At 41.2% G+C, this 55,968-nt stretch overlaps 2 protein-coding genes and 2 pseudogenes across 3 annotated transcripts; 2 read left to right on the top strand and 2 right to left on the bottom strand.

Moving 5' to 3' along the window:
• Positions 1–1,729: 1,729 nt before the first annotated feature.
• LOC143603465 (uncharacterized) lies at positions 1,730–3,800 on the bottom strand. Its single transcript, XM_077080248.1, has 4 exons — positions 3,062–3,800; positions 2,551–2,958; positions 2,251–2,470; positions 1,730–2,183 (listed from the first exon to the last, which is right to left on the bottom strand). The coding sequence occupies exons 1-4, from the start codon at positions 3,798–3,800 to the stop codon at positions 1,730–1,732; spliced, it is 1,821 nt and encodes a 606-aa protein (XP_076936363.1).
• Positions 3,801–5,488: 1,688 nt separating this feature from the next.
• LOC143603463 (beta-galactosidase-like) lies at positions 5,489–10,995 on the top strand (annotated as a pseudogene). The gene is made up of 18 exons (XR_013148069.1): positions 5,489–5,674; positions 6,059–6,154; positions 6,227–6,341; positions 6,552–6,616; positions 6,710–6,802; positions 6,877–7,023; positions 7,480–7,586; positions 7,680–7,785; positions 8,184–8,271; positions 8,369–8,487; positions 8,593–8,757; positions 8,850–9,022; positions 9,124–9,233; positions 9,335–9,444; positions 9,527–9,637; positions 9,766–9,876; positions 10,399–10,604; positions 10,685–10,995. The product of XR_013148069.1 is annotated as a beta-galactosidase-like (transcript).
• Positions 10,996–11,027: 32 nt separating this feature from the next.
• On the bottom strand, positions 11,028–14,222 carry LOC143603464 (uncharacterized). Its single transcript, XM_077080247.1, has 6 exons — positions 14,049–14,222; positions 13,782–13,968; positions 12,619–12,808; positions 12,349–12,540; positions 11,972–12,259; positions 11,028–11,874 (listed from the first exon to the last, which is right to left on the bottom strand). Exons 1-6 carry the CDS (start codon positions 14,220–14,222, stop codon positions 11,028–11,030), a joined length of 1,878 nt encoding a protein of 625 aa, XP_076936362.1.
• Positions 14,223–32,113: 17,891 nt separating this feature from the next.
• Positions 32,114–34,144, top strand: LOC143603467 (putative polyamine oxidase 5 pseudogene; annotated as a pseudogene).
• The last annotated feature ends 21,824 nt before the right edge of the window (positions 34,145–55,968 follow it).

Raw genomic sequence — 55,968 nt, 5'->3', positions numbered from 1 at the left:
TGAGAAAAAAACCTCAGAAAATGGGACCCATTAGAATCTTTAAAAGGAGTTGCTCAACTTCTTAAATTCAACACAGTCTTAGAACCATACCTCATCAAAAGCATCACAACATAAATAAAAGACAAAATTACAAATTTTGTCCTTTAAAATAAGACGAATTACGGTTCGTGTCTTTTTCTAAGTTTCCTTGCAGGCGGTGTACTTTAAACTTTTTTTTCCTACAAGTTTTGTCCTTTACGCTAACTGGGTTAGAAAACGTCAGTTAAATCCCATCACGTGAGGCGCATGTGAGGGTAGTTTTGTCCTTTCATATATCTCTGCAACTATTCCCCCTCTTTTTAACCCAACCCCACATTCAATCGATCAGGGTACGATTAGGGCTTCAATCAATTAGGGCTCGATGCGAAATTCAAATACCAGGGCTCAATTGATGATGGCTTACTGTGTTTGTGGCAAGGTAGCGTAGCAGTTGTTCGAACTTCATGGACTGATAGAAATCCAGGTCGTCGGTTTTTCTCTTGTCCGGACATGGTAAGTGTGTAATTCGATTTAAGTTCCAGTCAATTGTTTATACTTCATGTTTCTCCTCTTTTCCAGACATCGGATTGCCCCTTTCTTGGATGGCGTGACCCACCAATGTGTGAACGGGCATTGGAGATTATCCCGGGCTTATTGAAGTCGAAAAACATGGTTGAACAAAGTTTAGAGAGTTATAAAGAACAAGCAAGGAAGATGAAGAACAGATTGGTCATTAGTTGGATCATTTTCATTGCAATTGTAATTGCAATGAAAATGTAACTAGTTGACTGAATTTGAAGTTGTTGACTATTTGTATTTTGACTTTATTAGTTAATTTAGGACTTTATGCAGTTTAAGTATTATGTATTTTGACTTTATTTTGGATGTAATTTTGGATCCCTTTTAAGCAATATATCATCAGTTTATTTTGGATTTAATTTGGATCTTTGGTTAGTTTATTTTGGACTTTTGGATGGATTCTATACACAATCTGCACATTGTGCACTATCTACACATGATGCACAATCTGCACATTGTGCACTATCTACACATTATGCACAATCTACACATTATGCAGAATCTGCACATCATGCACAATCTGCACATTGTGCACTATCTACACATCCATCTACAACATCCATAAACCATAAACCAAGAGATGAATACTGCATAATATGATCTGATCTGATCCAAGGGCAAATAAGTAAAAACTGCACAATATGCACAAAAAGATGAATGAGTCATCTGCACAAACATCCATCTGCCAAACCATTAAATTATGTAAAATCTGATCCAAGGGCAAATATGTCCAAACCCTTAAAATAAGTAACATCTGATCCATCTGCAGTTCTGCACAACCATTACCAACAACCATAAATGCAAACAACAACCAAGTTAAATAATGAACAACCATATTAAAAGCTACTTGTCATTTAACAACTACTAAACATTAATCAACCATATTAAAGTCAACAAATTAAAGCAACATTAGTTCAGACAACAACTTAATACATCCATACCATGAAAAACTTCAAAAAAAGTCTAACAACTTAAAAATATCCATACCATAAAGTCATAAAAACTACAAAAACAGTCAAACAGTAGGCACATTAATCAGCAAGATTTTTCATGCATGATCTCTTGTTGTGACCCTTTTGACCACATGTCCCACAAGTGTTTGATCCTTTTGGCTTTGTCTTTCTCACTGCCTTCACTTTCTGCCTTCACCCTCCACAGCCTTTCCCTTGCCCTTTGCATCAACCTTTGACTTTTTCCTTGAACCACCATCTTCCCTTTCCACTGCTGACTTTTTCCTTGATTTCTTTGGCCTTCCAGTTTGCTTTTTTAATTTAGGAGCTGTGATCTGGATTGGGACTTGTGATGTGGGCCACAAACTCATACCATTGATGGGATACACCTTGTAGCTATACACTGCCTTCCACCTATCCATTGTGTAAATTGGTTTGACAAATGTTTCTGGCCTGCCAACAGATCTGTCATGTGCACCCTTCACCCAAATACATGCCACCACATGTCTACAAGGTATCCCAGTTATCTCCCATCTCCTACATGCACATGTACTTGTGCTCATGTTCACTACACACTGATCACCATATGGACCTGTTACCTGATAATGATCCTCACCATTCCAATGCACAGAGTACCTATCATCCAAATATGTAAACCATTCACATCATTTACAAGACAAGTAAATATTCACATACAACTCACCTGCTTGCTTCCTTCTTCACTGGCTCCATAATTTGTGTAGCATATGGTGTTAGTAACCCTGATGACCTATCAATTACCTTCAACACAGTAACAATCTTCCTCATCACATATTCTCTGATGTATTCCAGCAATGTGATAATAGGCTTGTCCCTTCCATCTACCAGCTTTGAATTGAAACATTCACACATGTTGTTGGTCAACACATCAAACATTGCTCTACCTATTATAACAAAACACAACAGATAAAGGACAAAACTTGAAAGTTATGAGAGAATAAAGGATACAAAATTAAAAACTTACCAGAGAAGTGTGACCTTGACCATGTTTCTGGTGGGATCTTAGATACCCAAAGATGACACCTTTTGTTCAAGTTTTTTAGGTTGTTCATCTCTCTCTCATATTGTGTAGGTGATGTACATCTAGCCAGCTTCCAAAGAGCATCCCTTAAAAGCTTTCCTTTAAAGAGTGATCTTAGGTTATCTTCAATGTGCCTCACACAAAACCTATGCTCTGCAGAAGGAAACAACTTATCTACAGCCTGTATAAGACCCTTTTGCCTGACACTCATAAAGGTAAACTTGGATCTGTTGTTTATATCCAAGTCATCACCAAGGCATTCCAAGAACCATTCCCAAGAGTTCAATGTTTCAGCTTCAACTACAGCATATGCAACAGGGTAGTATCCATTGTTTGGATCTAGAGCAACTGCTGTTAAAAGTTGACCAGGCCAAGCACTTTTAAGGAAAGCCCCATCCAGTCCCAACAGATCCCTACCTATTGCTTTTGAACCCCTTTTTCAAAGATCCCAAACAGATGTATATCCTCTTGGATTGTCTTGTCTCAGATGTTGGATCTGAGCATTCTTCTAATTCAAGCTTCACTGTTGTATCTGGATTAGTCCTCTTCAACTCTTCAATATAATCCCTCAATAACCCATATTGGCCTCTAAAATTTCCAATTATATGTTCCCTGGCCAACATCTTTGCCCTATAAGCTTTCATCTCAGACACACCAACTTCAAACCTCCTTTGAAACCGTTCTTTAATGGATTTAACTTTCACCTTTGGGTCATCTTGAAGATCAGTAACCAAATGGTTTGAGAGGAACCCGGCTGTGCAAGCATAAATTTCCCTAGATTGAAGGCATTTATGTTCATTTATCAACCTTGTAATTTTCCATGAAGTTGTTCTCTTTTGGTATGACAACAACAGTACCCAAGGGCATCTAATAGCAAGTGGGTCTTTCCTTTTTCCCCTACCCCCAATACTTTTCTGGATTGGTCCCTCATCTTTATTAGCACTGCTAGATCCAACCCCCTTCATGTGGGACCCATCTTCCATATCTCTTTCACACACAGCCCTGACCCTTACCAAATCATCTTTTCTTATCCTAATTTGTCTTCTTGTTTCAACTGCATGTGCCTTGATCATATCCTTCACCTCTACTTTTGTACCAAAAACTTGTCCCACATGGAAAAGATAATCCATGTCCCCTTCATTTCTTTGTTTCTCATTATACATCCTATCATTATCCAACATCACATCATCCATTTCTATGTCCAAAACCTCTAAACTACAATTTGCATCCTGCTGTTCAACTTCAAATCAGTATGCAGTCTGAAATCCGTCATATCTACATCTACATCATGTGTTTCACCATCTTCATAGTTGAAGTCACTATCTGAATCACTTTCTGAATCTTCATCACCATCCCTAGTTTTCTTAACATTTTTAGATTTCTTTTTGTTCTTAGATTTCTTCACATTCTTTGGTTTCTTAACTGGACAACCCTCTAGATGTTCATCATCATCAGAACTCTCATCTCTCATTTCATAGTTAGAATCCCTACTATCATCAGTTCCACTTTCATCTGAACTTGAAGACTCATCTCCACTTTCTTCATCTGAAATTGAAGAATCTTCACTATCTACATCCCCACCTCCATCCCCACCTCCATTGTAATCCATATCCACCTCATTTGTAGGCTGCACACCATATCCACCTCCATCCCCACCTCCATCTACATCACCATTGTAATCAATCTCCACCTCATTTGTAGGTTGCACACCAAAAGCATCCTCTCCAAACATAGGGTCAAATTCTGGATCCTCATGACATATATCAATCTGGTCTTGTTGTTCAACAACACCAACATTATTCTCTTCTTGAACATTCACATTTGCATCCTGTTTGTCTTGTTCCACAACTACCTTTTGAACAACAACCTCATTTGTGCTATCTTGCCATTCCAACAACAACCTTTTCTTAACTGAGTTTGCTTTATCTAGTACGACCTCACTTGCAAGAAACTCCTCATTTGTTATCTCTTCAAGGTAAACTTTGAGGTTGAGCAGAAGTATGTGTGTACAGAGGTGAACTCATGCTCAACATACACATTCATTAATTGATTAAAAGCTCCAATATACTTAGCAAATCCCCTAACATCATCATCACTTCCCAAAGCTCTAAGCCCCCAATCCAATTCTGAACCCGGTACTACATAATGGTAGAATCTAACCTTATCTGTAGGATAGGATAATTCAAGCAAGATTCGATCAAGCTCGTGAACTGAAAACTTGTCAATATCTAGCATGTCAACAAAATGGACAACGGCTCTGTTATAAACCCGTCCAGGAAATTTAGTGAAACTGCCACCATGGTGCATCTTGATCGTGAACAAATGTGGATTATTTACTACACAAACAAGATTAAACAGCTGTTAGTTAAATAAACCCAGTTATAAACCCTAAAGTTTTAACTTACCATAAAACGCATCAGCATTTGATTGTTCATCAGCTTCACGAATGTAGAATCGAGGAGGAGGAGGATCATCCATCTTACGTGTTTAAGTTTTGAGAATGATGTGCAATTTAAGGTATTAACTGTCGGGTTGTTGAGTCGAGTCGGATACGAGGGTTTTTAATCGCCGGGAATTGAATCGATTGAAAGGGAGGGGGAAGACTAATAAAGGGTTTAGTTGCAGAGATATATGAAAGGACAAAACTACCCTCACATGCGCCTCACGTGATGGGATTTAACTGACTTTTTCTAACCCAGTTAGCGTAAAGGACAAAACTTGTAGGAAAAAAAAGTTTACAGTACACCGCCTGCAAGGAAACTTAGAAAAGAACACGAACCATAATTTGTCTTATTTTAAAGGACAAAATTTGTAATTCGGTCGAAATAAAAACAAAAACAAGTTTCTTTCTTTGAAACTTTTAATAATTTTAAAGTAAAGGGAAAAGTAATATTCAAGAACGTGGAGAATGCCCAGAAACAAGATACTATTTTTACTAATTATATTTTCTTGTGTATGCTCCTCCATTAAAGCAACTGTATTTTATGATGATAAAGCCATTATCATCAATGGCAGAAGAAGAATCCTTATGTCTGGTTCTATTCATTACCCAAGAAGCACCCCTGAGGTATTTCACTATGCTCAAGTTTTTTTTTCTTTTTTTTTAATGCTCCATCAAAGATTATATTTTTTTTCATGTGGGTTTCTCTGTTTTGCATAATTTGAATGATTCTTGAGCTTGATTATTGAATTAAAGCCATTTTGTTTTGTTTGTTAGGAGTCTTTGTGTGTGAAAAATGAAATTTTTAGTTTTTTCTCATATGGGTTTCTTTTATTTTCAATAAATTTTGGTGCTTTTGGTCTTTAATGCCCCAAAATATGTTAAATTTCATATCTTTTTACATGGGTTTCTTTTGCTTTCAAATCTTTTGGATTATTTTGGTCCTAATTTTGATTATCCCATATAAATTTCTTAACTTTCTTGAAATTTGTTGTGTGTGTGTGTGTGCAGATGTGGCCTGATCTTATAAAAAAGGCTAAAGATGGAGGCTTAGATGTCATACAAACTTATGTATTTTGGAATGGGCATGAACCATCTCCAGGGAAGGTACAAAATCAATCTCAAAAGTACCAATTTATGCATTTATTATTATTATTATTATTATGTTTATGTTTCCAGTACAACTTTGAAGGGAGGTATGATTTGGTGAAGTTCATAAAACTGATACAAGAAGAAGGTCTCTATGTTAACTTACGAATCGGCCCTTACGTTTGTGCCGAATGGAATTTCGGGGTAGCACATCAAACCTCTCATGTTTGCATCACAATTTGCACTTTTATAGTATCGGTTTTCCGCATAAGTATACGCACATTATGAAAGTCTATTTCAACGTTGACTAAAATGAAGTGTAGCAATCTTAATATAAAAAGTGATAAAATAAAAGTATCTGGCTTTGTCATTTAGAGATGAATATACCTAACTATACTCTGTTTTGGATTCAGGGGATTCCCTGTTTGGCTTAAGTATCTACCCGGTATGTCATTCAGAACCGATAATGAACCTTTCAAGGTTAGCAATTAGCATTATGAAAGTTTAGTCAAATAACTTAATACAAGAATCTAACTTTGTTAATATTTTTAATTGTTTTTTATCATTATAAAGATTGCAATGGAAAGATTTACAAAGAAAATAGTCAGCATGATGAAGTCAGAGGGGCTATTTGAACCTCAAGGAGGTCCAATTTTCATGTCTCAGGTTTGACTTTTGACCTTAGTTTATCTGACTTAAGTTAAAATATTACTTCATATGAATTTTGGTTGTGTTTTCAGATAGAAAACGAGTACGGGCCCGTTGAATGGGATACCGGTGCACCGGGAAAAGCTTACACTAAATGGGCAGCCCAAATGGCTGCTGGTCTAGGAACCGGTGTCCCTTGGATCATGTGCAAACAAGATGCCCCTGATCCGATGGTGAGCATTTACTTATATAAATAAATGCTTTATTTGTAAAAGTACAACGGGGCAATTTCATATATATATCCTCATAAAAATTTTAAAACTTTGATATAAATTCTTCTAAATTTTATAAGATCATATTTCTTTTCAAAACGCAAAAAAATATCATTTTTACTCAATCACCCAACAGGATATTACACGTTGAGATGATTCATTGTAATAATGTTGCTTTCCTATTTGTTTATCACTTTATTGTGTGAAACAAATTCTTTTTAAGTGGCTCTTTTAATTTTGTGTCATAAAAGTTTAGATATGTTATATTCATGCATACCTTATTCAAAATCCTGGATGCGCCAATGTATGTATACAAATATGATGTCACTATCCATGCATGTTTTCTAGCTTTATGCATTCGGTACCGCTAACTTTGCACATGTTACAACCCATGAAGCTTGTTATAATATTATTTGGTTGTACATGTTGATTACATGACAGATTGATACATGTAATGGTTTTTACTGTGAAAAATTCACTCCAAACAAGCCTTACAAACCTAAAATGTTTACAGAGCTTTGGACTGGCTGGTAAGTCATGTATATCTCACTTTTAAATTCTAATTATGTTCACTTAAATGTTATAATTGTCTTTTTAATGGTTGTTAATCTTTGTTATTTAAGGTTCACGGAATTTGGTGGACCGGTTCCTACTAGACCTGTAGAAGATATTGCATATGCAGTAGCAAGATTCATACAGAATAACGGTTCTTTTGTCAACTATTATATGGTATGTCACCATATAAGTTATATCGCCACGAAAAAAAAAATTATTTTCCAATTTTAGCAACTAAAAGAAAAACAATTAACGGATTGCAGCAACAGGTGACACGTTCAACGATATCAATTTCTTTTTGCTAATTTTACAAAAAAATATATTTTAAAAAGAAGGTATTTTTTAAACTTGCAAATAAATTTATTTTAAATTTTTTCAAGGCATGCACTTTTGCCTATGTGGCATCTTATATAAATCCACAATGCCATGTCAATTCACATGTAAAATGAGTTTAAATGAGGGCTGGTTGCTAAATTATTATAAGCTTTAAGAGGTTTCTATTTAAAATAATAATTTAAATGTATTAATTTGCTAGTTTACTAATAACATTTATATTTTAATGGTGGCTTTAGTACCATGGAGGAACAAATTTCGGCCGGACAGCTGGCGGTCTATTCATCACAACTAGTTATGATTATGATGCTCCTATTGATGAATATGGTATAAATATATATATATATATATATATATATATATATATATATCATAGATGCATATTTTCACCTAGAAATGTTGGCTTATCAATGTAATGTTTCAGGATTACCAAATGAACCGAAATGGGGGCATTTAATGGATTTACACACAGCGATAAAACTAATTGAACCGGCTTTAGTCTCAGCTTATCCTACTGTTACCTATCCTGGAAATAATCAAGAGGTTAGTTAACTAGTTTAGTCAAATAGTCAAAAATATTGTATTTATAGTGGCAGTAAATTCAACCCGCTTACTTATGACCGGTCAACCCAAACGGGCCCGTTACAGATACATGTATTTCAACCAAAGTCCGGGGGCTGTGCAGCGTTTCTCTCAAACTTCGACCCGCAAACTTCAACCAAAATAACATTTGGAAATACCCAATATGACCTTCCTCCTTGGTCTATTAGCAATCTTCATGACTGCAAAGATGAAGTTTTCAACACTGCAAAGGTAAGAAAATTACCCTTTTACCCTTCTAAATTGCATAATATCAACTTTCGAAACACTAAAACTGTCATGATATTGGGCTGATTAATTTGTAGGTTAAAGCTCCAAGCACACAGAAAAAGATGACAACCGTTGCAACTTTTGACTGGCAATCGTATGATGAAGAAGCTCCGTCTTCTGATGGCGGTGATACATTTGCAATGTCGGGGCTGTACGAGCAGTTAAATGTAACTAGAGATGCCTCTGATTACTTGTGGTACCTTACAGAGTGAGTATTAATGATTTGTTGTTGTTGTTATTATTATTGTTATTATTATTATTATATTGTTAATAATATCTAAGTGTTTTGTATTTTTTTCGATTTTACAGAATAAATATATCGCCAAACGAACAGTTTTTGACAAACGGACAGCTTCCCGTGCTGACAGTTATGTCAGCAGGGCATGCTTTGCATGTCTTTATCAACAACCAACTCGCAGGTAAATCTCACTTTTCATAAGCAGGCTGGCCCGTCGGTTCGTGTAATGGGTCAAGACGGGTTTGCGTTGAAATTATCACATCTTGTTTGGTCATATTACAGGAACAGTCTGGGGATCACTAAAAAACCCGAAATTAACGTTTAGTCAAAATGTTAAGTTGAGAGCAGGCGTTAACAAGATCTCTATGCTAAGTGTTTCTGTGGGCCTTGCGGTTAGTTGTTGCACCTTTTCTTTTTGTATATGTATATCAACATATAAAAACATTTAACTAAATTATTTAATCACCGTTTTAGAACGTCGGCACACACTTCGAGAACTACAATGTAGGGATTCTAGGTCCAATTACTATGAAAGGTCTAAATGAAGGTACAAGAGACTTGACAAAGCAACAATGGTCTTACAAGGTTGGTTTATTAACTTATAAAGCCTTGTATAAATACATTTATGTTAATATTATTTTTGATAAAAAAAAGTTGCAGGGTGTTATAACTTATAATTAAAATGTAATAAAGTGATTTTTTTATGATGGCAGGTTGGTTTAAAGGGTGAAACTTTAAGTCTACATACAGTTGATGGAAGTTCATCCGTCGAGTGGCTACAAGGAACCTTTGTGGCTCAAAAACAACCTCTTACTTGGTACAAGGTAATTTTCTTGTTTAACATTTGACCTAGGGGTGTGCACAGTTCGGTTCGCTTATTAGCCTCAACTAAAACCGAAAACAGTCATTGGTTAATCTATTTTATTAACCAATCGGTTTTGGTTGATCAGTTCAGTTTATTCGGTTAATTTGTCGGTTTTTGGTTTGGTTAAGTTGATTCCGGTTAATAACCAAAACCAAACTTAGGCTAAAATTTTTGCATAGAAATACATGAAATGGAGGTATAAAACATGAAATACGTAAAATCAACGTATAAAACATGAAATATGTGAAATGGAGGTATAAAAGCTAGAAATATATGAAAATATGAATGGCTCGGTTCAATTAATTTCGGTTAACTGAGGGTACAGAAAAAAAACCGGTAACAGATTTTTGGTTAATTCCGGTTTAGTTTCATTGGGTTTCGATCCGGTTTCGGTTAACGGTTCGGTTATTGCTAACCCCTTGAACAATGGAGCTAAAATCTAGCATCAAAATATCCTAACATTGATTTTTTTTACTTTTAGACTACATTTAACGCTCCAAAAGGAGACGAACCACTAGCTTTAGACATGAATGGCATGGGAAAAGTTCAAATATGGGTCAATGGTGAGGGCGTCGGGAGATACTGGCCCGCAAACAAAGCCCGTGGTAACTGCGATAAATGCAGTTACACTGGGATTTATAATGAGAACAAATGCAACAATTATTGTGGCGACCCGTCTCAAAGATGGTGAGATATCAGCTCTATCTTCTCTAATGTTTGTTAAAACTAATTGCATAAAATGTAAACAAGCTTTGATCTGATTTCAGGTATCATGTTCCGCGCTCATGGTTGAGACCGACGGGTAACTTTTTGGTTATTTTTGAGGAATTGGGAGGCAACCCAGACTGGATAACTTTGGTCCAAAGAACAACTTGAATAATAATAATTGGTTAAAGTTTTTAGTGAGTTTCATAGGTTTAGTACATAAAAGTAAAGATGAAATAAAGGTATTGGTTACTATGTAAAGGCATATCACTTGCCATATTGGCCAGTTAGAAATTTAGTATAGTTTCATTAGAGTGTATGAACACAAAAAGTGATGCATTGTAACAAGTTTATTTTTGGATATCATATCATCTAACAGTCAATTTCTGTTTTCTATAATAACGATCAAAACTTACTAGCGATAATATTAATTGTATCATCGAGATCTTTGTAACCATGAAAAACATCTTGTCCTTGATGTCTCCACCGCAACATTCTTCTGTGTAGATCCTTGAATAAGATATCGTTGTTTTCGTCGGTTTCAAACTGTAGCAGCCTTTTGACACATTTAAGGAGATATCCGACAACTTTTAGTTTGACTTTGCAAATAAAGTCAACTGCAGTCTCTTGGGTTTCAAATAGCGAATCAGAAATCTTTTCTGCTATATCAGTTAAATTGAAAACAATACAAGCGCCTTCAACTTGTACCTTTCGACTGCATTTATCAACAGATTCATGATTCCATCTTTTATGTTTTAATCCAGCATGTTGACTTTCTGTTGACCGAAGAAGCGTACCAGTTGCAACATAATGAAGAAGCAATTCATATCTATCTTCAGTTATACCATCCGAGCACCCAATCAACATTCCTAAAATAACCCCTCTGAACATCACATTATTCTTAATATCAACTGTTTTCGCATCTTCTAACTCCTCCAGCCATAACCGAATAGTCTGACTTTGACATGTGTTAGCCTTCGGCTTCTTGAGCTTTTTATGTTCATATGAACTCAAATGCCTATCGGTTAATGCCCTTGACAATCCTTCAAACTTTTCAGCCAATAAACCACAAACTGATTCATCGATAGGATCAAGAATCCATGAAACATACCGAGCTGCATTAACTGAAAGGGATGATGTCAGCGGTTGATTAACCTCACTTACTGCGCATTTATTACCGTCACTAAAACCAGCTCCGGTGAGTAATATTGCAGCAAAATAAAACCAATCTGGGAAGTTCATTGCTATTGCCCTGTTCAGTAAAAGAATAAAAATATAATTTTGAGTTAAAAAGATACCAAATTTAGTTAAAAATCAAATTATCATTGTAATCTGCCAATGGCACGTACCATGTTGATTTGTGATCCACCATTGAAGCTGTTGTTGCAACATATTTAAGTTTCCTCTTGGAACTAGAAACACTTTTTTCTATATTATGAACCAGCTCAATAAACCGATCACGTGACAAGGGTCGAGCCAAGATTCTGAATAACTGATGCTTGAAATAAAAGTAAGCATATGAAAATGGCAACTTTGATCCTATTTCTGCAGATAAACCCCACCGCATTGGTCTTGAAAGTACATCTAACACCATTGAAACAAATTCAACTTCAAGCTCTAACACCGAAGCTAGTCCCCTGTTATGATAATCAACTCTTAAGTTTAGCGAGCACTAAGTTTTGCAAAACTTAAACTATGGTCAAGAGGTACTCACGTTAGCAGAAACCAACGATGTAACAAAGCCCTGGTTTCAATTAACATTAATGGAGAAAATGCTAAACAAATGATTATTGATCGCCATTCAATATTTTCATAAAGTTCTTCATGCAGACAAATAAAAGGTCTTCTAATAGCATCCAGCAGTATTTGTGATACATCTTTCACAAGGTTTTGAGGGTCAAGATACCATAATGTTAACCTGCAAAATGAAACAAATAGAAAGTAAGTATAATAATAATTTTCATTTGACAATTTTAATTGTTATAATAATGCACACCTCATTTGTAACTCTTGGTTCTCAAGATTAATTTCTTTTGGCATATAGCACACCAACTTTGAAAGTGCAGAAATTATTTCTTCAGTTCGCTGAACATTGAGAATCGGAGTAAGTTGTGTCGTGTATCCGAACTGAGTTGTCATTGCAGCCATTCTTAAAACAGCATACAGTAATAAACAAGAAAGCATTCCTTCAAAACATGAAAAACCAATCTAATAAACAGTGATGTTATGACTATATTAAAGTCAGACATGATATTTTGGATTATAAAACTGCCATAGATTAGTAGATTCTATCTTTACCTAATAGCAGCATTACCATCACAAACATTTTAAACCTACAATAGTTCTATAACAAGTACTGCAACATGAAAGATAACTGGTAATAATTACTAACAAAATATGTACCAATTTTGTATTTAGAAAGTATTATGATTTATGAAAGACAACTGGTAAAGGTGTGCATGAAACCGAAAAAACTGAAATGAAACAAAAACTGATGGTTTAGATACATGTTTTCGTGAAAACTGAACTTTCACTTCTGTTTCGGTTTTGCGTGTGACTAGAACCAAAAAACCGAACCAAACTTATAGATTTTTTTTTAATTTTAATTTTTAAGCAATTTATAATGGTTTAATATATGGTTTAACCTGAATACTTAACCCCAAGTGTATGAAATCAATTAACTATTAACTAACAAAATGATCAGACCCAAATTCATTATTATTAGGCAACTTTTATTTCGCCCCAAAATTTGCAAGCCCAAATGGTAAAACCGAACCTAAATCATAGAACTGAAACTGAAAAACTGAAACCAAACGCTTTTCAAAAACTCGAAAACCGACATTTCGGTTTTTGGATTGGTTTTAATCCAAAAATGAAAAGCCGAAACCAAACCAAAAACCGAAAAAAAAACAAAACCGAACGGTTTTCAGAAACTCAAAAACCGACATTTCAATTTTTGGCTCGGTTTTAGGCCAAAACCGAAAAAACCGAAGCATAACCCAAACCAAAAACCGAAAAAGCGGAAACCAAGCGTTTTTCAAAAATTCGAAAGCTGACATTTCGGTTTTGGTTGGGTTTCAGCCCAAAACCGAACCAAATTGACCCACACACACCCCTAACTATTGGTAATCAACTAAACGAAAAATATAATAACCTCACCATGATCATTTACTTTCCTCAAAACATCACCACAAGCCTCCATCACCACCAAACACTCACCACCTGAAACCGAGCTACCGACTCTTAAAACCTCCGCTTTACCAAACCTTAACACCTTACAATCCACCAACGAACATAAAACCGACACGATTGTATTCACCGAACACTCAACCAACGATCCAAACACCTAATCAACCACAAGCCAATAAAATTTAAACTAAATCCCAATTAAACACATTAATAATAATAAGTTCAATTGAAGTTTACCTGTGGTGCCGTGAAGCACATCAAAGATAACGCAGTGTCCAAAACCCTAACCCTAGGTACTTCGTTCAAGTTGAGTAATTGATTCAGAGATTCAATTAATACATCATTCGATTGGTCTTCAGCTCCGTACGCGAGTCTCGTGAATACGGCGGTGATCTCCGGCGACTTGGACATCGGCGTGAACGGAAAACTGATAACGGTGACTGAAATGATATTATTCGCGCCAAAATTAAGAGATTTGGTTAATGAGTTGGGCTGATGGATCTAACTTAAAACACTTTTAAGTCCAATTTACAAAATAAGCCCTAGAGCCGACCCGGCGTAGGGTATAGATCGGTTTATGTTTATGGTTCCTCAGGGAAAAAGGAACCGGAACCACTGGAACCTGTTCCTGCTCTACCCAGTCAAAACTGTAACCGAACGAACCAAAAAATGATAAAAACCCGGCCTAATTGGTAAAGGTCAAAAACCTGACCATACTTGCATGGGCGAAGGTTAGTGAGGGTCACCGCTGTTTGTTTTGCGCAGCAATGGAAATTTACTCGTTTTTTGCCCGGAAATGTTAATATGTAGTGTAAATTTATTTGTTTTCGGTCGAAAATTTGAGCCCGACCCCCCGCCCCCTCGTTTATGAAATTTTATATACATTTTGAGCCCCCCCCCCCCCCCCCCACACACGCACACACACACCGGACATTCTCGTCCAAGCTTCGCCAATCACCACTGCATACTTGAAATTGGTTCATACTAGATCCGGTTCTTGGCTTTGTTGACCAAAAACAAAGTAGGTTATTAAAAAAAACCTAATTTGTGCACCTCTACTTACAAGTTACAAGCTCAAACAATCTAACTGTGTCAAACTAAGCAGAAATTGAGGCGAACCATTTTATTTAAACCGAGCGAATCTGAAGTCTGAACCAAGCTTGAGCACAAATTTTCAGCTTAGTTCGAAATTCGAGCAAAGCTCAAGCTCGTTCTACTTAATTTATGAAAAACCCTGAAAAACAATAATAGACTAATAGTAACATGTTAGGGTGTAACATTGTTTTATAAATTTGTTCTTTAGTTTTGCAGTGTTATTTTTTTATTGTCTGCATCACATAGTTTTAAAAGTTCAAATCAATCTAAACGCGGCTAATATTACTTCTTTCGATGGTTTAGTAAGCGATAAAAGATGTTTGCAATACTTTATGTTAGGTATTAAATGGTAGAGGGATTGAAGTGTAAATCATATAGTTTAGGGTTATATATATGTTAGGGTTATATATTATGAATATAACCCTAAACTATTAATCACTTACACTTCAGTCCCTCTACTATTTAATACCTAACACTTTATTCGGTTTGGTTTCGTGTTATAAATTTGGCCAGTTTTGATGCAGAGAATTTAAAAGTGTAACCAATTGCTTGACTTAATACCGTCAAAACTAAAGCGTGAAAACCATATATCTCAGTTCCATATTAACTGATACGAAAGCTTAAATTTTTTAAAGGCCTAAGATATACAATGTTCATACATAACTTCCAATCTAATCAATAAAACCTTAGCCCACATTTAGTACTTTACAAGTTAACCACAAGACTTGATAAGCAACATTTAATGGCCATAACAAAGTGAAAAATATAATGTAAAAGTATAAGTTACCATATATAGAAGTTTGTGTTATATTTGGATCATAACTAGGGGTCTCTAGAAAAATAAAGACCATTCATAGTGGTGGACCATATTTTATTGGATTCACATGTGCCAGTTTGGTGAGACTTGAGAGGCATCATCATCCTATTATTGACCCCAACACCATCATCTAACACCTATAGTTCACTCTTGCACTGGTTACTAGCTTGCAATATAACATATACAGCTGTTTCTAAAATCAATTTCAATTAAATAACATTGTAAAATCATTCTATGTTTTGCTTCAAATATGTTACATAAATTGATTATATATGGAACAACCTGTTTTACACGTGTATTATAAACTTTTAAGGTAGTTATTCTAAAAAGGAGCGAAATCCGAAGAAGCTGAAAAACAACCAAGATGTGTCACGTGTATCAACAATTAACGGGTAGAATGTCTAATTCTTTTTGTTTCAACAAAAAAAATCCAAGCACGGCCACTTTAATATGGGATAAATTCGTTGTGTTATGGGTGGTCGATAAAGTTAGGCGCGCTTGGAAAAATTCTTGACATACGATTGTACATCCTTAGTTCAACACTCTTTAGAAAATACTAGTATTATACTCAAATAAAAGATAAAAATGTTTAGTTTTATAGTGTAATTTGAATTAAAGAAAAATAATAGCGGATGTAAAAGTTATTTGCATTATGTAATTGTGAAACTAAATAATAATCAAGAAGTTTTATCCCATTACACATTCCACCATCATATATGGTCTCATTTAAATTGAGTTTATCCTAATCCTTTTGATTGATAGTTATACCATATTAAATATTAAACACATCAAATGTGACTTGGTAATTACTTACTATATAAAAGATAATAAAAACAAATTATCTAAGTTTTATGCATGCATTTACAGCCGTAATCCAGTGTTTAGTTGGATAATTAATTATGTATTAAAAAATAAAATTGTTTTTTGGCCTCAAAACAAAGTTGATACATGAAGGGTATGCACCCGCCTTAACATCGAGCGGGGCGGGTCAACCCACAAGATATAGACAAGAGGCTTGAAATCAGGATGTCATGAAGACACAAAGCCAAAACCTATGCGCAAGCGCATGAAACATCTGCGCGTGGCGCATATCACATACGCGCAAGCGCATGAAACATCTGTGAGAATAAAGAGAAGACCTTGCGCATCCCCGGGATAGGCGCATAAAGGCCGCGCGTAAGCGACACACAACAAATGAGACAATAGTCTAATCCAAATCAGGATAAGGACAACCATGATTGTACTCATCAGGCAACCTTCCAGAAGGTATCTTTTAAGGAATAAAGAATGTGCTGATGTTGACAGCTGCCAATGAAGGGTGGACAACTCAGCAAAGCCCATGTGCCACCACGTGATGGCACATGGGTCAGGTGAAATACCTTGGTCAGAGAATAATCAATGAAAAAGCACCAGGTGTCCTAAGTACACGTGGCGCGAAGCAATAGGAGGAGGCCAAAAAGGCCCTAATTGGGCCTGAGCCCAATCATTGGAAACCCTAATACTATAAATACCACACCACCTCAACAGTGCAAAGGGAGGCAAGAAAATATATTCTAAGTCCTTTACTCATTTTTACATCCTGATTATCTTATCCTACAATACCTGATTCTCACACCGGAGGGTTACCCCAAAGAGGACCCCTCTGTCCCTTTCTGAGGGGTAAGCTCACGGTGCTGTTCGTTTTGTAGGTGGAAGAACTCGCATCTCGGAAAACCATCGGTGATATAGCACACTCATACCTGAGGAACGTTGATCGTATAATACAGTCATGCATTCCCTACATTTGTTGTATACATGACAGGATCTTGCTGTAACTGTGGTCTGTGGGTGCAAATTTGGATATACTTGGTGGCAAATTTCAAACAGAAAACATATCCAGGGAACAAAATCAAGCTTATGAAAATCTTAAAATAATTGTATATCTTTTTGATAATGTCTAGACATGTCGGCTATATATATTATAGATTTATATTAAGACTATTCATGCACATGTTACCAAGTATGTAGTTGATTATATCAAGAAATAGTTTATATAAAAGATTCGTACAGCAAGTTACGCCACAACCTCAAAATATGTTTGAATATATGAATGAATGAATAGTATAATACTATAATATTTTAGTTTTCTTTGCATTATAGAATGATGTGAGCTATTATTTTGTTTTCAATGGACCTCATATTTATGCATATATTTAGCAGAATTTGGTATAAACAAAATTGTATACATTTACAATACATAACTTTAATATGCATGTAATGTTATGCAATGCTAATAAAAGATATTGATTAGATTGGTGACATCCACATTTAATACTTTTTATTTTTTATATATGAGTTGATGTATGCACAATAAAGGTTGTTGCATACACAATAAAATCCGAATAAGACAACAAAAAATATTTTAAGTATTAGTCATGCACACAAGTACACAATACATATTGATGTTTATAAGACCTTAAGTATTGTTTTTTAATTTGGGTTGTTAAGATGTAACATTTTAAAACTTGAAATGATCACATATCATGCTAAAATAAGTTTAATGATGGCTAATATAGATTATTGATAAGATAACATAATCAATTAGGTACATACGATAGTTATTTCCCAGTAAAATATAAAGTATGTATAAAATAAGCCATTGCGTATTTAGATTGAAGTGGTGATCTAATTGACTCGAATAAGTTTTGATCAAAACTTACTGAAGAAACACTAAGTGACTTAGGGCAGATTACGGATAATCTGGGGGTTAAGTAATGTTTCCCACGAGGATGAGGTCCAGCAGAGAAGGTTGTTCTTCAGGTGACCTGCAAAACAGACACCGTAAGCTCGTCACTGAGAAGGGGGGGGGGGGTTCCTCCTTGTGACCACCCTCCGGCGTGAGAATCAGACTAGATTGCTCTGAATATAAGTATATATTAAGAGATTGCTACATAAGATGAGATATCAGATGATGTCCTTACCATTCCAAGGTGTTGGAGTATTTATAGCCGAAGGTAGGTTTCCTAGAAGGTACAGCCGGCTGAATAGTATTCCTGTTCTACCAACAGTGGACTACGCACAGGCCATGCTGGTTGGTGGATAGACTACGGCCGACAGTAACAAGGTCGGCTGTACACTGTTCCTTTACTCCCGGCTATGCACTGTTCCACCAACTGTAGGCTGCGCACGTCCCATAGTAAGGGTTGGTGAGTAGGCAGCGGCTAATAGGGACAAACAGTACTAGAGGGTGCTCCTCCTCGTACTGTTGTCGGTGAGCTGTCACCCTGTGATTGGTTCATGGGCTGTTCTGGTCAGATCGTCTGTTTTGCCCATACCTTGGTAGGTATAGTACAAAAGATCTTCCAGAAGCATACGGACTGGCTCATTTAGGCGGGAGTATTCCCGCCTTGCTCATTCCTTCATGTGACTACTGAAGTAGCAAGAGTTAGTGCCTTTGTGCGTGTAGCCTTGCTGTCAGTGCGGGTAGCCTTCCCTGATGGCTTGTATCCGCAACTGCGGGAACAAGCGGGGTACTTCACAATTGGGAGGCTTTCCCTGCGGGTACAGCTGGCGTACTGCGCGTAAGGTTTTCTCTGAGCATGGTGGGTCCTGCGGAAGCAGTTGGTCGTTGCGCAGACGTCCCTCTTCAAGGTGAGTCTTGCGGGTCCAACTGGGCTCTGCTGGGACCTACCTCTTCAAGTCCCCCCAGTCCAATGTTCTTCTCATGAATTATTAATAAGTGAGGTGAACTTTTGGACTAGCAAGGGGTTTTGAAAAGGGTTTTTAGTTTTAAGGTTTTCCGTGGGGATTCTTCCCGCGGTTTTCCTGATGTCACGCAGAAATTCCCGACTTTTCTACTTGATCTTTGGGTATGAAGCGGGTAGGTCTGTAACCTCCTCGCAAGTCAGGAGCGTTGAGTCCCACTTGTGTGGATTCTCCATGGGGTTTTGGTAGTTTTCAACATAGTGATCAATTATGCTAAAACCACCAATTCCATCTTGGAGTTTCAAACAATATAGTTCTCGACGTTCCCATCATGCGGGGATGTTATTCCCGTTTCCGCAAGCATGGCCCAGAAGATCCTTCTTGGTTTAAATTCCCTGCGGAGTGCTAAGTATGTGAAGGGTTTTGCCTTGACACTGTACCCGCACTCGTCTTACGGTTACTTTACTTCCAAGGTATTCTTGGCGTCAATTCCCTGCGGGTGCTAAGTATGTGAGGGGTTTTGCCTTAACACTTTACTCGCACCTGTCTTATAGTTACTTGGTTACCAAGGTAAGGGGTATTTTCCCGCTTTTGAATCTTTTTGAAATTTTGAAATTCGAAGAGTTGGTGAAAGGATAAGAACAGTCCAAACTATTGAAACGTCGTCCGACGGTTTCTTCTGACAGTGTCAGGACGTGCAGGAAGTTATGGCGACGTGACAGTATATGGTCATTCCAGGCGCTTTTTCAGGCGCGTAGGCGCGAATTTTCGGGCGCGTGGCCGCGAAATTACTGGCACGCGTCTTTTCAACAGCTGTTGCCAGCTTGCTTTTTGCCACGTGTCATAGTTTCATTGCACCTTTGATTTCTCTCTCTTCCGCATTAAATTCATCGCATTAATTGCGATTAGTATATAAAGGGGGAGAGGGTCCTTTGTAATCCACACTTTCACTTTTCTCTTCATCTTCAAAACGATTTCCGGCGAATACTCACCTTTTCAGCCGAGCCTTCTCTTGAAATCGTTCTCTTTTTCACACCTGCAAGATGTCTTCTGTTCATGATCTTGAGGCTACAGCCCAGGAGGCTGGGGTGTACGTCGAACACCCGTCATCCACGTCCGACAAGGATGACAAGAGTACTGCTGGCGAGTGCCAGTGTGCTCTGCCTGTCGATCTATATCAGTACATCGTCAGGAAGTTCATGCTCGAGTCTCTCGAGCCTGAGTTTCCTGAGCCTCATCAGATGGTGTATGATGCCCCCAGAGGCAAGATCGGGGAATATGCTGCATTCTTTGTCTATGGGAATCTTAGGTTCCCATTGACAAAGTTTGTGTACCGTGTCCTGGAGAGGCACGGTGTGCACCTGACCGAGGTGCACCCGATGGCGATCGCGAAGATTCGCCACTTCGAGTGGGTGTGCCGGATTCTGGGCGTTGAGCCATTCGTCGACCGCCTGATGACCTTCTACTCTTGGAGGTGCATCCAAGGGTGGTATACTCTGATAACCCGGATAAAGGGTTTGAAGATTTGCGCAACCGAGCGCAGTCTTCGTTCATGGAAGCGGGAGTTCTTTTTCATCTCCGCTCGCGCCATCCCCCTTGCCATGAAGTTCAAGAATGGGCAAGCACTCCCCAGCCTTCACGCCTCCAACTACCAGGAGGCGGAATGGTTCTCGAAGATATCCCGAGTCCAATCTCCGGTTTACCGCTTTGCGGAGTCCGGGATGGTGATGCTCGGGATGAGCCGGGTGTGGAAGGATGCGGATGCGCAAAGGATCCCGATCGTCCTTGAATACGGTTTGAATTTTGTCCCTTACGGTACGATCTGTCTTCTTTGTTTATATATGTTTGTCTTCTAACTATTGTTTTTTATTTCAGAGGGGAACGACTTGTAGTCGCTCCTGTATCCGCGGGAGGCTGATAGTCCCGCTCGGATGGATACTCGTGCTCTAGATGAGAACGAGTTGCCCATCCTTGCACAGACGGCGGATCGGTTCGTGGAGGTCTACCCGCCAGGCCACGAGATCCTGAGCGCCAGGCGGCCAGGTAAGGCGTTATTCAACCCTCGACCCCTCAATGTTGAAACCTCTGCTGGAATTCCTCTAATCCTGTGTTCTGATGAGGAATCCGCAGATGGTCCTTCGTTGGTGCGTAAGAAGAAGGCTGCCGGCGGGAAGGGGAAGGCGAAGGTGGCCACTGCCGATCCGGTGCCTCGGTCTGATTCAGAGACCGAGAGCGAGGAGGTGGCGGGGAACCCCGGTAGTGATAAGACCACTGCTCCGGAGGCTGCGACGACTGTCACCTCCGGAGAGCCCAGGGAGACAACGGTGAGCGGCGTGAAGAGGCCGGCTCCATCGGGTTCATCCACGCCTGTCCGCACTTTCAGGCTCAAGAAAACCCGTAAGTACAACTTTTATTTTTAACTTCATAGCATTCCATCATTAATACTTTTCTTCTTTGTACAGGCGTGGATGCTACCGTATTCCAGGGTGAAGCGGGGAGGAGTACCTCCGGACCCATGACGGTAGGCTTGGTCAGCCTACCTGAGGCGACGACCCAGGCGGCTGCGCCTGCGCCTGCTTCCGCTGGTTCAGTTGCTCACTCCGTTGAGCCAACTGTTCCAGCTGTGATGACATCACCGCCGGCTGTCAGTGCCATATTTACCGCATCTTTCACTGAGCCGGCGGTTACTTTTGCTGCGGCGACCGCGGCGGCCTTCACCATGCCTCCTCCGTCATCGTCAACGACGGCCGATTCTTCAGGTATGCATGGGGCTTCTCGCCAACCTCTGCCTCATTCCCATCTACCTGACCTCTTGGACGGATTTCCCTTGGGTTCAGGTGATGGGTTTGGCGGCTATCGGCCTGTTATTGACCCTACAGGTGCGTAGGGTTCTTTTGGTCTCCTCTTTTTTTTTTTTTTTTTTTTTTTTTATATATATCATCTTTTCCTAACTGCTTTTTGTTATTTGCAGTGTCGGATTCCAATGAAGTGTATGTTCCGCGATGGAACATCCGCCGAGGAACAACCCTTCGCACACCTGTGGAATGCGTGGAGTGGGCTCGTCACGCAGCTCCCAGTGGTGCGTTGGGGGAAGCCATGGCTAGCTACCAGGAGGGTAGGCTAACTAATGAGCTTCGGGTTCTCTTGGCCCGGATGCAGCCGCGCGTCGAGCTGCTTTGTCGTGATAACGACAAGTTAAAAGCAGCTCGAATCCAAGAAGTAGCTCAGGCGCGGGCTGTCCGGGAGGAGAATAGGAGGCTCTCCGCGGCTGCTGCGGAGAAAGAGAAGGCGTTCAAGGCCCTTGAAGTTGAAGTTTAGGCCCGTCTCGAGGCCCGTTCCAAGGCTGCCCAAGCTGTTAACGAACAGCTTCGGCTGGCTAAGGAAACTGCTAGGAACGCAACTGAAAGGGCCACCAAGGCTGAAGCTGTTGCTGAGCCTCTATGCCTTGAGAATGAGGAACTTAAAGCTAAACTAGAGGCGCTCCAACAGGCTCATGATGCCTTGGCGATGGAAGACGCGAAGAAGCTTCAAGAGATCCTGGACCAGAGGGGGGTGCTTGACCAGACTGAGCGGAAGCTAAAGGGCGTTGAAGAGGCTGCGGCTAAAGAAGTGTTGCTTGCCAACCTCAACCAAAGTGAAGCCGAACGCGCCCGTAACCAAGCTCAAGCCGCCCTCCAAGAAGCTCTGGTTGCCAAGGAATGGCTTCTTCGAGAAGCGTTGTCTCAGGTAAGTTTAACTTCATAATGTCTTTACGCTTTTTTTTGTAAATAGAAAAGGTTTTGATACTTGAATTTTTTCTTTTTTGTAGGTTGTGCATCGGGTCTTCACAGAGACGTCTTATGACGATGCTATGAGCACGGCCCTCAACGCTTCTCATGAGGATGGGGAAAAGGCCGGCTTCCTGCTTGGTCTAGGGTTTGTTAAGAAAGGAATCCCGCCTTCCAACTTCCCTTTGTATGATGTGGATACTGAAGCTGTTTATGACCAACCAGTGAATCAGTATGCCGCCTTCCCGCATCCGGTGGTGGAGAAGGTAAACGAAGTCGCTGCTGCTGATGATGGGCTAGCTATTCTTAAAGCTTTCCTTGAACCCCCACGCTCTGCTGATGGTGCGGGTCCAAGTGGAAGTGGTCCTGAAGCATGATCCTGAAGATCCCTTTCCACCATTAGCGTAGATTTTTGTTTTTTTTTGTATAGCTTCTTTTGTATGCGGGTATGCACCCAGCAATCTTTGTAATATTTGAATTCTGATGGAATAAAGATTGTGTTAATTCCTTTCCTTGTTTATTTTACGCATGTTTTGATTTAACTTAGCAATTTCTTTAGTACTTAGATAAGTTAACTTTTTAACGTGGCAAATTATAAGTTTGTTTCGCTTCCTCTTTCATGATTGTGCGGGTATGACCGTCACTTACACTTAGTAGGATGGCTTAACTTTACTTATATCTGACCTGCGTGGAAGTTTTCCTCATCTTTTCCTTCGAAATTTTCTAAGTGTTCAGAATAAGTTAACCTTTGAACGTGGTAGATAATAGGTTGAAGTTTTGCCTCCTTGTTCGTGATTGTGCGGGTAAGACCGTCACTTGCACTTAGAAGGATGGCTAAACTTTACTTACATCTGACCTGCGTGTAGGTTTTCCTTAAAACTTTTGAAATTTTTACCGTTGTGTTTATGCGGGTTTTGCCGCCTTCCACACGTAACGACTTACTTCTTCCCATATTTATGCGGTGAATACCGGCACATCAGTGTGGGAAGTTCATAAGTATAAAGGTAAGGCTATCAACACATTGTGAAAGGAGAATCATTTCCATTAGAAGTGGCTCTAGGCCTTTTCTTTACAAGTTTGGAATTGATCTACATATAACATTTGCGTAATTGAGCTCCATTCCATGTTCTTGGGATGGGAGTGCCATCGAGCCTTTCGAGCCGGTACGCGCCCTTTCCCAGAACTTCTTTGATAATGTATGGCCCTTCCCAGACCGGGGCCAGTTTTCCTGGGCGTTGTTGGTTCGAAGCCTCGTTGTTACGCAGTATGTAGTCTCCTACATTGAAGTTGCAAAGTTTTACCCGCGTGTTGTAGTACTTTTGCATTTGTCGCTTGTAGTTCTCTTCACGCACTGCGGCTAAGTCTCTGCGTTCCTCGGTTAGCATAAGGTCTAACCGTCTTTCCGCATCATTGTCTTCTGGCTGAATCAAGACCCTTGGTGAGGGTAAACCAATTTCGACCGGGACCATGGCTTCAGTGCCATAAGTGAGACTGAACGGGGTTTCTTCCGTACTGGCCTTTTTCAGCGTTCTGTTTGCCCAAAGGACGTGCGGAATCTCGTCCACCCAGCCGGACCTGTGTTCCAAGAGTCTTTTCTTTATGCCTTCAACGATGCTCTTATTTGCTCTTTCTACCTCACCATTACCCTGCGGGTGCGCCACTGAGGTAAAAGTGTGGGTGATTTGAAGTTCTTCCAGCCACTTTTGTAGCTTCTTGTCAGCAAAGTTGGTGCCGTTATCGCTCACCAAATTCTGTGGAAGTCCAAAACGACAAATAATAAATTCCCAAATAAATTTTTTGATATGTTTCGCAGTTGTTTGGGCTAAGGGTTTTGCTTCTATCCACTTGGTGAAGTAGTCGATGGCTACCACTAGGAACTGAACATTTCCTGCTGCTGTAGGAAATGGGCCTGTCACATCGATGGCCCACTTCTGAAATGGCCATGAAGAGGTGACTGGAACAAGTTCATTCTTTGGGTGGTGCGTGTTGGGTGCGTAGAGCTGACAAGACCTGCATTTTCTGATGTATGCCAGCGCATCCGTATGCATTCCCGGCCAAAAGTATCCCGCGTTATTTAGCTTAGCTACAACAGCGCGTGGACCTGCGTGTACTCCACAGATACCTTCGTGTACTTCCCTTAGGAGGTAGTCAGCATCTTGGTTGTCCACGCATCTTAAGAGTGGGCCAAGAAAGTTACGTCTGTAAAGGATGTCATCGATGAGTTGATAATTCAGTGCTTTACAGCGTAGTTTTCTTGCCTGTGTTTTTGACTCTGGTAGTGTACCTGCCGCAAGGTATTTTATTATTGGTGTCATCCACGTTTCTGTGCCAGTTTGGATGACACAAATTTCCTTGTGCGGGACCGAAGGTGCCTCGAGGAGTTCAATGCGGATGTCCTTTCCCAAGTGGGTGAAGGCTAATGATGCAAGCTTGCTTAACGCATCCGCAGATTTGTTTTCACTACGCTTGACGTGTATGACTTTGCAATCGTTAAAATCGCGCATAAGGGTTTTTGCTTGTGCGAGGTACAGGGCCATTGTGTCATTCACGGCCGTGTACGTCCCGTTGATTTGATTGGCTACTAACATGGAATCCACGTGGGCTTCCAAGTGTTTCACTCCCATCTTACGCGCAATTCTCAGCCCGGCCAAGAATGCTTCATACTCGGCTTCGTTATTCGTACTTGGAAAATCCAGTCGAATAGCGTAAGTGTATTCTTGGCCTGTTGGGTTGGTTAGTTTCAGCCCAGCGCCTGAACCCTCGTTACTGGCTGCTCCATCAGTGTAGAGTCGCCAGACATCATTGATGTCCTGTGCTGGAGAGGGTTGAGCCTCTTCCTGGCACTCTTTTTCCCGCGATGCAGGCACTTCCGCAATAAAGTCGGCCAAAACCTGGCCTTTTATGGCTGGTCTTGGCTTATACTTTATCGCGTATTCCCCCAACTCAATTGCCCATTTGGCTAGGCGTCCCGATAACTCGGGTTTGCGTAGAACGTTTGCAAGTTTGAAGTTGGAGAGAATGGTGATTGGGTGGCCCTGGAAATATCGTCTTAACCTGCGTGAAGCGTGTATAAGTGTGACACCCGGTAAATTCCCAATCCCTTAAACCAAGTAATCAACCTAAATATTAGGTAATTATGTTATGTGCGCCTTGCGCGAGCGCGCCATGTTAGTCAGCGCGTGCATTTGTTATGTGCGCCCTGCGCGAGCGCGCCATATTAGAGTCAGCGCGTAATTTGTTATGTGCGCCCTGCGCGAGCATTTGTTATGTATTTTTTTAACAATGTAATGTATTTGTATTAAACTTTTTATGCGCAATGAAAATCTTACTTTGAATGTTTGCAATGGCCCGTGCTTAATTATCAATCCCCACTCGCGCGCGCCCGGCTGTTTCCGCCGCTCAGGGCCGGGTGTGACAGATTGGTATCAGAGCACTGGTTATAGCGAACTAGGAAAAGAAGTTTTAACCTAGACTATAACCGTTGGGGAATCGCGTGAAATATTTTTCAAAGAATATTTTCAAAAGAAACTATACACACACTTAGGAACACGGGTCACACAGTGTCTAGTGAATAAAGATAAAGAACATTATGTGCTCAGAGTACATGCGCTAAGTTTAATATATTTTCGTTCTCTTTTAAAGCGAGAATGCCTCCAACCAGAGCCAAGGGAATTACCATGACACCCGAGGAACTCGCGGAAATAATCGCGCAGGCGATTGCGACACATGAGGCCAGCAAGGCCGAATCAAGTCAGGGTCGTCAGAACGAGACCTCAGAACCCGATTCAGGAGCCTTGGACAAAGGGTGCTCCTATAAGACATTTATGGCCTGTAGGCCTTGGCCATTCAAGGGTACCGAAGGGGCCATTGGGCTCTACAACTGGATTGACAAGATGGAGACAGTTCTCTCCATTAGCAGATGTAGTGAGAACCAGAAGGTCCTTTACGCGACCTGCATGTTCCAAGAAGCAGCTTCGTCTTGGTGGAAGCTTCAAGTGAAGACTTTGGGGCGAGAAGTTGCTCTTCACAAGACCTGGGAAGGATTGAAGGAAATGATGATCAAGCGTGACCGAATCTTCTGAAAAGCTGCTTCCGCTTCTGGTGTCCAGCGGAAGTGCGTTTTCTTTAAACAGTTCCTCAACGTTGACACGCAGGGAAACGACTTATCCGCGTGGTTTGCCAAAAAGCGATTAAGTGCCACTAGTCGTCCATTCAGTGTCTGAGCCTGTTTGATGGTAGTAGGTGATTCCATTTTGATAATGGCTTCGACCTTTTCAGGGTTCGCTCTGAAGCCATCTCTAGTGACGATGACCCCCAAGAACTTCCCTTCTTCCATTCCAAAGGCACACTTGCCCGGGTTGAGTTTCATGTTTATCTTCCTAAGCGTGTTGAAAGTTTCTTCGATGTCTTTCAACATCGCTTCTGCGTCAGGGCTTTTGATGACCAAGTCATCCATGTAGACTTCCAAGTTCCTCCCAATTTGGGCATGAAACTGGTTGTCCATCAGGCGTTGGTATGTGGACCCGGCATTCTTAAGTCCGAATGGCATCATTTGGTAACAAAATGTGCCATCGGGCGTCCGAAAAGCGGTTTTGTCCTGATCATCAACGGCCATGTGGATTTGATGGTACCCCTTATACGCATCCAGGAAGCATTTAAGGCGAAACGGTGCTAACGAATCCACCTTAAGATCAATTTCGGGTAACGGATAACAATCTTTGGGGCATGCTTTGTTCAAGTCCTTGAAATCTATGCACATGCGCCATTGTTTGTTATTCTTCGGTACCATAACGGGATTTGCAACCCATGTTTGATATCTGCTAACGCGTACGATGCCTGCGTCAAGGAGTTCCTTGACTTGGGTTCTACACGCGTTAGTTTGTTCTGGCCCCATTACTCTGCGCTTTTGTACGACTGGCGTAACAGCCGGATCGCATTTGAGCTTATGCTCTGCCTTACTTCGGGGTACACCAGTCATGTCAGCTGGTGTCCACGCGAAGATGTCAGCGTTTTTCTGTAGTAAGCGTTTGAGTAAGGTGCGTGTGGGATCAACAACTGTTGGGCCAATGGTAACGGCCTGGTCAGGGTATTTGCCGTTGAAGGCCCATCTTTCCGGTTCGGTGATGGTTGGTTTAGCCATCTTTGGTTTGGGTTTAGATGAGACAGATGCGATGCATACCTGAGGAATGCCGGTGATCATCGCTACACCCTCAGCTGTTGGCCATCCCATCATGCCGTGGACTGAAGATACCACGGCGTTGAATCTTGCCATCCCGTCTCTTCCGAAGAGAATGTCGTATGTGTGGTGTGGCTTCCTCATCACGACAAAATCCACGTCCTCTGTGCGTGAGTGATTCCCATCCGTAAGAGTGACGGGGAAAGATAGGATACCCAGGGGGGTGTTTGTGCTGCCGTCGAACCCTTCCATCGAGGCTTAGATCGTTTCCAGGCGTTCCTTGTCTTCGTCATCTAGCTTGTCGAAGAAATGCCTGTACATCACTGTTGACGAGGCGCCGTTGTCAGCAAGAGTGCGAGAAGTGATGTAGTGCCCCAGCTGGCTTTTGATGACGATAGGGCCTTCTTTGCTGGGTCCTCCTGGCACTCGCGGGAAGCGCACCTCAGCTTCCTTCCACGCGCATGGTTCTGTCGCTCGCCTTTTTCTTCCTCTGATGTTACCATGAACCATGTTGATGCTGATGTCAACGGGCTTTCGTCCGTTGCCTCTGTACCGGTTATCATTCCTTCCTCCCTTCTTGATTGATGCCACAAGGTGTGCAAGTCTTCCATCCTTGACGAATGTTTCAACAATATCCTTCAAGGATGTACACTCCTCCGTACTATGACCTTTTGTTCCGTGGAAGTCACAGGATTTGCTTTGATCCGCATTAGGTCGCTGCCGGATCATTGGAGCTTTTGGCCATGGTAGTTTTTCAGTGGCAATTATCTCCGTGACGCATTTGGTGAGTGGCGTCCACCGGTGTTTTCGGCTTGAAGGGTGTGTGTTATCTCTTCCGCCAACAAGAGGGTGAGAGCTGGATGAGGTGTCGCAGTTTACCCTTGACTGCCAAATACCTAGCTTCCTCTTTTTGTTCTGCCGGGCGATCCGAACATTGTTTTCTCTAGTTCTTTGCGTGTAGAGGTGTGTACTCTGGGGAAGATCCCTTCCCAGTTGCTTCTCCGTCTCGGCGAAGCGCTTGGCCGCCGTCATGATGGCATCCCATGTGGATGGCATGCCGTCCTTACCCGTCAATGTGCGGATAAGCTCTGGGTATTCGGCGCCCTGGATGAAAGCGGCGCGAACAAGATCTTCACTTATGTTGCCCAGACTCAGCTTTTTGGAGTTGAAGCGAGTGATGAAGTCTAGTAAAGATTCATCCTCCTCTCTGACGCAGTTGAGGATCGTCCACTGTTCTTCAGTATATTTCCTCTGTTGGCTGAAGTGTTGGCTGAACTTGTTCTGAAAGTCCGCCCAATCATAGATGTGGTGGACCGGTAAACGATCGAACCATGCCCTGGCCGCTCCAACCAGAGTCATCTGGAACATATAACACCACGTGGGTTCCGTCCAGTTACTGACGGTTGCCCCCGCAATGAATATGTTCAAGTGGTCGTCTGGGTCGGATAGACCATCATAAGTGCCGATGTTGGACATTTGTTTGGCACTTCTCGGGCGATTGCTTCCGCAATGTCCCTTGCAAACTTAGACTTTCCTGCGTTTGCAGCAGTTGGTCTAAAGGTTTTGGAGAAGTCACGCGGGTTTCTCCCCGCTTTCGTTGGTTTATTGGTTTCTCCAAAATCCCTTGTTGGTTGGAAGTCCGTTTCCTTACGCTTCCCTTTTGCCTTATGGCGAGGGTTTGCGTCGGTATCGGATTCTTCCCGCTCGTCGTCTAAGTACTCGCACTCACTGTTCATGTTGAGATGTTGGCGAGTACTGCCGAATTCGTCAGCCTGTTGAAGTGAACGCAAGCGTTCATCCAACTCAGCTTGGAACTCTTTCTGACGTGCTTCGGCCCACGCCTTAACTTGATCTAGTGTTTGGCGAGGGACCCTCGTCCGTTTCTCCAACTGGGCATCAGTGAACCCCAGTGAAATATTGTTTACTGCACTTGTCCCGGCTTGGGTAACCGGGGTAGTGTTCGTAAAATTTGTATAACCGTCGGTGTTCCCAGTTGCTGGGGTTGTGGTCACCGGGGTTTCTTGGTCACTTACTGGCCTTGGGACCGGAGTAACGTTAACCATTTCTTCAGAAATTTTGAAAAAACTAAGAATTAGTTCTAGCTTTTTATGCACGGATGGCGCCAATGAAGAAACACTAAGTGACCCAGGGCAGATTACGAATAATCTGGGGGTTAAGTAATGTTTCCCACGAGGATGAGGTCCAGCAGAGAAGGTTGTTCTTCAGGTGACCTGCAAAACAGACACCGTAAGCTCGTCACTGAGAAGGGGGGGTTCCTCCTTGTGACCACCCTCCGGCGTGAGAATCAGACTAGATTGCTCTGAATATAAGTATATATTAAGAGATTGCTAGATAAGATGAGATATCAGATGATGTCCTTACCATTCCAAGGTGTTGGAGTATTTATAGCCGAAGGTAGGTTTCCTAGAAGGTACAGCCGGCTGAATAGTATTCCTGTTCTACCAACAGTGGACTACGCACATGCCATGCTGGTTGGTGGATAGACTACGGCCGACAGTAACAAGGTCGGCTGTACACTGTTCCTTTACTGCCGGCTATGCACTGTTCCACCAACTGTAGGCTGCGCACGTCCCATAGTAAGGGTTGGTGAGTAGGCAGCGGCTAATAGTGACAAACAGTACTAGAGGGTGCTCCTCCTCGTACTGTTGTCGGTGAGCTGTCACCCTGTGATTGGTTCATGGGCTGTTCTGGTCAGATCGTCTGTTTTGCCCATACCTTGGTAGGTATAGTACAAAAGATCTTCCAGAAGCATACGGACTGGCTCATTTAGGCGGGAGTATTCCCGCCTTGCTCATTCCTTCATGTGACTACTGAAGTAGCAAGAGTTAGTGCCTTGTGCGTGTAGCCTTGCTGTCAGTGTGGGTAGCCTTCCCTGATGGCTTGTATCCGCAACTGCGGGAATAAGCGGGGTACTTCACAATTGGGAGGCTTTCCCTGCGGGTACAGCTGGCGTACTGCGCGTAAGGTTTTCTCTGAGTATGGTGGGTCCTGCGGAAGCAGTTGGTCGTTGCGCAGACGTCCCTCTTCAAGGTGAGTCTTGCGGGTCCAACTGGGCTCTGCTGAGACCTACCTCTTCACTTACATAAGCCAAAACAGTTTAATACTTAGGAAGTGTTAATATTAATATTGCCTATACAACATTTTTAACACTATATTATATATGTCATAGAGTATAAGTTTGATTATTAAGATTATTCATATTGTTTATTTATAAATAGTGGAATCAATTAGGTGCACACAATACTCATAACCCCCACGAGCTTCTCAAAGTACATTAAGTTATTTTAAACTCCATCCCCCCTTTTAAGATACCCACACACAGTCTTGTTTCTTTCACTCAAAAACAAAGAAAGTGATAACACTCAAGCTCAAATCTTTTCTGAAAAATTTTAATCTTTCTTGAAAACCCACAACTTATTCATATATTCATGGCACCATAAGCTCAAATCCACAATCTTTATTGAAGTCTTGCAATCTTTTCTACAAAAAAAATCAATCTTTCTTGAAAACCCATAAGTTATTCATATATATTCATGGCACCATAAGCTCAAATCCACAACCTTTCTACAAAAAAATCAATCTTTCTTGAACACCGATAAGTTATTCATACATTCATGACACCATAAGCTCAAATCCACAATCTTTTTTACAAAAAAAAAAAAATCAATCTTTCTTGAACACCCATAAATTACTCATACATTCATGGCACCATAAGCTCAAATCCAAATCTTTTTCACAAAAGATCTTATCTTTATCAAAAGCCCACAACTTTTATAACTATTTATTGCCAAAATGGTTATAAAGAAGCCAAGAATAGTGATAATAGGGGCAGGAATGGCAGGCTTAACAGCTGCAAACAAGCTCTATAAATCTGGTGCTACAAAGGGTGCATTTGAGCTTTGTGTTGTTGAAGGTGGAAATAGAATTGGTGGTAGGATTTCCACCTCAGAGTTTGGTGGTGATAGAGTTGAGATGGGTGCCACTTGGATCCATGGAATTAAAGGCAGCCCAGTTCACAAGATTGCTCAAGAAATCAACTCTTTGGAATCAGAACAACCATGGGAATGCATGGATGGGTTTCTTGATGATCCAACCACCATTGCTGAGAATGGGTATGTGTTGAATCCATCACTTGTTGATCCAATCTCAAATCTTTTTAACAATTTAATGGATTTTGCACAAGGGAAAAAGAAAACAATAGGAAATGGAATTGAAAATGATATCAATATTAATATTACAAGTGTTGGATCTTTTTTAAATAAAGGTCTTGAATGTTATTGGAAAATGGAACCAAGAAAAGAAGTTGAGGATTTGGATGGATTTAAGGGGTGGAATAAGAAGTCCTTAGATGAAGCAATATTTGCAATGCATGAAAACACACAAAGGACTTATACAGCTGCTAATGACTTGCATAATCTTGATTACTTAGCAGAAAGTGAGTATGTTATGTTCCCTGGTGAAGAACTCACCATTGCTAAAGGCTATTCAAGTATTATACAATCATTAGCATCTGTTTTACCATGTGGGGTCATTCAGTTAAACAAGAAAGTGAATAATATTGAGTGGCAGCCTGAAAGTGTAATGGGTGGTTCAAGTTCAAGTTCAAGTTTAAGACCAGTAAAGATTCACTTTCTTGATGGTACAAGTATGTCAGCAGATCATGTTATTATCACAGTTTCATTAGGGGTTCTTAAAGCAGGAATCTTTAACGACGCGAAAGAAGATTCGAGTGCGTTTAAGTTCAAGTTCAATCCTTCACTTCCTGATTACAAAATTGAAGCAATTTCAAGATTAGGATTTGGTGTTGTTAACAAGCTGTTCTTGAAACTAAGTCCTGAGGTTAATCTTGATGTTCCGAATTATCGGTTTCCGTTCTTGCAAATGGTGTTTCATAAATTGGATCATGAAGTAAAGAACCCAAAGATTCCATGGTGGATCAGGAAGACGGCTTCTTTGCAACCGATTTACAAGAAGTCGAACGTGTTATCGTCTTGGTTTGCTGGTGAAGAAGCGCTTAAGCTAGAAGAGCTTTCGGATGAAGTGATTCTTGATGAGGTTTCCACAACTATTTCAAGCTTTTTTTCGCATAAAAAAGATAACAGAACTGTGAAGTTTGATAACGTTTTGAAAACTCGATGGGCGAGTGATCCACTGTTTATGGGATCATATAGTTACATAGCAGTCGGGTCAAGTGTTGCTGACATGGATTTACTGGCTGAACCGTTGCCAAACACAACGGTTTTCGAGTCAACAGATGGTTCATCATCAGCGCCACTTCAAATTCTATTCGCGGGAGAAGCAACACATAAAACTCATTACTCTACAACTCATGGTGCATATTTCAGTGGTCTTAGAGAAGCCAATAGGCTTCTTGAACACTATCATTGTATTGATGATGTATGAGAGGTATGTGTGTTTGTATTATTAGATTCACTAGTTTTTTGTTCTCTAATGATTTATCATACTCAATATTGTGGAATGAAAGGGAGAGATGGGGACATTTTCAAGAAGCTTCTTTTGAGTATTCTAATGCTCTTTGATGAGCTCCTTGGCTATTTTTTATGTTTTGAGTTATCTTTGTCATTGAATATATGTTTAATTAGTGGATTTGTTTATAAATAAAGCTTTGGATCCAATAAAAATCTATTCTTTTATGACTGGATTGTGACTTACTTACAGGACCCACCATTACCGTACTAACCAACGTGACATAAAATATATTTGGTTTGTGACATTGAGTTATGTTTTTGTGACCATGTTTATGACTCCATGAACATAACTCAAATCAACAAAAACAGTTTATAATGACAAGGCATATCCTGATAAAATTCTAGATCTGACACTATTAATAAGACACCCTTTTTTGGCTTTTGGGTACCAAATGTCCCAAGTAATGAGACAAGCAGAGATGCTCATGGACACCTTGATCTTTTAGTGCAATTAAGACTTATTGGTTTGTGTAGGACCCATTGCCCATGATAGGTCCAATTTCATGCACATGAAGACATACATTGGGACATCTACTCCTGTACTAGAACACTATAGTCTATAGATACCTTTCAATAATGCAACCGCCCCCGCCCCCCCCCCCCCAAAAAAAAAAAAGAAAAAAAACAACAAAACAAAAAACCACCTTCGTTTGAAGTTGTAGAATATAAGTTTAGCTTATTTTGTAGATTTATAGATAATTGTTTGTTTTCTATGACTATTGGATTGTTTTGCAACTTAAATTGCACTTGCTTTGTTATTTGTTGGGGTTAATTTCAAGATAAGAGCTTTATATCCAACTCAAAGTAACCTTCCTTGTTTGTAGGTTTGTTGCCAAAGACTAAAATGTTACTACTAAAACTACTATTCAAAATTTTAAATTTATTTTGTTTTAGTTCATTACAATAATGAAGCTATTTGACGTGTGTTACAGAGGTATTTTCTTCATTTATACATTATCTGTTGTGTGCATTCATTTATCAACAGATACCGTGCTACATTTTTAATGGAAGATACCGTTTATCAAAAGATACCGTGTTACTAAGTTTGCTAAGTATTTGAAAAGCAACCATCATGAACCACAAAATTCTACCACCTAATCAAGCTACAAACCCTATCCGTCGACATTTTATGGTGCACGTGTGATTGGAAATTAGAACGACAACGAATATTGAACTACCAAATAGAACGACTTCATTCATTCATCTGGTTTCCACGATGAACCATAGACATCGAATTCTTCCATGTGAACCCTTGGCAATCACGAAAGCTAAAGCTATAACTATAAGTGAACTATGATTCTAAAATTAAAAGAACACATTACAATTAACTTAAATAGCATACCCATAAATCCATATTCAACCAATTCTAACACTAAATAGGTAACTTTTGAACCAATAATGTCTAGGGCTTACTTTACTTTTAAAAGATAAGAATGATTAAAAGGAAAACAAAAACTATCATGTTAATACTTTTTGCCAAAGGCACCTCTTTGTTGTCATGCACCCATTGGCCAATCAATCTTTGACTTTCCAAATAATGGCTTAAGTGTGGCACAAGTTTATGCAAAGCAAACATGGCCCGGTTCACCAATCAAACATCATTATTATCGCTTTTGTTACCAATTCATTGCTTATATTTAAAATAAAACCGTTTCTTTATGTAAATAAATCTTATATTTTCATAATATTTTCAGAAACTGTAACTTTGTTTATTATATCTAATTAAATATCTAATTAACAATGCAATCGTTGTAACACGTATAAATGAGAGAACATTGTTGTATTATCGTTGTTGTAACGCATGAAATTTCATGTTTGATGGAAAATAATACCACCAAATTAAGAAGATTTGAGTGTTTGTCGATATCATGAATCACAACAAGTTACAATTTCAATTTGACCCATTCGCGTGAAATCTTTACATACCCTAATGTCAATTTATTTCTAATTCATTTTAAACATTATTAATAAGAATATAAACACGCTTAATGGTATGTTGTCACCTTTTGTTAATACATTTAAGATGAGCATTTCTCAATCAAATTACATTACTAACTAAACATTGCATGTCTTATAACCGGTAAAAGACTAACTATTGAAAAATAAATAAAATCAGAAGGGGCATGTCCCTTTCCATAATCTAATATGCTTTAATTAGTTAAATATTTTTATATGTTATCTAATGGCATATGAACCTTGCTTTAAGGGACCCTTAATGATCAAAGCATATGGCTTTTAAAAAGTGAGAGAGGAATCTAATAGGTCTTATCCTTGGAGTACACATACATGACACTTAGGTGTCTTCTTGAATTCAAAATGTACAATGTACAATTTTCATTATTAATATTTCTACTTTATATTAGTAACTAACAACTTGATTCTTCTTTAGATTATATGAGCTAATACTTTTAAGTATTGCATGCTAGCTATAGCTTATCCTAATTAAGAATTTTACTCTATAAGTCATGTGATATGATGAATGTTGTGTGTAGGTATTGTGTGGATTGTTTTTATCTAAGTACTTGTCAAAATTGGAGTTGGTATTTAGAATGCTTGTTTTATAAATGAGTAGTTATATTGGTTGTACCTAGGACATAAGGTTGGTCTAACCAACCAAATTATTAATATGTCCTAGCTTTGTTTATCAACAAGGTGATACTTGTTATGATGTACTCGTTAGATAATAAGGCCAAAGACAAAGGAGTTTTCAAATTTAATGGAAGGCATGTGATGGCGTACTTTAATAGACTCGTGTAACTTTTAATCGTTCAACCATTACAATAAGTATATTCGCTTGATCAAGACTCTTCACCCACTGGTGATGGATATGTTTACCCGTGCCAAATACATAGACAAATGTCACATCTATATATAATAACATTTTTAAGTACATGACGTTTCTTGATGTAGAGAAACTTCTAAACTGAAATTAAAATTAAAGCTAATTTGTTCTCCATGTACCTATCATGCAACCCTAAATTTATTGATTATTACTTGTGATCATGATTAATCAACTCTAAATGCTATGAATAATTTATTTTGATATATCATGCTTTTTGAAACCCTACCTAAATATTGCTCTAACTATAGTGCATATTTTTTTATGTAATTTCATAATTAGTGGTCACATTAAAAGTAAAAAGTTAAAGCAAGGAGTTGATTATCCCTTAAAAATCTATAATGGAGTCGTTCAAAGAAAATTATATATATATATATATATATGATGGGTAGGTTTCCAACTTTCAGTCTTATAAATTAAGGACTTCAAAAGCTTTGTTTAAAAATATAAAGAATCTTATGTCACATATTGATCCAGTTTATTAATGTTATTTAAGACCTCAAAGTTGCTTTCTCTTATACGTGGCACTACCCTCACCATATTTTGATACACATTACACGTAAGATGGACTGTAAAATAACACTAATTAGATCACTAACAGATTACGGATATGAATAGTAGGATGCTAGCCTGGCTAGTCCCCATAAGTCTTTTAATATCTCAAGTTAAATTGACAAACCATATATAGTGATTATATAAATATATTGACCGCTTTTTTCGTGAACAAATAAATACTCTATTTGGTTGTAAATGAGACGAGTCAACTCAGCTACGTTTGTTTTAACGATCTGAAATGTTAAACTTGATCTCAATATGTAAAGAGCTCAAGTCAGCTTGTGACTTGTCGAGCCAGCTGATTTACTTTTTTAAAAACTAAAATTTATATTTTATATATTTGATGAGTAGCATTTTTAATCCTCTTATTTTGACTGATTAATAGGTAGGACATAATGGGTAATGTTGAGGTTGTGGCAAAACATTGTTTTAATAGTAAAAGAGTTGGAAGTTAGTGAAGTGATTATATTAAATTAGCAATAATTATATGGAATTAAGGCAAGGCATCGTTATCGAAGCCTAATCAAGCCACTTAGTCAAAATCTTGAGTCCCTCTTAATTGACTAATAAATAATAAGTCCTCGTCTCATGTTCGTGACCAATCAATCTCGGTTGCTATTATATTATATCATATTATATTTATCGATACCATATGTTGTTACATGATGTAGGATAAAAATATCTCCCACGGGTATTTAGTGAGGAACCAAAGGTTGATCTATAATGTAAATCTCATATCGATCATGGATAGGATTAGGGTTGTAAACATGTTACGTTGACGGGTTGAATCGTTTAACATGAAAACCACTCGTATTTTTGTTGGTTTGAAAAACATCGTCCCTAACTCGCGCACGCTTAAAATTTAGCAATATAAACACGATTTATTTAACTCGTTTATCTAAACATGCAAAACATGGTGACAACAGTACTTAGGTGGTAAAGTGTAAATCGGGATGTTGATATTGCATGCTTATTTAAACAAGGTAAACACATATGCTAGATCACACCAGTTTAGCTAAAACAAGTCAACCCGAAACATGACATTTATATTAAATTAGATAGATATAACCACAAACTTGATTTTTTCCACGCCGTGTCGGAAATTGCCACCTTATATAATGTATAGATTGTTGGTTCATAAGAAACATCCGACTTTATAGATCTTCATCGTGTTTTGGCTCATTTGCTATTGGTGAGAGAAGATTTTCTCATTTTCATAATTAAGCGTGTTTTTATACGAGCAATTCAAGGCTGAGTTACTTCTTGAAAAGTCTCCATTTAAATACCAAAACAAATTCGTGAACTTGTGGAATTGAGGATAAAATGGACAATATTGATTTATAAAAGGGGTCGTATAAAATATGAAGATGTTTTATTGGTTAATGATCAAAGCATGAAAACATTTAGACATGGAAAAGGTATATGGTGAATTGGTGGTCGTCTAATCAATGGAGGATCAAATAATTATCAACATTAAGCTAAAACGACTCATATAAAAACAACTACATTAAATGTTTATAAAAGAAAGATGAATCTAGTGGACTTGTTTATTATGCTAACTAAAAGCAGGCCGGGCCGGGCCGGGATAATTTGGAGACGTTTTATTAACTGATGATCAAAGCAAGTGAAAGCGGGCCCATAATTACTGTTTAAGACTAATTTGTAACTTTTACATTGTACTTGTAGATTTGTTAACTAATTACTGTTGCAACCAAAGGAAATTGTTGGAACTCGAGTTGGACATGGAATGATGTGTAAAATAAAATGGGTACTATGGGCTATTGGGCTTTGGCCAAGTGAAATGAACCCATGTTTCAACGTTATGGGCTTGGACCCACACTTAGTTTTAAAAAAGGTACACACTGATACACGAGTAATGAGGTACCCAAGAATGGCCTTTCTAATGCACCAAGGCGGCAAGGCCCAATTATCAGGGTCGTTTCTAAGAGTTGTTAATATCTTTTAGGTCGAAGGTGAAAAATATTTTGGGTCTTAAGTAAATGGGGTTTTTTTTTTGTTTAAACAACTAAATTTTAAGATGCGCCCACATGGTTATAATTTGGGTTATGCAAAAAAAAATTTATTTATAAAAAGAGGCTTAAATGAGTTGAGTTATTGGATTTTAACATTATAAACACAATTTTTTTTCATTAAAAGATATAATTTAAAAAAAAACAAGTTTTTTGCTTGGGTTTCCATTTTTCGTTTGAAAAGTGTCGCTTATATTTTCACTGAAGAGACATAGCAGCAACTGGGGGCATATTATTTTTCACTAAACGTAGCTATCGGCGGCTCGTGTGATGATTAAGGAAGCGGGTCACTCATTCTAGTCTCGTTTACTCGTGGTTTTCATTTGTTCGTTTAAGCTTCCATTTGTTCGTTTGAAATGGGTAGCTTGTTTTCACTAAAAGGTGCAAGTAACGACTGGTGGACTTTTGTTTTCATTAAACGGGGCTATCAAGGTGTCATGGGACGATTAAGGAGGTGGCTCACACATTCTAGTCTTCATTTGGTCGTTGTGGTTTCCATTTGTTCGTTTAGGTTTTCATTTGGTCGTTTGAAAAGTGACGCTTCAATTTTCATTGAACGGGGCTAGCAGCGACTGGTGGACATTTGTTCTCAATGAACGGGTCTAACAGGGACTCGTGTGTTGATTAAGGAGGAGATCCGCTCATTCTATTCTTCTTTTACTCATTGTGGTTTCCATTTGTTCGTTTGGTCTTTCATTTGTTCATTTGAAAAGTATAGCTTATTTTTTTCACTGAACGGGCTAACAGCGACTCGTGGGCTTTTGTTTTCACTGAACGGGGCTATTACAGACTCGTGGGATGATCAAAGAGGTGTGTCCCTCATTCTAGTCTTCATTTGGTCATTGTGGTTTCCATTTGTTCGTTTAGGCTTTCATTTGTTCGTTTGAAAAGTGACGCTTCAAATTTTCAATGAACGGGGCTAGCAGCGACTACTGAACGGGTCTAGCAGCGACTACTGAACGGGTCTAACAGGGACTCGTGGGTTGATTAAGGAGGCGAGTCGCTCATTCTACTCTTCTTTTACTCATTGTGGTTTCCATTTATTCGTCTGGTCTTTCATTTGTTCGTTTGAAAAGTATAGCTTACTTTTTTTCACTAAACGGGCTAACAGCGACTAGTGGGCTTTTGTTTTCACTGAACGGGGCTATTACGAACTCACGGGGTGATCAAAGAGGTGTGTCCCTTATTCTAGTCTTCTTTTGGTCGTTTACCCGTTTTCGTCCAAACATCACCTCCTTTTTGGCTTAGTAGTGCAAATTTACTTGTTTTCGTTCAAATATTTTTGTACGCACTGTAAATTTAACTGTTTTTTATCTGAAAATTTTGAGCTAGCAACCCCCCCCCCCCCCCGCCAAAAAAAAACACCTGTACACCCCGTATCTGCTTACGAAAATTTTATACGTATCGAGCCTGCCTCCTGTTTTTGTCCTAGCTTCCCACTGATTTGGCGTGAATATATATGATATGTTTGTTCACGAAACCAATCAAGTACGATTCATGAGTTTTTACTAAGCAAGCTTATTAATGAGTCAAGGAAGGCAGGCGAAAAATACAAGTCAAACATTTGAAGGGCTCTATTTTCGAATAATCACATACCAACAAGCCATAAAAGAAAACAATAATGTACATTTGTAACATGAATTGATCATGTCACACTTGACTCGTAGATATTATATCCAAACAAGTATACCTAATATTCGAGTAAATGACCACACATCAACAACCAGACAAACATTTGAACCAAATATTTAAAGTAGGGGTGAACGTTTTCGATACCGGTATCGATTTAGTACCGTTGGTACTGAATTGGTACCTGAGTTTTCGGTACGGTACCGATATTTCCCAAATATCGTACCGGTACTGAACCAAACATTTCGGTACCGGTACCAAATATTTCCAAATTTCGGGATCGGGATTTTCGGGGTCGGTACCGGTACCATCTCGAGCTCATCCCTAATTTAAAGGGTGTTTGGCTAAACTTTTCGAAATTGCTTATTTGTTTTTTGAAAAGCAAGCAGTTTGGAAAAACGTCATGTTGAAGCTTTTCGAAATTTGCTTATTTGCATTTTGAAAAAGCAAGAAAACAAATAAGCAATTTCCAAAAACTTAACCAAACACCCCCTTTGTCCTGGCAAAGTAATGCTTCCATTTAACACGAATAAGTCATACCTAAGTACCTAGTAACATTTGAGTAAACAATCCACGCCCCAACAACTAGACAAACATTTAAACCTAACATCTAGTCCTCACAAATTGACACCTCCACTTGGACCAATTATGATCCTAACATACCCGTTATACCATGTATAACTGTATATCAACACCACTTAAAATTTGTCAAATCAAAGACAAAACATATCTCGTAATACGTATTAAACATAACGAAAAAAATACCCCATAAAAGTAAAACCTCATAATTTTTTAATCTTAACTTACCATTGTAACATTTTCAATTTTCAATTCTTTCATAGACATCAAAATTTACACAAATGATTTCTCATTTCCAAACCCTAAATTCAAAAGTGGCGCGTGGATGACACCCTCGCTGACCCATTGACCAAGCACCATCAACCTAAAAACAGTGCCATGTCATCTCCCGTTGACCCATTGACCAAACACTCCTCAATCTCTGTCAGCCAACGCGCCCCATCCGCAAGTCCATCCCACGCGCCACCAACACTAGCTATACCCAGCCATATACGAAGTATCCGAATCCGAATACGACGACCCACAAACCTCCTCGTTACCATTGATAGTAATGTACGCAGCTGCCGTTTGAAAAGTCAACGGTTGCCACGTGGGATCGTTAATAATCTTCACTTTTAATGGATGTGTGTTCTCCGATGAAGCTTCTAGAAAGTTTGATAACTCGAGTGAGTGTGAGTCATCGTCCGAGAATAACCATGACAACATGGTTTTGGTTTCTACCTCGTTGTTAATGTTAATTTTGTGTTAGCCGTCGGTGGCCGTAATATGTTCTCCGGTGGTGTTATCCTCCATTTGTTGTATGGTAAGCTTTATATATATATATTTTGTTACTAACACGTATATGTATGTGTGATTATATATAGATAATAAGAATCAAAATTGGAAAACGTTTTTAGTGGGAATTGTACGAATGATTTTGGATCCTTGTATTAACTTTTTCTTAATTAACTTTTTTCCAATGAGCTCGTAGAGTTGAGTGGTAGGTTTGATTCCTGCTTTTGATATTTAGTTTTAGATTCATCAGGATGATGATGGGAGACTAGGCGAGTATGTGGTTTTCACTAGTTGGATACTTGAGTTGAACAAGTTTTATCTCACCGCACTGTTGTGTCTTTGGGCGAATGTTCACGGGCGTTAGCCTTAGGTGAGGGTTTTTCTAGGATCGGAAGACGAGTGTATCCCGATGTGGTGAATTTAGCCAATAGTTCATTTGGAGGATTCATTTTCTGTTAATTAACTTTTTCACGATGGGTTAGGTGACGTTGAAAGTAGGTTAATGCAAACTGACCAAGCATAAGAAAACATGTCTTGACAATCAACATGTTTTCTTACCTTTTGTGTTTGATGTTTTTGGCGCCCTTTCGTTTGAGGCCGTGGAGTTACTTATGGTTAACGGGTTATGTATAAAAATTTTTATCAAGAAACTGCTAGTGGTGTCGTTTGTTGTTCTTTTACCTTTCGTTTTGATGTAAACATTACCCTTTAATGAATGAAATCGAAGGTTATATAGAGGAAACTTTTTTTTAATTGTCAGTATTTATAGATATCATGCTCATAAACAATAAAACATTAAATAATGGATAGAAACGTAAAAAACCTCTACTGTTGATGTTTTTTTGTTAGATCGATCTAGTATCATTGTGTTTTTTAAAATTGAATAATTTTTATATAATTATTACATTTTAAAAAGCTACATCATAAAATCGAGCATTTTTTTATCTTTCATTCAAATAATATTGTTTTATTTTTTTTAATAAGAATCGACTTTCTTTTTTAAAAGTTAGTCTTTTTATTACCTTGTGTTTTCTTTTTTCGTATATAGACATTAGTGATATTACATATACGCTACAGAATTATATGAATATGTTGCAAGATTATAGTGTTTATTATACTACTGGATATAAACGGGTCTAAAGTTAAAATCATTATAAATTGATACGTTTGTTAATAAAATTAATGAATTACTTAAACAGCCTATGTATATTATTATTATATAGAGAGAGAATTAAACGTGTTTGAAGAGGTATGTACCTGCCTCAACACCGAGCAAGGCGGGTCAACCCACAAAGATACAGACAAGTGACTTGAAATCAAGACATTATGAAGGCACAAAGCCAAAACCTATGCGCATGGCGCATATCACATATGCTCAGGCATCATATGCCCAGGCACCACACATGCTCAGGCATCATATGCCCAGGCACCACAGATGCTCAGGCATCACATATGCGCGTGGCGCATCCGCGCGTGGCGCATATCACATCTGCGCATGAAACATCTGCGCGTGAGAATAAAGAGAAGACCTTGCGCATCCTCAGGATAGGCGCGCATCACACATGCACATAATCAACCTCGTCCTTATCCAAATCAGGATTAGGGCAACCTTGATTGTGCACGTCAGACAACCTTCCAGAAGGTATCTTAGGAATAAGAATATGCTGATGTTGACAGCTGCCAAATGAAAGGTGGACAACTCAGCATAACCCATGTGCTACCACGTGATTATAACCAATGAGAAAGCACCAGGTGTCCCAGAGGACACGTGGCGCAGAGCAATTGGAGGAGGCCAACAAGGCTGAGCCCAATCAGTGGAAACCCTAGCACTATAAATACAGCATCAACTCCACAAGGAAAGGATCATCCAACAACACACAGTTACAGCCAGTAACTCACACAATCACAGCAAATCACAGAGTATTCAGCTATTAAGCAATACTCTCCAGATTTCCTTAATCTGATAATATTATCTTCTCCTACAAATACTTATTCTCACACCGGAGGGTTACCCCAAAGAGGACCCCTCTGTCCCTTTCTGAGGGGTAAGTTGACGGTGCTGTTCATTTTGTAGGTGGAAGAGCCCAGATCCAAGAAACCATCGGTGAAGAAGCATAATCACACCCGAGGAAAGTAGATCGTCTACCAGTGAGTCGATCCACGTCTCTTCATTGGCGCCATCCACTGTTACAACGGCAATCAGATCTCATCAGATCTATATATAAAAAAAAATCACCATGGTTTCTGGCGTTCGTAACGTTGATCAAGCTCTGGAGGATATTGAACGTGAGGATGTTAATGAGGGACATCAGTTTCTGAGGGGGCCGCGTGATTCTACGCGCACCACCAGTAACCGTCCCTTCATCACAACTCCTCACGGCCAGACTGAAACTCCTCCAGACGATCTCACGTTACAAAATATTGCCGGCGCGAAACAAAAAGGACCAATGGGTCCAGAAGATGAAACAAATGATCCTAAAGAATGGCTCATAAACGAGCAGCGGCGTCTAATGGACAAGTACAATGAGATGGTCAAACAGAAAAAGCTAGCCGACTTAGCACAAAGGCAAGCATTTGATAAGCAAACTGTTCATGGAACAAAAAGGCCGCGCGCGCCGGAAGAAGGACATTCTATTCACACTGCACACACTGAGTTCAGTGATGAAGAAGTGCACAGCATGAGGAAGACGCGAGATACCCATGCAGGAGGCTCACAGCTCCGCGCGCCTGTGAACATGGCGCCTGGAGCCAGAGCCGATCAGGATCTGCACATACCGTACAGCCCACCAGTTAGAGGGCAAGTGGACGTAACCACACCGTACAGACCAGCCATCTTGGTGAAACATTCAAAGTTCACTGAGCGCATCGCTAAGGCGCCCATCCAGCACGAAACCAAGATGCCTAGTGGTTTGGGCAAATATGACGGCACAACAGATCCAGACGATTTCTTGCAAGGTTTTTACAACACGGGAAACCTAGAGAGCTGGACGATGCCAACATGGTGTCACATGTTTGCTCGCTGCCTCACGGGCGCGGCGCGTGTCTGGTTCGAGAGCTTGCCGACTGGGCAAATTGATGGGTTCGAGGAACTATTGGAAAAGTTCCAAGCCCACTTCGTGCAGCAGCGCAGACACACGCGCGACCCTGATGACATCATGCACTGCGTGAGCAGGAATGATGAAACGATTGAAGACTACATCACTCGTTTCAATCAAGAGTCTCTGGCAATCGGAGGTATAACTGAGCAACTCCTGCGCGTGGCCTTTATACAAGGCGCGCGCAGTGATCAACTCCGCCGAGCTCTCGTAAGCAGAGATGGCATGCCCACCACTTGGGCAAAACTAATGGAAGCATCGCGAGTCTTCGCGAGAAACGAAAAACAAATTGCCCAAGATAGGGCAAGAGAAAGAGCGCATCAAGCTGAGTCACCGCGCAGCAAAGAAAAGAGGGGCAATCAGAACTCTGTATGGTCCAGGTTGCAACCAACCAGTTTTTCTTCCGCAGAAAAGCAGGCGCAACCAAGCTCACCCCAGCCTCAAAAAGATGTTCGTAATCGCGGGGAGGGTGACAGGAGGGAGGGCGGCAGAGATTCTAACAGACCTCTGCCAAGAATCTGGACTCCCCTCACTAAAACGCCTTCACAGGTGTTAAGCACTGAGAACGTCCACTTCAAAAGCCCCAAGCCACTACACTACAAGGGACCATCAGACAGTGGCAAGTACTGTGAGTTTCACAAATCCACAGGACACAACACCGATGCATGCCACCACTTGAAGGATGCAATTGAGAAGGATGTGAAATCAGGCAAGCTGGCTCACCTGGTAAAAAACTCAAGACCAGAAAATGAACAACCAGAAGGAGCCTCTGCCAGCAAAAAGTACAAAAGAATATGTGTAGCCGAGGGAGGAAGGCAAGGGCAAACGTCAAGAAAAAGAAGCGCGCAAATCCAAGGAGATTGGCGCGAGCAACAAGTAATCTTCCCAAGAATCAGGGGAGGCCCTTCAATTAGCAGTCCTCTGGTCATCACTACACACATTGCTCATTACGAAGTGTCAAAAGTCCTGGTGGACACTGGCAGCGAATCAGACATAATGTATGAGCAATGTTTCAGGAAACTGGATCCGGCAGACCAAGCAAGGCTTGAAATTGTGAATGCGCCGATCTCTGGTGTTTCCAATGAAATCATTCATCCCCTAGGTCAAATACAATTTGAGCTAACTATGGGGGATGAGAAACACAAGCGAGCCGAAGTTGTTAACTTCTTGGTCTTGCCCACCACTTCTTGCCACAATATGATCTTGGGTAGGGGAACGATTGCCCAATTCAACGCCATACCGTCGCCAACGCACGGCGCGTTGGGGTTCCCAACACCAACAGGTGTAACTTTTGTATATCGAGATCATTTGTGCGCAGTGACAAGTACTCCGCGGGAGGGGAGAATGAAAATTCCAATGGCAGAAAATGTGCCAGAGGAATGGATTCTCAACCCAAAATTCCCGGAGCAGAAAATCACAATTGGCGCAACAATTTCAGACGACACGAGGTTGAGAATGAAAAGGTTGCTCACAGCATATATGTCGGTCTTCGCGTGGCAACACTCTGATATGACTGGGGTTCCGCGAGACCTGGCGCAGCATTCTCTAAACACCTTCAAGTCTGTAGAGCCAATTGCTCAAAAGAAGAGAATCATGGGGGATGAAAAGGCGAGGGCCATGAATGAACAGGTTGAGGATCTATTGCGCGCAAACATCATCCGCCCGATACGATACCAGACATGGGTAGCCAATCCTGTGATGGTAAAGAAAAGTAACGGGTCATGGAGGATGTGCATTGACTTCAAGGACCTCAACAAAGCGTGCCCAAAGGATTGTTACCCCCTACCAAACATCGATGCAAAGGTGGACTCCGTGGCGCCATTCAAGCTAAAATGTTTTCTGGATGCCTACAAGGGCTATCACCAGATTCAAATGGCACCACAAGACGAGGACAAGACCGCATTTAGAACCGACAAGGGTGTTTTTTGCTACACAAAAATGCCCTTTGGTTTGAAGAATGCGGGCGCCACCTACCAAAGACTTATGGATGCCGTTTTCAGCGAGCAAATCGGAAGAAACCTAGAAGTCTATGTGGATGATTTGGTGATCAAGAGCAGGGAGGAAAAGCAAATGCTCAAAAACATCGAGGAAACCCTTGGGCGCCTAAAGGAAGTTAACATGAAGCTCAATCCGAGCAAATGCACTTTCGGCGTACTAGAGGGAAAATTTCTAGGTGTAATGGTCACCAAGGATGGTTTCAAGGTGAACCCTGAGAAGGTGGAGGCCATCCTTGACATGCCCTCGCCATCCACCATGAAAGAAGTTCAGAAGCTGAATGGTAGATTGGTATCAATCAACAGGTTCCTAGCGAACCATGCAACCAAATCTACCCCATTTGTCAATACATTGAGAAACTGCTTAAAGAAAAGCCAGTTCAAATGGACTCCTGAGGCCGAGCAGGCTTTCAGTGAGATTAAAGAATGTTTGATGAATCTGCCCGCGCTCACAGCTCCACTTCCTGGTGAAACTTTGACATTGTACCTATCAGCAGGAGAGCACGCCATCGGCGCAGTATTATTGGTGGATCGCAAGGGAATCCAAACGCCAATATACTATGTGAGTCGGGTGCTGACAGATCCTGAGACGCGCTACTCCATCATGGAAAAGTTAGTTTTATCACTAACACACGCGTCGCGCAAGCTTCATAGATATTTCAATGGTCACCCCATTGAAGTTCTGACTGGTTACAACATCCAGCAAGTCTTGCGGCGCCCCGCGCTCTCAGGAAGGCTGACAAAGTGGGCGCTGGAATTAGGAGAGCACACGATCTCCTATAAGCCCCGTCCAGCAATAAAGGGACAAGTCTTGGCTGATTTCATTGCAGAAGTCCCCGAAGGAAATATTGAAGAGGCTCAGCGCGAGGTAGACCCTCCGCGAGCCAATGATGAAGAAAATGTTTGGAGATTGTTCACTGACGGAGCTTCAAACAATGAAGGGTCCGGCGCAGGCCTCAAACTGGTGGATCCAGAGAATCATGAATATACTTACGCCATCAGGTTGGACTTCAAGAGCACCAACAATGAGGCTGAGTATGAAGCCCTGCTGGCTGGCCTGCGCATCGCGCAAAAATTCGGAGTTAAAAAGCTAGAGGCCCATGTTGATTCATACTTGGTAGCAGCACAGGTCAATGGCCTTTATGATGCCAAGGAGAACACCATGCCTCTATATCTAGAGCAGGCGAAAAAGCTCATCGAGAAATTTGACTGCTTCAGAATCATTCATATTCCGCGCAGTGAAAACAAATCTGCAGACGCACTGAGTAAGATGGCATCAACCAATTTTGATCACTTTGGCAAAGATGTCAGGGTAGAAGTAATGAGCAACCCGTCGGTGGTAGCGAAGTCTGTCCTGGTAACTCATACAACCCCTTCATCATGGATAACTCCAATAATGGAATTCTTGAAGGAGGGAAAGGTACCAGATGATCGCGCACAAGCGAGGAAGATAAGACACAAGGCGCAGAACTATGAACTGCTTGATGGTACATTATATCGGCGCTCTTATCTTGGGCCGCTCATGAAATGCCTAGATGCTGAGGAAGCAAGCTATGTGATCAGAGAGATACACGAAGGAATCTGTGGAATTCATGCTGGCCCGCGCATGGTGGTTGCCAAGGCAATGAGCGCAGGCTACTATTGGCCAGGCATGTACTTGGACGCTCTAAAGGAGATCCAAAAGTGCAAAGCATGTCAGAGCTATGCGCCAAACACCATGCGGCCAAAGAACAACTTGATTCCAGTAACCTCAGCATGGCCTTTCCACAAATGGGCAATCGACATTGTGGGTCCCCTACCGCAAGCGCCAGAGCGAGTAAAATTTTTGGTAGTGGCAGTAGACTATTTTACAAAATGGGTTGAAGCCAAGCCACTAGCAAAAATAACAGCCGAAGCGATGAAGCGGTTTATCTGGAGCCACATCATATGCCGTTTTGGCTTGCCCATGGAAATTGTGAGCGATAATGGCAAGCAATTCACTGACAAGAAGATATCCAGCTGGCTCAAGGAATTGCGCATCAACCAAATTTTCACTTCAGCTTATCACCCTCAGGGGAATGGACAAGTGGAAAGCGCGAACCAAAGCTTGCTGAATGGGCTGAAGAAAAGGTTAGAGGGAGAATCCCATTCTTGGGTCGAAGAGCTACCTAACGTCCTGTGGGCGCACAGGACATTAAGCAAAACCAGCAATGGCGAGTCCCCGTTCAGCCTAACCTATGGAACAGAGGCAATGATTCCAGCAGAAATTGGATGCCCATCCCATAGAGTGCTCATGATGAACAAGATTGATAACGAGCGCGAAAGAAGGTTGGATCTCAACTTGCTTGAAGGGCGCAGAGAGGCAGCTATCATCAGTGAAGCCAAATACAAGAAAAAACTGGAAAAATATTACAACCAGCGTGTGAAAGAATGCCACTTTAAGAAAAATGATTTTGTCCTTCGAAACAATGAAGCTAGCCGCGCGATACCCCCGGGAAAAATGTCCCCCAATTGGGAGGGACCTTATCAAGTCTCGGAAGAATTGGGAAAAGGCGCATACGCTTTAAAAGATTTGAATGGAAAGAAGATCCCGCGCGCATGGAACGCGGCACAGCTTAGAAAATGTTTCATGTAAAAATGTCAAGTTTGTAATCAAGGCTTTTTAAGCCATTATGAATAATGATACGCGCTATCTTCTCTTAATGTGGATTCTATTACCTTTTGCATATATGTTTCACACTTCCCTTTATTAGTTTTGAGCAATATGACAACATTGTATTGACATCAAAACAAAATAAAAACGAAGTAAAACATACATGCGCGAGCTTCAAGCTCAAACGCGTTAACGAGTTTTAACTCTAAAACGTCAGGGCCTTAGCCCAATTCTATTACCTTTTGCATACATGTTTCACACTTCCCTTTATTAATTTTGAGCAATATGACAACATTGTATTGACATCAAAACAAAATAAAACGAAGTAAAACATACATGCGCAAACGCGTTAAAGAGTCTTAACTCTAAGACGTCAGGGCCTTAGCCCAAAATTATGAGCCCTAGCTCAGGGTCTTAGCCCAATAATGTGAGCCTTAGCTCAAATCACTCACAACATCCATCTTACATGCTGCGCAGCCTGACCATAAAACACCTAAACACAACTAAGGCAAAGCAAATGCCAAAACATAGTTGTTAAGGTCTCAGGTTGGGGTCGCGCATGAAATTGTAGTGGATATCTGAGTAACACATTGACGCGTAAAGGCTAAAAAACTCATAATTCCATAAACGCGCGATAACGTCGCGCGAAAGAGGAATAATGAAAGCGCCAAGACGCGTCTCAACATAATCAAGATATGGCAAAATCACTTACAATATGACAAGGGTTAAGTATAATAAATTCCTTACAACCTTGTTCTTATTCCAACATGCAAGCATATCTTATATTCAAAAAGCAAACATTCAATATAAAGAGATGAATGGAGAATGCGCAAGATGCGAAGAAGGGAAAAACAGAATTTCATTCAAAAGCATTGAAATTTACAAGTTTACAAGATGAGATACAAACTACAAATAAAAATAAAAAAACATGAAGGGCTTCTCAAGTCTCCACGTTGACATCAGCCTCTTCATCATCCTCATCATCGCCCTCGGCATCTGGCGCAGCCTGCTCCTCGTCATCTCCAAACTGACCATAGTCAAGTTCTTCGTCTTGAATGGAGTCTTCTATCACGACAGTGTCAGGAGCGGATCCTTTGGCCACGCCAGAGCCGCTAGCAACGCCAGCATTCGCCGCGCCATCATCGCCGCCGCCAGCCCCCTCGCACTCGTCAAGTAATTTCTTTAGCGCGACGAGATCGGGCTGGTCAGCAAGCGCGGATATCTGCAAATCATAAGCGAAAATATGAGTACAAAAAGACTTAGAAAATAAGTCAAGGTAATCTCATTAAGGTTAAAATACCTGCGCAAGGATGAGAATGGGAGTATTCATATACTTCTCCCCCATCGCGGCCATCTCCGCGCAGGCAGCGGAGCTCTGATAAGGGTACTCGGATGGGTTCTTCTTCAGCATGCCATATTCATAGCCATCCGTAAACCCTTCAGCTCGCCCCACCAAGCGCGCGGCAGCGTTGCAGTCCATCACAAGGGCCTGAAACTCGTCTGAGTATTTCATCGCGAAAGCGCAACGAGTCATGCCCTGTGAGATGAGCCAGTGGCGATCCTGCGCGAGGCCAGCAACAGACGTCTCGAGGGCAGGAACCTGAGAGTTTAATAACTCAACAGTTTCCTTAGTCTTTTTCAGCTCCTCTTTGTCGGACGCTGCTGCCGCCAAGATTTCTTCTTTTTCCGCCCGCGCAGCATCAAGTGCTTCCTGGCTAGACGCTGCCGTCGCAAGGGCTTCATCTTTATCGGCCTGCGCGGCCGCCAGCTCCCTCTTCAGGCGCGCAACCTCACTCTCCAGTGATGATTTTTCAGTGATAGACTGGACAAGAGCTTGGTCACGCGCCTCCGCCTCCAGCTCCAAGTCGCGCGCTCGGCGCGCGTACTTGGCCGCGTCCGCCTCCGCCGCCTGCAGCTTCTCCCGCGCCGCCTGAAGCTCATGCCCGCGCTTCACGAAGGCGCTGTTGGCACTGGCTCTGTTCTCACTGAGCTCTGCTTGGAGCTTCTCAGCTCTCTCGCGAGCATCAGAAAGATGCCAAGCAGACACCTTAGCCTCTTGCTTGGCTTCCGCAAGAGCATCACGTACTTTTACGTAATCAGAGCGAAGCTCTTGGGAGGGCAGCAATGAAGGCCGACCCAGCAAACATATGATCGTTGAGCAGGTCGTCGCGAGCGCGGTCCTCCTGGAACCTCCTTTCAGATGGAGGCACAGCATGAGCCCAGAATTCCGCACACACACCCATGGACTGAAATGTGCTGTCTTCAGTAATATTCCATCTCAGGCGGTAAGTGTGATGGGCTTCCTGCAAAAACAAAGAAATTATCTAAGTCATCAAAACATTAAGATGAAAGTCCGCGTAGCGGAGCAAAAAAGAACATATACCTGCGGGGATGAAGCAGAAAAGTCAGCGCCAGCCCCACGAGAAGGCTCCGCCGCGAAACCTCGTGGCGCTGCAGGGCTGGCGCGGGCGCCGTCGGAGTCTTCAGCATGAACCTCCTCATCCTCCTCTGAAATAGGCCTCTTCTCCTGCGACCTAGAATCAAAATCAGTCTCGCGAGGAGGGCTGTGCGCAGGAGGAGGTGAGGGAGGTCTCGACGCCGCCAGGTCGGCGCGCAAAACGGCCTCCTGCTCCTTAATAATCCCAATGAGGGGAGATTCATCGCTTGCAGGAGCAGGAGCAGAGCCAGCGACGCTGGCGCCGGCGCCAGGAGTGCCGCCAGAAGCTTGTATGCCAGCTACGGCTTCTATGAAAAAATCAACAACAAGAAATGGTTCATGACTTTATCTAAAGAAAGTCAGAAAAAAAAAGAGCGCAATACGTACCTTGGCGCAACTCCGTTCGCGAAGCAAACATCGCCATGAAGTCCATTCTACCCTTCTTTGAGGGTAAAACAGGGGACTTCGAAGCGACCTCCGGCGCAGCCTCGGCATCTTGTTGCGCTGTCGCCGGCTCTACAAACATTTGAGTGAGCAAAGATTCATTAGTAATTCTATCAGAATCGCGCTCACAGAACCATAAAAGATAAGCAAAGCATACCTGTCGAAGGCGCAACACCGCTTCCCTTCTCCGCCGCGCGAAGGGAGGAGGTAGTGGCACCATACCTCAAGTGGACAGGAGGTCTGCCCACTTTTTGAGGCAGGGAAGCCAAGGAAACCTTGGTGGTGAACTCCTGGGTTTTCCCAAATCCCCCCGCCTTAGTAGGAGGATCCTGAACAACAGGGGCTCATCCTTCTTCTGCTTCTTACTGGCCCCTGCGCCAGTTTTCCCCTTAGCTTTACGCTTTAGTTGGGGCGGCTCCTCCTCCTCCTCTTCCGCGAGCTCCAGCTCGTAGTTTTCGAGCGCATTTGCAATACACGCAACAGAAGTGTTAGCAAAATTTGGTATTATAAAGGAAAATTCATAACTACAAAGGCTTACCAGGCGCATCGCTGTCGAAGACAAATCCCAGATCAACAGGGATGAACATGTTATCAAAGCGATCAGGGAAACCAACCTCCCCAGCGCCGAGCGCGACGGATCCACCCTCCATATGCTCATCATATGCGGCGTGGATATACTCCTTGGTGACTGCACAAAACAAGTCAAGTGATATCAGCAAAGAATTATATTCGCGCAGAAAAAAAAAAAAAAACATGAGATAACTTACACAACCCGTCGACTTGGATAACGGGCTCAAGCGCGCTGTCCGCCCACCTCTTGCTCATACCAACCCCCACCAGCGCCTCCTCACAAATGTTCTTGGCGGGGGATGGTTCAGCGGTCAGCTTATTAACCCAGGCGCCAGTTGGGTTCTTGAGGACACCCACATCCGCAGGCGCAGAAGAAATCGCGCGCATGGTCATGCGGATGGGGATCACACCAGCCCTTATGTAAAAAAACCTCTCAGACCAGTCATGAAGGCTCTTGAATGAAACAGTGGAGCACTTCACCTTCTGACTGCGAGGAATAAATGAGAACCAAGAGTCTTGGATCTTGGGCTTGTAAAAAAACTGAAAGCGCCGAGGGGTGGGCTCCTCGCGCTGGGATTTGCACATGAACTCAAAGTGAGTCATGCGCACAAGTCCAAACGGATGGACTTGGGATATATGAATCCCATAGAACTTCAGCAGTGCACCCACAAACCTTGTCATCGGGAGACGAAGGTTGCAGTGGGTGAAAAAATGGCTATAAAGGGATATATAGCCGGTAGGCGGGTCCGCCGCCGTTTGCCCGGCCCCAGGCAACATGCAGCCAAACACGGGGAGGAAACCCTGAGAGGCGATAAGGCTGTCAAGATCAGCCTGCCTCAGTTTGCAGGGGATTTCATTCCACCTCTTCACGGCCTTGGTCCTCCCTACCTCCTCCGATGAGACCCCAGCAGCCTTCTTCCCCTTGCCGGTCTTCTTCAATGTAGACATTACTAACGATTTTCTACGGCAATGGATGGGGGAGATTGTGTTGTCTGAGCTATCAGACATACAACTGCGACAACGAACAAAGGTTGCTTCTGAAGAACAGATGTTTGGAAGCAGAACGAAGGTAATCAGAAGACAAAGAAAGAAAAATAAACAGAAGATGAAGGATAAAAAACTCTAAGGGCTGGCTTTTATAGGCCCAGGAGAGAGAAAAATGGGTGCTGATCGGACTTCACTCGCCCCCACTCGCAGGTGTAAGCCAGCGGAAGCGCGACACGTGTCAATCACACTGTGTGAGGGGACACGAAAAGAAATAATACAGCTGTTGCCAGAGTTCACGCGCCACCACTCGCAGGAATGACCAATGCGAGCGCGACTCGTGTTCCTGACACTCTGTGAGGGGACACGAAAGGCAACTGTAGCACCTCGAGCACACGAAAGGTCTGACACGTCTCCATCACTGACCCATGTCAGCAACAACCAACCACGTAGAGGGACGATTCGTTTTCAACTAAAAGGATAGAATTTCGCGCAACGATGAATAATAAGAAGAAAAATACAAACCCCTACTAAAAGAGCAAACTGTTAAGTCTAACATCTATCTTGCCTCGCTCGCGCGAGACAAGACACACATTAGACTGGGGGGGCTTGAAGAGGTATGTACCCGCCTCAACACCGAGCAAGGCGGGTCAACCCACAAAGATACAGACAAGTGACTTGAAATCAAGACATTATGAAGGCACAAAGCCAAAACCTATGCGCATGGCGCATATCACATATGCTCAGGCATCATATGCCCAGGCACCACACATGCTCAGGCATCATATGCCCAGGCACCACAGATGCTCAGGCATCACATATGCGCGTGGCGCATCCGCGCGTGGCGCATATCATATCTGCGCATGAAACATCTGCGCGTGAGAATAAAGAGAAGACCTTGCGCATCCTCAGGATAGGCGCGCATCACACATGCACATAATCAACCTCGTCCTTATCCAAATCAGGATTAGGGCAACCTTGATTGTGCACGTCAGACAACCTTCCAGAAGGTATCTTTTTAAGGAATAAGAATATGCTGATGTTGACAGCTGCCAAATGAAAGGTGGACAACTCAGCATAACCCATGTGCTACCACGTGATTATAACCAATGAGAAAGCACCAGGTGTCCCAGAGGACACGTGGCGCAGAGCAATTGGAGGAGGCCAACAAGGCTGAGCCCAATCAGTGGAAACCCTAGCACTATAAATACAGCATCAACTCCACAAGGAAAGGATCATCCAACAACACACAGTTACAGCCAGTAACTCACACAATCACAGCAAATCACAGAGTATTCAGCTATTAAGCAATACTCTCCAGATTTCCTTAATCTGATAATATTATCTTCTCCTACAAATACTTATTCTCACACCGGAGGGTTATCCCAAAGAGGACCCCTCTGTCCCTTTCTGAGGGGTAAGTTGACGGTGCTGTTCATTTTGTAGGTGGAAGAGCCCAGATCCAAGAAACCATCGGTGAAGAAGCATAATCACACCCGAGGAAAGTAGATCGTCTACCAGTGAGTCGATCCACGTCTCTTCAGTG

Source organism: Bidens hawaiensis, unplaced genomic scaffold (genome assembly GCF_021521415.1).
Source record: "Bidens hawaiensis isolate Kalapana, Puna unplaced genomic scaffold, B.hawaiensis_p1.1 tig00061996_1, whole genome shotgun sequence".
NCBI lineage: Eukaryota > Viridiplantae > Streptophyta > Magnoliopsida > Asterales > Asteraceae > Bidens > Bidens hawaiensis.
The sequence above is the reverse complement of the archived record's forward strand: the minus strand, read 5'-3'. Positions and strand labels throughout refer to the sequence as shown.

Excerpts from the sequence above, each read along its gene's own strand:
- LOC143603465 (XM_077080248.1), bottom strand. The coding sequence starts at position 3,800 with ATGGATGATGTGATGTTGGATAATGATAGGATGTATAATGAGAAACAA. Across the intron at positions 2,959-3,061 it reads ATCCAAGAGGATATACATCT|CAGTTGCTCTAGATCCAAAC; the intron begins GTTTGGGATCTT and ends AACTTTTAACAG. Across the intron at positions 2,471-2,550 it reads GTCAAGGTCACACTTCTCTG|GTAGAGCAATGTTTGATGTG; the intron begins GTAAGTTTTTAA and ends TTGTTATAATAG.
- LOC143603464 (XM_077080247.1), bottom strand. The coding sequence starts at position 14,222 with ATGTCCAAGTCGCCGGAGATCACCGCCGTATTCACGAGACTCGCGTAC. Across the intron at positions 12,541-12,618 it reads AACCAAGAGTTACAAATGAG|GTTAACATTATGGTATCTTG; the intron begins GTGTGCATTATT and ends TTCATTTTGCAG. Across the intron at positions 12,260-12,348 it reads AGGGCTTTGTTACATCGTTG|GGGACTAGCTTCGGTGTTAG; the intron begins GTTTCTGCTAAC and ends TTATCATAACAG.